Here is a 72,089-nt window from a genome sequence, read left to right as displayed (position 1 = left end):
TTTCAAAGACAAAACACACAAAACTTGCACTTCAAGTAAAATGCAATTCAAAACAACTATTTTACTCAAAACATGAATTTAACAAATAACCTAGAAGGCAAAGCAAGGTATGCAAAAGTATGAAAAGAAGAAAACTACCTAACAATGGCAACTCAATTCATTCATTGATTATATAAACAAGAGAATGGAAAGGGTTTACCATGGTGAGGTGTCTCCCACCTAGCACTTTTAGTTTAAGTCCTTATGTTGGACAATTGGGAGGCTCCTTGTCAAGGTGGTTTATGCTTGTACTCATCCTTGAACTTCCAAGGATGCTTGCTCCTCAAACGGTTGTTAGAATTTCCAGCCGACTTCACCAAGTTTGGGTGAATTTTTTCACAAGATATGAGCTCCCAAAATTGGTCTTCATGTTGTGATCTGGGATCCCATATCCTATTTTCACACTCGTCTTCTAATTGATCATCTTTGTTCTGTCCGGGTAGTAGGAAAGCCGAATTCTCACTAAGGCACCAAACTATCCTCCTAGACCCATCCAATTAAGCACTAGTCCAACCCTTGCTCCTCAAGTTTGAGCTTTCAACCATAATGAGCCTAGATTTATAACGCCAACCACTAAACATCCTCCTCTTACGCTTCATTCCACAAAGTGCCCTAAGTTGGCCATCCATTTCAAGAAAGCCAGATTCGAGTGGGATAATAAAGTTAAGAGTTATGAGGTTTATCCACTCAAATGAATGATTAGATGGTAACTTAGGTGGAGGAGTTTCCAATGATCTTGACAAGGCGAATTCAACTCCCATCCATCCCTTTCTAGGGCTTCCACCACTTGACAAGGTTCTTAAAGCTCTACCTCTTGCCAAGCTTCCTCAAGTTTACATTCTTCTTCACCAATGTCCTCTAGCTCTTTCCCATCACTCAAATCATATCTTGGAGGTTGAGTGAAATCTACTTCAACATCAATTCCAAGTTCAATGGGGAAGGATTCATCAAACTCAAAAGGATTACATGTTGATGCGGAATCATCATAGATAGGGGAACCTGGTGCTTGCCCCATTTCTTCCATTTCTTCAATCACATTATGCCTTGGAGGTTATGCACTATCCTCCTTAACATCACTTTCAAACTCCATGGAAGAAGGCTCTTCAACTTGAGATTTCCTTTTGCACTCAACATCTCCTAAATCTTTAACCACTCCTTCCTCTTGTTCAACAATTTCTACTTCCTCCTCTTGTTGCAGTTCTTGCCTTAACTCCTCTTCTTCCCCTTGAAGCTCCAAATTCTCCTTCTCATTATGCTCCTCAAATAATCCCCCACATTTAACAATAAGGGTGTCTTGGATAGTTGTGCACAATGAGGCCAATTGGCTCATCACTTCGTTTAAGCTAGCCACCACTTCCCCTTGTTTTTGGTAATGAGTTAGAAGTTCTTGTTGTTCTTGCATAAGGGGTTGGAGGGATTTGTCCAATGAAGGTGGTGGTGGAAGAGAGGGTTCATTATTTGGAGGAAGAGTGTCATAGTTGAAAGGTGGTTCAAATTGGTGAAAGTCTTGAGGTGGTGTATAAGGAAATGATGGTTCTTAGGAGTATTGGTGTTGGAAATATGGTGGCTCTGGGTATGGTTCATATGGTGGTTGCTATGGTGGATATGGGTTAGGGTCACATGAAGGTAAATGGTGGTATGGGGCTTGTGAGTATAGTGGTTGAGGGCTATATTGAGGAGGGGGTTCATAGGCATATGGTGGGGGTTGTTGGTAATCACAAGGAGGTCCACCATAGCCATTGTCTTGGTATGCATCATGGAATGGATCTTGCTCATAGTACAATTGGGAAGGTTGTTGCCAAAAAGGGTGATCGAATCCTTGAGGCTCCTCCCATCTTTGATTGTTCCATCCTTGATGCATGTTATCATTGTAATTTTAATCTCGTACAACATAGTTGTAACCATACTTATAGGCAAAATAATGAGAATTCATAATGGAAAATAAAAACAAAGGCTAACAAAAATAAGCAACAAAGTCCTAAACCTAACAAAAACTAACAAACATGCAAAAGGCAAACATATTCACAATATTCACATATATACAATAGCCAATAACATAACACCATTGCAATTCCCTGGCAACGGTGCCAAAAACTTGAAAGAGTATTATCGTCAGTTAGGAATTTCACACAAAATAATTCCGTTGATAGTATAGTTCCCAACCAACAAATAATACTCAATCAAAGTTTAAATTTTGGTTGTGACAAATACAAACCCCAATAAAATAACCGAGAGTATTTAAACCTCGGGTCGTCTCACAAGAAAATGCAATGAAGTGCTCAATTATTGGCTATGAAGAAACAAGGGGGGTTTGATTTAGTAATTGGAAAGAAAACTAAATAACAAGAAAGTAAATAACAATTAACTAATAAAGGAAAGGAAATGAACTCTTGGCTGAGGCATGGGAATTGAGATCACCATCCTTGTCTACAAACCATGTATTGACAATTATGAGGGACCAACCCATCAAGTCTACTTCTATGCTTGAAGTACGTCAAAAGTCTACTTCAACGCTTGAAGCACATCAAATAGGCTTGATCAACATCAACCCATAAGTCCCAACCTAGCTACTAATTGACTTAGTAGTAGGTTAGCGTTAATGGGAATCAAATTGACCACTAAGGGTTCTCAAATCACCAATTCAATGAGACCCAATGACTCAAGGTCACTCAATTCCCTTAGCCTAGGCCAAGAGTAAAGAAAACTACTCAATAACTAGAGAAAACATTCTAACAAACACCTAGAATGCAATAAAAGTAGACATCATAAAATGCAAGAGTTAATAAAAGCTACAACTAACAAAAGCAAGAAATCAACAATAGCAATTAAGATAAACATAAAAAGACATGAAAACATGAAATTGCATTAAAAGGGAAGTGAAATCTAACAAGGGTTCATCATCATAAAAGAGAGCAAAATAAGAAATTAACAAGAGAAGTAGATAAACTACAGTGCTAGAACAAATGAAAGTAAAGGAAAACTAAAATGAAACAAGATTAAAATATAGATCTAAAAGGAATTGAAATAAGAACCCTAAAATCTAGAGAGAGGAGAGAGCCTCTCTCGCTAGAATTCTTCGCTAGAACATGATGAAAAACCATACTATGACTACTTCCCCCGCTTCCCTTGCAATCCTTGGGTTCAAAAGCATCAGAAATGAGTTGGATTTGGGCCTCCTTGAGCTCAGAAATTGCCCCCAGCGTATTACCTTTAGGGAGGTGACGTGCCACTTGTCACGCATATGCATGTGTCACGCATACACGTCACTGGCAAAATTCCTCTTTATGCGTGCGCATGGTTGACGCGTGCGCGTTGCTGGCAGATCCCTGATGAGCAGATATTTTATACGCTTTTTGGGGTTAATTTCATATAGTTTTTAGTATGTTTTAGTTAGTTTTTAGTTTATTTTCATTAGTTTTTAGAAAAAATTCATATTTCTGGACTTTACTATGAGTTGTGTGTTTTTCTGTAATTTCAGGTATTTTTCTGGCTGAAATTGAGGGAGCTGAGCAAAAATCTGATTCAGGCCGAAAAAGGACTGCTGATGCTATTGGATTCTGACCTCCCTGCACTCAAAGTAGATTTTCTGGAGCTACCGAACTCGAAATGGCGTGCTTCCAATTGCGTTGGAAAGTAGACATCCAGGGCTTTCCAGCAATATATAATAGTCCATACTTTACTCAAGGATAGACGACGTAAACTGGAATGGACAGTAAATACCCGTAGAAAGGATTGGGCACGGAGCTTGGATGATGCTCTGTGGGCTTACAGGACAGCATTCAAGACCCCTATAGGGACCTCTCCATACCAACTCGTGTATGGTAAGGCATGTCACCTGCCCGTGGAACTGGAACATAAGGCCTACTGGGCAACCAGATTCCTAAACTTTGATGCCAAATTAGCAGGAGAAAAACGATTGCTCCAGCTAAATGAGCTAGAGGAATTCAGATTCACAGCTTTCGAAAATGCCAAGCTTTATAAAGAAAAATAAAAAAAATGGCATGACAGAAAGCTGTCATCTAGAATCTTTGAACCAGGACAGAAGGTCCTGTTGTTTAACTCTAGACTCAGGTAATTCCCCGGGAAACTGATATCCCGGTGGAGGGGACCATACGTGATTACAAGTGTATCACCATATGGTTATGTGGAGCTTCAAGATATTGATTCTGATAAGAAGTTCATTGTTAATGGATAGAGAATCAAGCATTATCTTGAAGGCAACATTGAGCAAGAATGCTCAAGGCTGAAGCTAGATTAAAAGCTCAGCAAGGTCCAGCTAAAGACAATAAAGAAGCGCTTGCTGGGAGGCAACCCAGCCATGGGGCAACAATCCTCTAAGCATTTTGCCCTATTTTTATTTTTATTTTTATTTGTTTATATAAATTTCACTGACACTAAAGTGAGGAATCATTTACAGAAGACCTCGGCACACAAAACAGAGAAAAAGAGCTCACTGGCAAGAAAATGCCAGTAAAAGTGTATTTTGGGCGTTCAACGCCCAAAATGGGCATCCACTGGGCGTTGAACGCCAGTAATGGCAGCAATCTGGGCGTTCAATGCCAGAAATGGGCACCCACTGGGCGTTGAACGCCAGTAATGGCAACAGCTGGGCGTTGAACGCCCAGGAGAGCAGCAATTGGGCGCTGAACGCCCAAAACAGGCAGTGTTTGGGCGTTCAAACGCCAGGATGGCAGGGAGGAGACAAAACTCAATTTTATTCAAAATTTTTCATTCCAACCTTGATTTTCCTACTTCAATTCATGATTTCTTACATAAACATGTTAAGAACCCTGATTTCTAAATTCCATAATTTCTAAAAACCCTACCACTAAAAATATCAAATGTATTTTAATCCATAAGCACCAGGCATCTTTGCAAATTCAATCCAACTCTTTTCAAAATTTTTTACAAATCTATCTTTTTCAACTCATCAATATCTTTTTCAAAACCTCCACTTTATCTTTTTCAAAAATTAAATCTATCTTTCTCAAAAATCTTTCATATCCTCTCAATTTTAAACTATATCTTCTCTTATCATATCTTCTATCTTATCTTTTCCAAATAAATCTTTTTATCATATCTTTATCTTTTTTTCGAAAACCCATCCTCCCCCCCTTATAAATTTGAGTTCGGCCTCCCTCCTCTCCCACCAACAATTGCACCTAGCTCTCCTTCTATCCCTCTCCTTTCTTTTCTTTTGCTTGAGGACAAGCAAACCTCTAAGTTTGGTGTGTTTATCCGCGATCACTAAGATCATGGCCCCCAAAGGAAAATAACCCAATCCAAGAGGCAAGAAAGAGAGCGTTCCAAAACCACTTTGGAATCAAGGGAAGTTCTTATCTAAAGAACATTCGGACCATTATAACAAAATAATGGGTCTGAGATCAGTGATCCCGGAAGTTAGATTCGATCTGAAAGAAGATGAATATCCGGAGATCCAGGAGCAAATTCGAATCAGGAACTGGGAAGTCCTAGCTAATCCTGAAATGAAGGTGGGAAGGAATATGATCCAGGAGTTCTATGCTAATATGTGGCAGACTGACAAGCAAAAACTATCTGGAACTGCCTTCTATGAATATCGGACCATGGTCAGAGGAAAGATTGTTCATACCACCCCTGACAAGATCAGAGAGATCTTAAAGCTACCTCAGCTGAAAGATGATCCAGATTCCTTCAACAGGAGAATGATGAGAATAGACAAGGGCCTGGATAAGATTCTAGAGGACATATGTATCCCTGAAGCCAGATGGACCACCAACACAAAGGGTGTCCCAAATCAACTCAAGAGAGAAGATCTCAAACCAGTCGCCAGAGGATGGCTGGACTTCATTGGGCATTCTCTGTTGCCTACCAGCAACCGTTCTGAAGTCACAGTTAAAAGAGCAGTGATGATCCATTACATCATGATGGGAAAAGAAGTGAAAGTTCATCAGCTGATCTCAACTGAACTCTACAAAATTGCTAATAAAAATTCTAAAGAAGCTAGGTTGGCTTACCCAAGTGTGATATCGCTACTCTGCAAGGATGCTGGAGTAAGGATGGGAATAACTGAGTACATCTCAGTTGAGAAGCCAATCACCAAAGCATCAATGGAAAAACAACAAGCGCAGGAGGATCCCACCAAGAAGAAAACGCAGGAATTCCTCCCAGAAATCCCTCAATCTGAATATTGGGAGTATCTTGAGACGTCCATCACCAAGATACGGGAAGCTATGGAGTAAATAATAAAAGAACAGAAGGAACACAGTCAAATTCTTACCTATATGTTTAAAGAACAAGAGGAGCAAGGGCGTGACTTAAGGGACTTGAAGCACCAGAAGTTATCTCTTGCAGGACCGAGCACCCCAAGGATCAGAGGAACCCCTGTTCCCCCAGAATAAAGGTTGCTAAATTCCAATTTCTGCTTTAAATCTGTGATAGTGTCATTAGAAAAGTTCACCTTAGGAGTCATATAGTAGTAATTAGTATCTATTTTGATCTTATCTCCAATTAAGCTATAGTTTATTTTTCTCATCATCAGCAAACATGAATAAAATAGTAGATCTTTTGAATAAGAGGCAATAAAATTTCGAGTTTTAATAAGAGAAATTCTAATTAGTTACATGTGGTGGCAATACTTTCTGTCTTCTGAATGAATGCTTGAACAGTGCATATGTCTTTTGAATTTGTTGCTTAAGACTGTTAAATATGTTGGCTCTTGAAAGAATGATGAACATGAGACATGTTATTGATAATCTGAAAAATCATAAAAATGATTCTTGAAGCAAGAAAAAGCAGCAAAGAACAAAGCTTGCAGAAAAAAATAGGCGAAAAAAAAAAAATATATATATATAGAAAGAAAAAGAAAAAGCAAGCAGAAAAAGCCAAAAGCTCTTAAAACCAAGAGGCAAGAGCAAAAAGCCAATAACCCTTAAAACCAAAAGGCAAGGGTAATAAAAAGGATCCCAAGGCTTTGAGCATCAGTGGATAGGAGGGCCTAAGGGAATAGAATCCTGGCCTAAGCGGCTAAACCAAGCTGTCCCTAACCATGTGCTTGTGGCGTGAAGGTGTCAAGTGAAAACTTGAGACTGAGCGGTTAAAGTCAAGGTCCAAAGCAGAAAGAAGAGTGTGCTTAAGAACTCTGAACACCTCTAATTGGGGACTTTAGCAAAGCTGAGTCACAATCCAGAGGGTTCACCCAATTATATGTCTGTGGCATTTATGTATCCAGTAGTAATACTGGAAAACAAAGTGCTTAGGGCCACAGCCAAGACTCATGAAATAGTTGTGTTCAAGAATCATCATACTGAAATAGGAGAATCAATAACACTATCTGAATTCTAAGTTCCTATAGATGCCAATCACTCTGAGCTTCAATGGATAAAGTGAGATGCGAAAACTGTTCGGAAGCAAAAAGCTACTAGTCCCGCTCATCTAATTAGAATCTGAGCTTCACTCAAAACTCTGAGATATTATTGCTTCTCAACCTATTAGTCTTCTATTTTATTTGTCTAGTTGCTTGAGGACAAGCAACAGTTTAAGTTTGGTGTTGTGATGAGCAGATATTTTATACGCTTTTTGGGGTTAATTTCATATAGTTTTTAGTATGTTTTAGTTAGTTTTTTGTTTATTTTCATTAGTTTTTAGGAAAAATTCATATTTCTGGACTTTACTATGAGTTGTGTGTTTTTCTGTAATTTCAGGTATTTTTCTGGCTGAAATTGAGGGAGCTGAGCAAAAATCTGATTCAGGCTGAAAAAGGACTGCTGATGCTGTTGGATTCTGACCTCCCTGCACTCAAAGTGGTTTTTCTGGAGCTACAGAACTCGACATGGCGTGCTTTCAATTGCGTTGGAAAGTAGACATCCAGGGCTTTCCAGTGATATATAATAGTCCATACTTTGCTCAAGGATAGACGACGTAAACTGGCGTTCAACGCCAGTTCTCTGCCCAATTCTGGCGTCCAGCGCCAAAAAAGGATTAAAAGCTAGAGTTCAATGCCAGAAATGGATCCAAACCTGGCGTTGAACGCCCAAAATGGCCTTATGCACGTGAATTGCTTAAGTCTCAGCCCCAACACACACCAAGTGGACCCCAGAAGTGGATCTCTGCACCATCTATCATAGTTTACTCATTTTCTGTAAACCTAGGCTACTAGTTTAGTATAAAAACAACTTTTAGAGACTTATTTTGTATCTCATGACATTTTAGATCTAAATTTTGTACTCTTTGACGGCATGAGTCTCTAAACTCCATTGTTGGGGGTGAGGAGCTCTGTTGTGTCTCGATGAATTAATGCAAGTATTTCTGTTTTCCATTCAAACACGCTTGTTCCTATCTAAGATGTTCATTCGCGCTTAACTGTGATGAAGGTGATGATCCGTGACATTCATCACCTTCCTCAAACCATGAACGTGTGCCTGACAACCACCTCCGTTCTATGTCCGATTAAATGAGTATCTCTTAGATCTCTTAATTAGAATCTTCGTGGTATAAGCTAGAACTGATGGCGGCATTCATGAGAATCTGGAAAGTCTAAACCTTGTCTGTGGTATTCCGAGTAGGATTCAATGATCGAATGACTGTGACGAGATTCAAACTCGCGAGTGCTGGGCGTTAGTGACAGACGCAAAAGGACGAAGAATCCTATTCCAGTATGATCGAGAACCGACAGATGATTAGCCGTGCTGTGACAGAGCATGTGAGCATATTCTTCACTGAGAGGATGGGATGTAGCCATTGACGACGGTGACCCCCTACATACAGCTTGCCATAGGAGGACGTGCGTGCATGAATCAGAAGACAGAGGAAAGCAGAAATTCAGAAAACAAAGCATCTCCAAAACTCCAACATATTCTCCATTACTGCATAACAAGTAACCTTTAATTTATGCTCCCTTGGTTATTCACAATTCAACTGATAAACATAATTGACTTCCTGACTAAGATTTACAAGATAACTATAGATTGCTTCAAACTAACAATCTCCGTGGGATTCGACCCTTACTCACGTGAGGTATTACTTGGACGACCCAGTGCACTTGCTGGTTAGTGGTACGAGTTGTGAAGAGTGTGATTCACAATTCGTGCACCAATCCCCTTCTCACTCGTACGCGTGAGAGGCGCGTGCACGTGGCCTAGAGTTCAGCAAATCCTCATTTCTTCATGAATTCTCTATTTTTGCATGCTTTTTCTTCATTCTTTCAACCCAATCTTTTCCTTCTAATCCTGAAATCACTTAACAAACATATCAAGGCATCGAATGGAATTAAAGTGAGTTAAAAGTAGTGATTTAAAGGCCGAAAAAGTATGTTTTTACTCTTAAGCACAAGTTAGGAGAAATTCACAAAACCTTGCTATTTCATTGAATAAATAAGAAAAGTTGATAAAATCTCCCAAATTCAACACAAGATAAACCATAAAATTGGGGTTTATCAATCCCTCTATGAAGCTTGAGAAAGATACAAGCAACTGATCAGGAGGTGTCCTCTTGACATGCTCTCAGAATGGTCTATTGGTGCGAAATTTATAACCACAAACTAACCGACAAGTGCACCAGGTCGTACCAAGTAATACCTCAGGTGAGTGAGGGTCGATCCCACGAGGATTGATGGATTAAGAAAAAATGGTTAAGTGATTTACTTAGTTAGACGAACAGAAAAGAGTGTTGAGAGTTCAATTGCATCAAACAGTAATTCAGAGAATCAGAAAACAAGTAGTTAATTGATGTGAATAATATATGGAGGAAATAGTTAAGGTTTCAGAGATATCTATCTTCTGGATTGACTTTTCTTACTAACTATTTTAATCATGCAAGATTTAATTCATGGTAAACTATATGTGACTAAACCCTAATTCCTTAGACCTTTTTAGTCTCCACTAAAATTCATCAAATGCCAATTCCTTGGTCACTTAATTCCAATTAGAGGGTGAAGTTCAATTTTAGTTATATGCCACAAAAACCCTAATTATAAGAGGATTATATGTCACATATCCCGTTAAGTCCAGATAATTAGAAATTTAGGAGAAATTGTTTTCAAGCTTTTATTCAAGTAAAGAGCTTTTTCAAGTTATACAAGAACTCAGTTGGAACAAGGGTCATACTTCCGTTCCACCCAAATTCATAAGATAAAGAACGAAAATAATTCTTGAAATTGAAATCAATACATGAATTAAAATAGAAAAGTAATAGTATCAATCCATACAATAGACAGAGCTCCTAACCTTAACAGTGGAGGTTTAGTTGCTCATGGTTCAGAGAAAAAACTAGGATTCTGAAAACTGTAAATTGCGGAATGAGGTAGAAGAGAGGAGAAGAGCCCGAAGGGCTGATTCTTTTTCCCTTTTATATCTAATCTTAATTAATGTAAATTATAATTTCTAAAAATAAATAATATCTTTTCCTATTTTTGATTGAATTAAACTTTAAATCAGAATAAATAAAGATCTTCGCAAGCCTTTGAGTGGAGCGTGGGGACCATGTGAATCACAAGTGTTGGCGCCTAACTTGGCATGGAGCTGTGCCTTACTTGAAGTGTGGTCTGCGTGTGTTGGTGTGCTTGATCTTGCACATTGGCGCCATGAGGGAAGCTGCCCTTACTTGAATTGTGGTCCCTCCTTGTGTGTTCCGCCTAACTTGAAGGAAGTTGTGCATTGAAGTGAAGGACCATTACTGGTGTGTTGTTGTTGTGCATTGCGCCTAACCTGAGAAATCTCAAGTTAGGGAAGCCTAGGCAGAACTCCTTGGACGCTTTTCTTTCATCCTAGCACCTAGCTTGAAAATCCTCAAGTTAGGCGCCACCCTTACGGCATGCAATTGGTGGCTTATGTTCATCTTGGCGCCTAACTTGAGAAACCTCAAGTTCGGTGCCACCCTTGCAGAATTTATGGAGAAGAAATATGAACTATTATACATCGTTCGAAAGCTCTGAAGGTTAGCTTTCCAACGCCACTAGAATCACATCTATTGGACCTCTGTAACTCGAGTTATTCAGGTTTGAGTGCAGAGAGGTCAAGGTTGACAGCATCATTCGCCTTCTTCTCTTTTTCTGCGGAAACTCCATCAAATCCAGCCGAATGCTACCTAAAATAAACAGAATTGCACACGACTCAAAGTAGCATCCATAGTGGCTAAAAGATAATTCCTGATTAAACTCAACAAATTGAATGCAAATTCACTAGGAAAATATAGGAAAGATGCTCACGCATCACAACACCAAACTTGAATTGTTGCTTGTCCTCAAGCCACCAAAACTAATACAAGATTAAGATGTGAATTTGTATGAAAAGTGAGAGTTCAGTTATGCTCATGTCTCTTCTTAAAGTGGGATTTATCTATTGTAATTCTGAATAGTTTTGGCATCTTACTCTCCTTTGAATCAGAGGAACATCAATGTCATTCAGAATTAGAATCCGGATCATATTATGAATTCTCTGATCTTTATAGTTTAATTCAATCCTTGAACACAGCAGATATCCTTAAGTTCTCAATTAACTGGTGCTTTGCACCTTTAGCCTATCCGTGACTTTAAATGTTCTGTCTCAAGGGTTAATTGACACAAGAAAATCACAAGCACTTAACTGGGGAACTCTTTTGAAGTTCTGATTTTTCTTTCAGTTACTCCCAGACAGTGGTGCTCAAAGCCTTTGGCATACTCTGCTAATTGTAATTAATCTTGACTCTAAATGTTCTGTCTCAAGGATTACTTGACACAAGAACACCACAAGCATATGACTAGAGAAACAACTCTTTGAGCTTTTAATCATGTCTGACCTCCCTAGTCATTGATGCTCAGAGTCTTGGACCTTGCTTCTTATTCTTCCTTTGCTGTTTCTTTTGCTTCAAGGATCAACTTTCACTAATTTCAAAAATTTCATTATGGTTCTCTAAATTCCTTTTCCTTATACATCAACATCCCTTGATTCAAATTCAAACATGCACGGTTCATGTCATGCATTCAGAATCATAGAGAACACTACCACATTTGATTAAATGAGACTACTTTTTATTATAAACTCTTTTACTCATGTGAACAATGGGGTAGCTCAGAAGAAAGGAGTCTTGGAAGTTGATACTCTGAATGCCATATTGGCTCAGAACAAGATCTTGACCCAACAGGTCAATAACATCTCTCAGCATTTGACTAGATCACAAGCTACAACTGGCAGAACTCAAGAAGCCTCCTATGAAGGAGAAGCTTATGATGCAGATTAACCTTCAATGGAGGAGGTGAATTACATGGGAGAACTCTATGGAAGCACCTACAACCCTTCATGGAGGAATCATCCTAACCTTTCATGGAAGGATCAACAGAAGCCTCAGCAGGGCTTCAACAATAATCAAGGTAGAAGAATCCAGAATAGGTTCAACAATAGACTACCATTCTCATCTTCTCAGGAACACTTGGAGACTCCTAGGCAGCGCCTTTCTGACTTAGTGATGTGCCACTATTTCGTGGTATATTTTTTGCTTAATTTAGGTGGATTTTATCCACTTTTCCCATATTTATTCTATGAAATAGCATCGTTTCATAATTTCTCCTTAATTTGTGCCTAAGTGTAAAAACATGCTTTTTAGGCCTTTAATTAGTTAATTTTGATTCACCTTTGATTCCACTATATGCCTTTATGTGTTTGCTAGTGATTTCAGGATTGAAAAGGCTAGGAATGGACAAAGGAATGAAGAGAAAAGCATAAAAAGTGGAGAAATCATGGAAAAGCTAGAATTTGGGATGCACCCGTCGACGCGCACGCACAACAGACGCGCTCGCGTGATTTCGAAGTTGCAAGGCGACGCGTACGCGTACATGACGCGTACGCGTAGATAGCGAAATGGCCAAGTGACGCGTACGCGTGACCCACGCATACGCGTCGATGCACATGTGCCTTCTTTATTGAAACCGTGCTTGGCAAATTTAGAGGAGCTTTTAGCCCAATTCTGAGTGGAATTTTGGCGGGAAAGGCTATAAAGGACCAAGGATTGAAGGGGATTGACATCTTTTGGACATCTTTCACATCTTTGGACACAGAAGTTTACAATTGATAGTTTAGTTTTAGTTTCTAGAGAGAGAAGCTCTCTCTTCTCTCTAGAATTAGGATTAGGATTAGGTTTAATTCTTCTCTAGATCTAGGTTTAATTACTTGCTTTCAACTTATTTCTTTCTCAGTTTCTTGTTGTTGTATCTATACTCTCTTAGTTCCCTTGCCAATTTCCCTTTTGATGTGTCTTTTTTGTTGATGCACTATTGTTAGATTTGGATCTCATTTTAATGCAATTCATGTTTTACATTCCATTGTTGTTTAATTGAGTTGTTGTTATTGTTTCCTCATAATTGGATAGTTGTAGATTTTATATTTCTTGCAATTTTATTTTACTTTCCTTATATGGATTCCAAGTGTTTGACAAAATGCTTGAAAGGATGCTAGAGTAGATTTTAGTGCTCTTGGCTTGGGATGGTAACTTAGGTGAAATTGAGTTGCTAATGTCAAAGTCTTGATGATTGGTGTCCATTGACTCTAGCCTTCCCTAAGGTAATTAGGGAGAAGGTTAGGACTTATGGATTAGGATTAGTGTAGCTCATTTGACTTTCCTTTATTCGTTAGAGGATGACTTAATGGGATTAATCCTTGCAATTATCATGTTGTCATTAGTGACAACGATAAAGATCCTTGACCGTCGTCACTTGCCAAGACCTTTTTATCATTTGAGTTTCCATTTACTTTCTTGCCATTTACTTTTCATGTTCCTTATTTCAAAACCCCAAACACTAGTCCCATAACTAATAGCAAGAACACTTCCCTGTAATTCTTTTAAGAGATGACCCGAGGTTTGAATACTTCGGTTATTTTTTTATAGGGGTTTATTACTTGTGACAACCAAATATGTGTATGGAAGGATTATTTGTTGGTTTAGAAGCTATACTTGCAACAAGAATTCATTAGTGAAATTCTAAACTGTCAAAAACCCGTTCATCACTTAGTCACTATAGTCTCCAACCTCTCTAAGACCACTCATAATTTTATAATTGAAACAAGGTCCTCCATTAGAGATATGGAGGTACAAGTTGGTCAACTGAGTAAGAGAATCCCTGAGACCCCTCCTAACACCCTTCCTAGTAACACTGCAGCGAACCCAAGAGAAGAGTCCAAGGCCATAACCACAGAGGCTGAGGCCGAATCTAAAGAGCATGAGTTGGCAGTGAACGCCAGTAAGAAAGACCTTACTGGGCGTTCAATGCCTAAAGTAGAACCAAAGCTGGCGTTGAACGCCAGTAAGGAAGACTGAAAGAGCGAAACTCTCGCGCGATCTAGAATTTTCTAAAAATAAATTCCTGTTGTCAGTATAGCTTCTAGACTGACAAGAATTCCTTCATTACAAAAGTTTTGTTTGTCACTTAAGCAAACCCAATAAAATTGATAACCGAGTATTTAAATCTCGGGTCGTCTTCTCAAGGAATTGCAGGAAGGTATAATTTATTATTGGTTATGAAAAATAGTATTTTTGGGTTTTTAATGTTTAAGGTAAAAAGCAAGAATAGTAAATGGCAAGAAAGTAAATTGTAAAGAATTAATTTAAATAAATAATAAAACTCTTGGCAAGGCATAAGAACTAGAAGTCCTATCCTAGTTATCCTTATCGATTGTGATGAGAATTGGATTTTTCTCCCACATTGTTAACCTCTAACTATGAAGGTAAGTTAAGTGGATGAATTAATTTGAATCCTCAAGTCCTAGTCTTTCCTTGGGAAAGGCTAGAGTTAGTGGAACTCGAGCTAATTCTTGAAGAATTCCAATTTTCAGTCAACACCTCGAGTTTGATAACTCAAGCGTCACCAATTATTTAACCAAAGCCAAAAGGGAAAATTCTAAATAAAATTGAAGACATCATAAATAGAATAAAGCAATCATAAATCTGAAACACATCAAATTACGTTTAAAATAAACTCAAATCTAACATGGAAAAGTTCATAAAGTAAATTCGGAAAATAAATAAAAGGAACGTTGAACCTGAGAGGAAGTTGAAATCCTAAATCCTTTAAGAGGAATCCTAATCCTAAATCCTAAGAGAGAGGAGAGAACCTCTCTCTCTAAAAACTACATCTAAATTCTAAAATTATGAATTATGAAAGCATGATCATAAATGAATGGATTCCCCCACTTTATAGCCTCTAATCTGTGTTTTCTGGGCCGCAAACTGGGTCAAAAACAGCCCAGAAATCGCTGGAGAAGAAATCTGCCACGCTGGTTTTCGTCACTGCGATGCATCCGCATGGAGCACGCGTTTGCGTTGCCTAGCGTCAGGGCAACTATGGCATATTATATATCATATCGAAGTCCCGGACGTTAGCTTTCCAACGCAACTAGAACCGCCTCATTTGAACCTCTGTAGCTCAAGTTATGACTGTTTTAGTGCGAGAGGGTCAAGCTGACAGCTTTGCAGTTCCTTCAACTTCTTGTATTCCTTCCACTTTTGCATGCTTCCTTTCCATCCTCCAAGCCATTCCTGTCCTGTAATCTCTGAAAACACTTAACACACATATCAAGGCATCGAATGGTATAAAGGGGAATTAATATTTGGTAATTTAAAGGCCAAAGAAGCATGTTTTCAATCATAGCATAAAATCAGGAGGGAAAACATAAAACATGCGAATCATATGAATAAGTAGGTGAAAAGCTGATAAAAATCACTCAAATTAGCACAAGATAAACCATAAAATTGTCATTTATCAACCTCCCCACACTTAAACATTAGCATGTCCTCATGCTAAGCTCAAGAGAAGCTATAAAGGAGTGAAGAGGAATGGTAGAATGCATGAAATGCAACCTATCTATATGAATGCAACTACATGCAAAATGTTTCTACCTACTTGGTTAAAAGAAAACAAGTTCTCCAAGACAAATACAAACCAATTTCCACTAATTCAAATCGTACAATAAAAAGCAAGTAAACTTGTAAGAAGACAGCTCATGAAAGCAGGGAACATAGAATCAAGCCTTGAACCCTCACTGGTAGTGTATATCACTCTAGTCTCTCAAGTGTATAGGGTAATTCACTCTACTCTTCTCTAATCATGCTTTCTAAACTTTGTTCTTCATCTAATCAATCAACAAATATTTAATATTCCAATGCAAACATCATGAGGTCTTTTCAGGGTTGTAATGGGGCTGAGGTAAAGGTAAGGATATATATATATATATATATATATATATATATATATATATATATATATATATATATATAAGGCTAAGTGAGCTAACAAAGTGAATCATTGATTAGTCTAAGATCTCACCTAACATATACATACTTTATATAATTTAAAATGCTTTACCTAGTTACCCAAATTTTTCCCACTTTTGTATTACATGCTCATGTATTAGACTTATTTTTGAATTTTATCCCATGTGCATTGATTCTTTTTATTTTTCATTTGGGATAATATTATTTTTCTCTTTTTTTTATATCCCCTTATTTAATTACTTAATATTTTTTTTTCAATGCACATGGTAATTTAATTATTTTGATTTCACATGAGCATGCTTTCCAAATTTTCAAATAACTTATTCAATTTAATTCATCTTTTTTTTTTATTATCATCCCATGTTCCCATAAAATTTTCCAAACTTAAATTATACACAATATCTATCTTAAGCTAACCAAGGATTCAACTTGGGATTTTTAATTTATTTTTCTGCTTAAGGCTAGTAATATGGTTATAAAACAGAAGGGGATTAAAAAGCTCAAAGTGGCTAACAAGGGTGACATAAAAGGGTAGGCTTATTTGGGATAAGTGAGTGAAAATAAGTAATGGCCTCAATCATATGCAAGCATATAAATACACTAAATATTGGACATATAGACTGAAACAAAGTAAAGATTGCAATCATAGGGAAGAAAACACACAAGAATAAAATTTTATGGTTAAATAATGTAACCATATAAATAATCTCAAAATCTCATAGGTTGTGTGTTCTTTAACTCAAAAACCATGTTCCAATTACAACTTCCAAACAAGTTTAAAAAAAAATTTTAAATTAGTGAAATATTATAAAAATTTCTTGAAAAAGAAAATATTACTTCAACCAAGTAGTAACTAAATGCATAAAATCAAACAAACATGCAATCAAATATGCAAATGCAATAATGAACAAACAAAGAAAATAGAGTATTGGTGTTGAAAAGAAGGTAACTAACCCCTGGAAGTCGGTATCAACCTCCCCACACTTAAAGATTGCACCGTCCTCGGTGCATGCTAAAATGTGCAAGTGGATAGGGGTTGTGGTTCCTCAGCTGGGGCTCTTTTTGTTCCTTTCCTTGCCGGTGGTTTGGGAGTAGCTTTCTCTTTACCCTTCTTGGTGGCCATCCTGAAAAGGTGAAAAGAAAGTAACTTTTAAAGCCAAGGGTTAGAGCAAGGAAGAGAGCGGGAAAGGTGGTAATCAATGCACAATAAAGAAGAATGACGTTAACACATGGTCATGACTACATGTGAAAAGTTCATCAATGGAAATATAGCAAGTGCATGTAATGACAATTAAATGCAAGATGTTTATTGGCATGTTGGCAAAGGCATGAATAGCATAGATCAAGCATTCAATGTCCAAGTTAGATTACCAAGTCTTTCAAACTAACAATATGTTTGTAATAACAATTATATTTAAGTAATAAAATATAAAAAGGATTTTGTGAAAAGCAAGCATTTAGAGTAGTAGATAGAAAGAAATCGAAAAATAGTGCACAATGCCATACGGGCTTTTTCACAAACACATAGCAAGCATGGTAAATAAGCTATTGAAAGTATTAAATTGAACATGCAAGCAACCCTTTAAAAAGTAATATATAATTGTCAAACAATTCCTTTAATAATCCACAAAAATATAGAAAATAATGACCCAAATAAATTTCTAACACCAATGAAAATAATGCAATGAATGAAAGGATGCAAATAAATTAAATGAAATAGAATGGAAGTGAAGAGGGATGAGAAGTTAAAGAGATGAAGAAGAAGAAAGTAAGAAAAAGGAGAAGAAAGAAGAAAAGATAGAAGAAATTAGGATTAGAAAAGAAAAGATAAGATAATTGGCGCTGATCTGGATAAGTTGTACGGCGCAGGCGATGCGAGCACGTGGGTCACGCGTTCGTGCGGATAGCGCTTCTACGAAGTGATGCAGACGCGTGGGTCACGCGATCGCGTGGCCTAATTTGTGCAATTGGCGCGAGTGCAGCCTCGCGTTCGCGCAACTCTCTGTTTGAAACTCTTTTTGCCAAATTTTTGGGTGACGCGGTTGCTTGGTTGACGCGATCGCGTGGATGGCCATTTTTGGAAAACGACGCGGCCGCGTGGGGAACACGTTTGCGTGGGAGGGCTTCCGCTTCCAGCACGAGTCCAGCCCTATTCTAGCCCAACATACTGCATACACCCCTTTATGTCAATTTTACAGAGCCACGCATTCGCATGGGTGACGTAGACGCGTGGGGAAGCTATTTTTCAAATGACGCGGTCGCGTCGGCGATGCGGTCGTGTGGGCATATTTGTGCCTAAGGCACGCCTCCAGCCACGCTCTCGCGTAACTCTCTGTTCACTTTTCATTTCTTCCTAATGCACTTGTGACGCGGATGCGTCAGCGACGCTTACGCGTCGCGTGCATTTTTTTTAAATGCAAAATGTAGAATGTAGTATGCAGATGTTATGAATAATTCCAGGTTCAATGAAATAAAATAAAATTCAAAAATAAACAAAACTAAATAAAATTATAGTTGAAAAAAGGAACGATCATACCATGGTGGGTTGTCTCCCACCTAGCACTTTTAGTTAAAGTCCTTAAGTTGGACTTTTGGTGAGCTCCTTGCCATGGTGGCTTGTGCTTGAACTCGTCTTGAAACTTCCACCAATGCTTGGACTTCCAATAAGCTCTATCAATACCAAGTAAATTCCTCAAGCTTTGATGGAGTTCTTCACAAGCTTTGAGCTCCCAAAAATTATCCTCATATATTCCTGGATCCCAAATCTTGTTTCTATACCCATTTTCAAGTTGATTATCATGAATCCATCCAGGTGGTTCGGCCTTAGAATTCTCACTGAAGCATCCAAACAACTTCCCAGACCCATTTAATTAAGCTCTACACCAACCTTTTCGTTTAAACTTAAAGCTTCCAACCATAATGAATCTTGCAGGATAATTCTTACCACTGACCATCTTCCTCTTACTCTTAATGCCACAAAGAGCTCTAAGTTGACCATCCGTCTCCAGTAGCCCATATTCAAGTGGGAAGGTAAAGGTCAAGGATAAGAATTTTACCCACTTGAATGTTGTGTTGGACGGTAATGGCCTTGGGAGAGGTGTTTCTAATGAACTTGCAAGCTCCACTCCCTTGTGCTCTTCTCTGACAACTTCCACCTCCTTGTAAGCTTCTTCAATTTCAACCTCTTCCTCTTGGTAGCTTTCTTCCAATTCAATCTCCTCTTCACTGCTTTCCAAGGGCATGGGAGGTTGTGCTTCTTCTTCTTGAATCTCCGTCTCTTGATCGACCTCTTCTAAGTCCTTAACCATGACATGCCTTGGAGGTTGTACACCCTCCTCAACATCAAATGCAACCGTCTTGGAAGGAGGCTCTATGTCTTGACTTTCCCATGGAGGTTCAGCATCTCGCAAGTCTTCAACCACTTCTTCCTCTTCAATAATTACTACTTTGTCCAGTAGTTTTAATATAAAATCGTACTCATCTTTGATGATTTTCTTTCCATGACAACTCCTTTCAACTATTCTTTCATCTTCAACGGTCTTTACTACCTTCACCTTTAGGGCCTCCTCTAACTCCTTATGAAGTATGAATTCGCAAAGATGATCCCTTCTCTCTTGTTCCATGTTAATAGCATCATTGGGATCATGTTGCTCTTGGATTGATGGATGTGGCTGCTCTTCCATGGATGGTGGTGATGGGATGGAGAGATCATTCTGTGGTTGAAAAGGAAGTGCACTAGAGCTTGAGGGTTGATTGTTAAAGGTATTTGGTGGTCCGATTTGGGTGACGAGAGCTTGTATAGTAGAGTTTAGATCGGTAAGTGCTTTCTCCATTGAAGTTTGGGGTGGATAGGAGGGTTCATTTGTTGGGAGAAAGGGTTCATGGTAGGAAGGTGGTTCATCTTGATAATGATAAGGAGATGGTGTATATTGAGGTGGTGGTTCATGAGAGTAGTTGTGTTGGAATGGGGGTGGTTCTGTGTATGGTTCATTTGGCTCATAAGGTGATTGGTATGGTGGATACGGGTTAGGGTCATATGGAGGTGAATGGTGGGAAGGGGCTTGTGAGTATGGTGGTCCAAAGCTATTTTGAGGAGGTGGTTTATTGGCATATGATGGAGCTTGCTGGTAACTACAAGGGGGTCCACCATATCTATTGTCTTGGCATGCATCGTAGGATGGTCGTTGTCTATGGTATCTTGGAAGGTGATGTTGTCGAAAGGGTTGATCAGATCCTCGTGGCTCTTTCCATCTCTAATTGTTTTGACCTTGATGCATGTTCCTGTACATTGGGACCAAACTCAAAGCGATGGGGGTGAGAACTCATAATAGCAAATAAAAATTAAAAACAAAAATAAAAACAAATTTAAATTAAAAAGTTATTGAAATTTAAATTTTGAATTTGAAAATTAAATTTTAAAATTTGAAATTTGAAATTTTGAATTTTAAATTTTTGAAATTTGATTTTTGAAATAAGATAACATAAGATTTTGAAAACGATATGATTTTTGAAAAAGATTTGAACTTTGAAATTTAAAACTAAGATAAGATAAGATAAAAATTTTAAAATAAAAATCTGAAAATTTTTTTTATGCAAATTTCGAAAATTCAATTAAAAGAAAGAGAAAAGATATTTTTGAATTAAATGAGGAAAGAGAAAAACAATAAAATGACACCAAACTTAAAATTTTTAGATCGAAACGAAGAAAACAACTAAGAACAACTTGAAGGTCAAGATGAACACGAAGAACAAATTTTTGAAAAATTTTTAATAACTAAATAAAAATCAATAACCTCTTAATTTATGAAAAAGCAAAAATAAAAACAAATAAACAAGCAAAAAGCAAATATTTACAATAACTAATAATAAGGCACACATTTGCAATTCCCCGGCAACGGCGCCATTTTGAAAGAGAGAAACTCTCGCGCGATCTAGAATTTTCTAAAAATAAATTCCAGTTGTAAGTATAGCTTCTAGACTGACAAGAATTCCTTCCTTACAAAAGTTTTGTTTGTCACTTAAGCAAACCCAATAAAATTGATAACCGAGTATTTAAACCTCGGGTCGTCTTCTCAAGGAATTACTGGGAGGTATGATTTATTATTGGTTATGGAAAACAGTATTTTTGGGTTTTTAATGTATAAGGTAAAAAGCAAGAATAGTAAATGGCAAGAAAGTAAATTGTAAGTAATTAATTTAAATAAATAATAAAACTCTTGGCAAGGTATAAGAACTGGAAGTCCTATCCTAGTTATCCTTATCGATTGTGATGAGAATTGGATTTTTCTCCCACTTTGTTAACCTCTAACTAAGAAGGTAAGTTAAGTGGATGAATTAATTTGAATCCTCAAGTCCTAGTCTTTCTTTGGGAAAGGCTAGAGTGAGTGGAACTCGAGCTAATTCTTGAAAAATTCCAATTTTTAGTCAACACCTCGAGTTTGATAACTCAAGCGTCACCAATTATTTAACCAAAGCCAAAAGGGAAAATTCTAAATTTAATTGAAGACATCATAAATAGAATAAAGCAATCATAAATCTGAAACACACCAAATTACGTTTAAACATAAATTTAAATCTAACATGGAAAAGTTCATAAAGTAAATTGGGAAAATAAATAAAAGGAACATTGAACCTGAGAGGAAGTTGAAATCCTAAATCCTTTAAGAGGAATCCTAATCCTAAATCCTAAGAGAGAGGAGAGAACCTCTCTCTCTAAAAACTACATCTAAATTCTATGAATTATGAAAGCATGATCATGAATGAATGGATTTCCCCACTTTATAGCCTTTAATCTGTGTTTTCTGGGCCGCAAACTGGGTCGAAAACAGCCCAGAAATTGCTGGAGAAGAAATTTGTCACGCTGGTTTTCGTCACTGCGATGCGTCTGCGTGGAGCATGCGTTTGCATCACCTAGTGTCAGGGCAACTATGGCATATTAAATATCAAATCGAAGCCCCGGAAGTTAGCTTTCCAACGCAACTTGAACCGCCTTATTTGAACCTCTGTAGCTTAAGTTATGACTGTTTTAGTGCGAGAGGGTCAGGTTGACAGCTTTGCAGTTCCTTCAACTTCTTGTAGTCCTTCCACTTTTGCATGCTTCCTTTCCATCCTCCAAGCCATTCCTGCCCTGTAATTTCTAAAAATACTTAACACACATATCAAGGCATCGAATGGTATAAAGGGGAATTAATATTTGGTAATTTAAAGGCCAAAGTAGCATGTTTTGAATCATAGCACAAAATCAGGAGGGAAAACGTAAAACATGCGAATCATATGAATAAGTGGTTGAAAAGTTGATTAAAACCACTCAAATTAGCACAAGATAAACCATAAAATAGTAGTTTATCAAAGACCTTATTGGGCATTCAACGCCCAAAGTGGTAGAGAAGCTGGCATTGAACGCCAGCTATGGGGCAGTAGCTAGGCGTTCAATACCCAATGATCCCCCAATTCTGGCATTGAACGCCAATAAGGGGGTCCTTACTGGGCGTTCAACGTTCACAACAGCGCCATCACTGGCGTTGAATGCCAGTAAGGAGGACCTTACTAGACGTTCAACGCCCAAAAAGGCACACTCATTGGCATTGAATGCCAGTCAAAGGACACAAGCTGGGTGTTCAACGCCCAAGGAAGCACCATTACTGGCATTAAACGCCAGTAAAGAAGGCCTTGCTGGACATTCAGCACCCACCAAAGGCTTCCCTATCAAAGATCTGAAGGCAACTAAGGCTTGTGAGGATACTATAGAAGTTCCCTTGCAAGCCTTGTTGCAAATCATGGATTATGAAGAGTACTCCTCCTCTGATGAGGACGAGAAAACTAGAGAAGAGCAAGTTGCTCAGTACCTAGGACTTCTAATAAGGTTGAATGCCAAGTTGTTTGGCACAAAGCCATTAGAGGAAGAACCTCCAGTGCTAACCAAAGAGCTCAATGCCTTGGTTCAGCATAAGTTACGTCAGAAGAAGCTGGATCCTGGACGCTTCTTAATCCCTTGTGCCATAGGTACAATGACCTTTGATAAGGCTCTGTGTGATCTAGGGTCAAGCATAAACCTCATGCCTCTCTCTGTAATGGAAAGGCTGGGAATCTTTGAGGTACAACCTGCAAGAATCTCTCTAGAGATGGCAGACAAGTCCATGAAAAAGGCTTATGGACTAGTAGAGGATGTATTAGTGAAGGTTAAAAACCTTTACATCCCTGATGATTTCATAATCCTGGATATACTAGGGAGGAAGAGGATGAATCCATGATGAGCGGATATTTTATACGCTTTTTGGCATCATTTTCATATAGTTTTTAGTATGTTTTGTTTAGTTTCTATTAAGTTTTTATAGGTTTTAGTGTTAAATTTACATTTTTGAATTCTACTATGAGTTTTTGTGTTTTTCTACAATTTTATGTATTTTCTGGTTGAAATTGAGGAGCTGGAGAAAAAGTCTGATTCAGAGACAGAGAAAGCACTTCAAATGTTGTCCGGATCTGACCTCCTTGTATTCGAAAGAACTTTTCTGGAGATACAGAAGTTTAAATGGAGCGCTCTCAATGGCTATGGAAAGCTAACTTCCAAATATTTTCAGAAATATATAATAGTTCATACTTGCTTCGTATTAGAAAGCCCAAAACTGGAGTCCAACGCCAGCTACCTGCCCCCTTCTAGGTGTCCAGCGCCCATAGGGCAGAGAGCAACATCCAAATGCCTAGAGAAGACCCTCTAGCCAGTGTTCAACACCCTAGGAGCCTCAGAGCATGTGGATCTCATCAAAGCTCAGCCCAAACACTCACCAAGTAGGCCCCAGAAGTGGATTTTAGCACTAAATAGACTGTTTTACCCTTACGAGTTATCTGTTTAGTATTTAAAGTGTATTTTACATTCTCCTTACGAGGATAGCCACTATTTTTTATTCTCACTTTGTATTTTACATCAGTAAGAGTTTCTAAACCTCCTAGGTTGAGGGGAGGAGCCCTGCTGCGTCCTATGAATTAATAAAAGTATTACTGTTTCTTCTTCGATCTGTGTTTGATTAATACTAAGATGTATATTCGCACTTCAACATGGTGAATAGGATGATCAGTGACAATCAACTCTGTTCATCATACTAACATGAATGTTCCTGACAAACACCCGCGTCTACTTGGTTTCGTGTGAATACGTGGCCGGAAAGCATGAACCAACAGCTATGTTTATACATCTCTTAGACGGCTAATCCACGACTTCGTTGGGGACTTCTCGAGACATCAGTTCAGCTAATTTCCGGGGAGATTAGGATCTCCGTGGTATAGGCTAGAATCCAAAGAACCAGCATTCTCTGATCCGGAAGATTCGACCTTGTCTATGGCATTTTGAGTAGGATCGCCAAGAGAATGAACTGCTAGAGCTTCACCCTCCGTCAGATTGGATGACCACGGGCCATGGCGTTTGATCTGGAGCAGAGGAGATAAATGACCACAGGAAATGGCTTTGATCACATACAGCCTGCCATAGAAGAGATCATTCACAAGCAGAAAAGACAGTGATACCAGAGTTAATTCAGAAAGGCAAAGCAACTCCAATCCTTAACCCTATTCCTATCTCTGTTTATATATTAGACCTTTTTCACTCTATCAATCCAACAACCTCTTGATCTGCCTAACTATGACCTGCAAAATAACCATAGCTTGCTTCAAACCACAATCCTTGTGGGATTAACCCTGACTCGCTCAGGTATTACTTGGACGACCCAGTGCACTTGCTGGTACAACAGTACGAAGGTGTGGGGATTCGTGCTACTAAGTTTTTAGCGCTGTTGCCGAGGATTGTTGAGTTTGGACAAACTGACGAATTGTCTTGCGTCCTAGATCAGGTAATTTTTATTTTATTTGAGTCTTTTAATTTTTGTTTTCTTCTTCAATTTAAAAAAAAAAACTCAAAAACCTTTTTAAAAAAATATTTTATTTTCTTTGTTTAATCTTTGTTCTTGGTTTGAGTCTTTGTTCAATTACAAAAATTTCAAAACTTTACCAAAAACCTTTATCTTTTTTGTCACCTTCTTCTTTTATTTGAGTCTTTTTTATTTTTTTCTTGGTTAAAATTTTTGTCCCCTATAAGTCCTTCTTTCAAAAAAAAAATTTTAAAATAGTTTCTTTGGTTAAATCTTGTGTCAAGTTTCTAAGTTTGGTGTCTTCTCGTTATTTTTCTTTAATTTTCGAAAATTTTTTTGTGGTTTTCTAAAAATTTTAAGTTTGGTGTTCTTTTTATGTTCTTGTGTTCTTTAAAGTCTTTGAGTCCTGTTCTTTGTGTTCTTGTTAGTCTTCAAAAGCGTTCTTCAGTCTTTTTGTGTTTTGATCTTAAAATTTTTAAGTTTGATGTTCCTTTGTGTTTTCCCTCCAAATTTTCAAAAATAAGGAGCATTAGATCTAAAAATTTTAAGCTTTGTGTCTTTTACTTGTTTTTCTCTTTCATCATTAAATTCAAAAAAAAAATTAAAAATATCTTTTCTATTTTTATTTTTACTTAATTTTCGAAATTTTTAAATAAAAATTCAGATTTCAATTTAAAATTTTTATCTTATCTAATCTTAGTCTTTAAGTTTTCAAAAAATCAAATCTTTTCAAAATTAAAAATCTTATCTTTTTCAAAATCAAAATTCAAATCTTTTCTTTTTAAAATCCTTTTCAAATCTTTTTAAATTTCTTATGTTATCTTTTTCTAATTTCAGATTTTGATTTCAAATCTTTTCTTATCTTATCTCTTATTTTATTTTAAATTCAAATCTTTTCTTAACCACTCATCTTCTCTCTCCTCTTTTTCAAAACTTTTTAACTAACTCTCATCTCTTCTTAATTTTCAAAACCTCCCTCCTATTTCTCTCTTCTCTTTTTCGAAAATACACTAACTAATTTTCAATTCTTTTTAAATTAATAACCTTAAATTTTGAAAATTAATTAATTAATAAATAAAAACAAAAATATTTTAATTCTTATTTATCTCTTTTATTTCTACTTCTCTTCTTTTCTACTTCTATTTATTCAAACTCATATCCCCTATTTTCAGAGTATACTTCCCTCGCTTCTTCTATTTTCACTTTTATTTCTCTCTTCTTTCTTCACATCTCACTAGAAGCTCTTTGGTCCAAGTAGCACAAAAAGCTTTCTTCTTTTCTTTCTTTCTTTTTTTTTCTTGTTTATTTCCCTCTTGACTCCTGATCCTGAACTTGAGAAGACTCTAAGGAGGTGTTGAAAGAGCAAAATGGTCGACTTAGAATTCTTTCACAAAATAATTCCGTTGCAAGTATAGTTCCAAGCCAACAAGTAATGCTCAAATCAAATTTTTAATTCAAAGGATGTCACAATTCAAATCAAATTAACTGAGAGTATTTAGACTCCCGGGTCGTCTTCCCTAGGAACTAATGCCTATGAGTGCAAAATTTTGGTTGTAATAAGCAAGGGGTTTCAATGATTGAAGGAAACAAATAGAGAGATAAAAGAACGATCAAAATTGCAATTAATAAATTAATAAAGGAATAAAAGAACTATGTATGTAATATGGACAAGTAATGCTATAAAATGAGTGAAGAGTGGTTCAAAACATAAATGGAACCTTGACTTGAGATGAGTTATGGAATTCCTTCCTTCCCAAAACCACAACTATGATAATTTTGATGGATTAATCTCACTTAGTCTACCCTTAACATCGAAGAGTAAGTCAAGAGAGCATAATTGTTATTAATCCACAAATCCTAACTAACTTACTAATTGCCTTAGTAAGAAGCTAGCGTTAGTGGAAACAATAACAAGTAGCAACCTAAGAATTATCACTAAATGTTGGACATTATGACTCTAGTAATCCATATACTCACTTCCCCCAAGCCAAGGGGTGGAAATTTACCCCATAACTAAAATTGGCATTTCATCAAACGCATAGAGGGCATAATCATAAAACATGGCAAAATTGGGAAAATGATGAAAACTATGAACCACAAATGAACAAAATCAACAATGGCAATCCAATAAACATATAAAAACCATCAAACATCAAATTTATTAACCAACACTCAAAATTATAATATATATAATATATATAAGAAATTGAAATAGGAGCAAGTGTAGAACAAGAAATGTAATAAAAGGGAAAATTAAAGAAATACTTAAAATGAGAAAGCAAAATTCAAGATCAAAATTGAACTATAAAATGCTATATTAAAACCTAATTAAAACCCTAAGAGAGAATCTTGTATACTACACTACTCCTACTCCTACTATGTGTTTTCCTAATCTAAAAATGAGCAAGGGTTGTTGCCCCTTCATATAGCCTTTCTATTTCAGCTTCAGCCTTCCAGAAATGGGCCAAAAGAGCCCCAAAATCGCGAGCCATGTGACTTTTTAATGAAGTCACGCACTGGTACCTGTGCATACGCACAGATGTGTGCGTACGCACACATGCTGAAATTTTCTCTTGTGCATATGCACAAGGTGTTCTGCGTATGCACACATGACTGTGTGCTTCCCCCTTATTTTCTTCACGTGTTCTCCTTTTGTACATGCTTTCTTCCACTTTTGCCTTGCCAAACTTGCCTCTAGGACCTAAAATCACTCAACAAACATGTCATGGCATCGAATGGCATAAACGTAGGATTAAAATTCACTAATTTAAGCACAAAAGTGCATGTTTTTACATTTAAGTCCAATTTAGGGAGAAAAAATAAAAGTATGCTATTTGGATGAATAAATGTGGGTTTATATGATGAAATCCACTCAAATCAAACCAAAATATATCGTCAAATATGGATTCATCAGGCGTCTACATCAAGCTAGAGCACAACACTCTGGAAGAGACCTTTCAGAAAGTTTTGAACAAGAACTAGGAGACATGGCCGAACCTGAAAGTGATGCCAGAAAGGTTCTTGGTGACTTCACCATGCCTACCTCTGACTTTTATGGTAGAAGTATCTCTGTACCTGCCATTGGAGCTAATAATTTTGAGCTTAAGCCTCAGTTAGTCTCTCTTCTATAGCAAAACTGCAAGTTCCATGGACTTCCAATGGAAGATCCACATCAGATTTTAGCTGAGTTCTTACAGATCTGTGATACTGTAAAGACTAATGGAGTAGATCATGAAGTCTACAAGCTGATGCTCTTTTCCTTTGCTGTAAGAGACAGAGCTAAGCTATGGTTGGATGCCCAACCAAAAGAGAGCTTAGACTCTTGGGAAAAGCTGGGTAATGCTTTTCTGGCTAAATTCTTTCCCCCTCAAAGGATGAGCAAGATTAGAGTGGAAGTTTAAACCTTCAGACAAAGAGAAGGTGAATCCCTCTATGAAGCATAGGAAAGATACAAGAAATTGATCAGGAGATGTCCTCCTGACATGCTCTCAGAATGGTCTATCATAGGCGTGTTATATGATGGTCTATCTAAGATATCCAAACTTTCATTGGACAGCTCTGCAGGTGGATCACTCCACTTGAAGAAAACACCTACAGAAGATAGAGAACTCATTTAAATGGTTGCAAATAACCAATTCATGTAAAATTCTAAAAGGAATAAACTATGGGACCTCTCAGAAGAAAGGAGTTCATGAAGTTGATACTCTGAATGCTATATTGGCTCAGAATAAGATCTTGACTCAGCAAGTCAATATGATCTCCCAGCATCTGATTGGAATGCAAACTGCAGCTGGCAGTACTCAGGAAGCTTCTTTTGAAACAGAAGCTTATGATCCTGATCAACCCACCATGGAGGAGGTGAACTATATGGGAGAACCCTATGAAAACACCTACAGTCCTTCATGGAGGAACCATCCTAACCTTTCATGGAAGGATCAACAGAAACCTCAGCAAGGTTTCAATAACAATCAAGGTGGAAGGAACCAGATTAAGTTCAATAACAGACCACCATTCCCATCTTCTCAAGGAAATATGGAAACCTCTAAGCAAAACCTCTCTGACATAGTCACTTTGGTTTTCATCCCCTTTAAGACCATTCAAAGTTTCATGAATGAAACAAGGTCCTCTATTAGAAACTTGGAGGTGCAAATTGGTCAACTGAGCAAGAAGATCCCTGAGATTCCTTTTGAAACTCTTCCTAGTAATACTGAGGTAAATCCTAAAGAAAAGTGTAAGGCCATAACCATGGAGATAGAGGCCGAATCTGAGGAGGATGGGGGTGGCAATGAACGCCAGTGAAGGACATATCACTGGGCGTTCAACGCCCAATCTGGCAGCAAGGCTGGCACTGAATGCCAGTGAGGAACCCCTCACTGGGTGTTCAATGCCCATCCTGGCCACAGAGCTGGCGTTGAATGCCAGCCAGGGAGCACTGGCTGGGTGTTCAACGCCCAAAGACCTAAGCTTTTTGGCGTTGAACGCCAGTGAGGAACCCCTCACTAGGCGTTTAATGCCCAACCATGCAACCTTTCTGGTGCTAAACACCAGTGAGGAACCCCTCGCTGGGCGTTCAACGCCCACACACCCAGGGAAGCTGGCATTGAACGCCAGCAAGGACATCCCTATTGGGCGTTCAACCCCCAAAAGCATAGAGGGACTGGCGTTTAACACCAGTGAGGGTGGACAGCAAGGGCGTTCAGCACCCAAAGAGCTCATAGAGCTGGCGTTAAACACCAGTCAAAGCACACCCTTAGAGTGCTTAAATCCTTCATGCAAAAATTTAGTTGTCACAAGTACGAACCCCAATAAAAAAAATAACCGAAGTATTCAAACCTCGGGTCATCTCTCAAAGGAATTGCAGGGAAATGTTCTTGTTATCGGTTATGGTAAAGTGTTTTTGGGGTTTTGAATAAGAAACATGAAGGATAATTGCAAGAAAGTAAAGGAAACTCAAATGTAAAAAGGTCTTGGCAAGAAATGATGGTCAAGGATTGTTATCCTTGTCACTAAATACAACATGATAATTGCAAGGATTAATCTCATTAAGTCATTCTCTAACAAGTAAAGGAAAGTCAAATGGACTACACCAATCCTAATCCATAAGTCCTAACCTTCTCACTAATTAATCTAGGGAAAGCTAGAGTCAATGCACACCAATTACCAACACTTGGACATTAGCAACTCAAGTTCACCTAAGTTACCATCCCAAGCCAAGAACACAAAAATTTATTCTAACATCCTTCCAAGCATTTTATCAAACACTTGGAAGGCATAAAAGGAAAGCAAAATAAAATTGCAAGAAAAATAAATCTACAACTACTACTTGCAAGGAATTAAACAACAACAATTCAAATCAACAATAAAGGAACATGAAACATAAATTGCATTAAAGGAAAATAGAGAAAACAAGAGTGCATCAACAACAAGTAAAAAATTACAAGAATAAAATGCTAAACTAGAGAAAGCAAAGGTAGAAGAACAAGGAATTGAAGATGAAAAGTAAATCAAAGCATGAATTAAACCTAGATCTAAGTAATCCTAATCTAGATCTAACCGAATTCTAAAGAGAAGAGAGAGCTTCTCTCTCTAGAAACTAACTCTAAACTAAACTATGTGATCCCTACCTTGACTCCTCTTGAATTCTGCATGTAATAGGCTCAGAAATGAGTTGGATCTGGGCCTGGGAAGCCCAGAAATCGCCCCCAGCGGTTTCACTTTAATGAAGTCACGTGCAAGCATCGACGCGTACACATGGGTCACGCGTACGCGTCGCTTGACATTTTGCTATCCACGTATACGCGTCGCCATGTGACTCCATATCCACGCGTGCGCGTTTGCTACGCGTGCGCATCGGTGTAAGCACTCTAAATCCTTGATTTTTCATGATTTCTCCACTTGCATACTTTTCTCTTCACTCCTTTGATCCATTCGTAGTCTTTTCAACCTAAATTCATTAACAAACGCATCAAGGGCTAGTGGAATCAAAGGTGAATTAAAATTAACAAATTAATTCATTGAATAAATGTGGAAAAAGTGGATAAAATCCACCTAAATTAAGCACAAAATGTACTACAAAATAGTGGTGATCAAATCTCCCCACACTTAAACCAAGCATGTCCTCATGCTTAAATCAAGAAAGAAACAAAGGGTATCAACATTTATTCAATACAACTAAACTATATGCAATCTACTTACATGCAACTATCTAATTGAATGCAATTACTTAGTCAAAATAAATCAATTCCCAAGAAAACCAATATGAGCATAAGGGCTAAAGGTATTAACAACCAAGCCAAACCACAATTGAATTGATTTATTAAAGATTATACAAACTTGCAAGAAAAGTGATGATCATGGGTGAAAACATGTAATTGAGCAATCGAACCCTCACCGGATGTGTATCTGCTCTAATCACTCAAGTGTATAGGGTTGATTCACTCAATTCTCTTCTAATCATGTTTTCCAAGATTTGTTTTTCATCTAACAATCAACAATTATTCAATGCATTTATACATATATCATGAGGTCTTTCTCATAGGTTGTAGTGGGGCTAGGGTCAAGTTAGGATTCATATGGCTAAGTGGGCTAGAATTTGAATCTTGATTGACTTAAACTTTCCACCTAACCTATGACAACCTATACAATTTCAAAGCTAACCTAACTACCCATTCTTCACTTTTTCAAATACTTATGCATTCTCTTTTCTTGATCACAACTCATATGCATTGATTATTATTGAACTTTGTTTTGGGGCATTTTGTCCCCTTCTTATTGCTTTTCCTTTTTTCTTCTTTTCTTCTTTATATATATATATATATATATATATATATATATATATATTCTTTGTTATTTTCTCATTTTTTTTCTTTTTGCAATAAAGTATATACAAAAGTATCAATGCATATGGTTTTACATTTAATTACCACATGAGTATGTACCCAATTCCCAAGATCTTCAATAAAGATACAACAGACACCTTTTTCCAACTAATGTCCCAAGTTTTTCCACACTTGAATGATACACACTCACTAGCCTAAGCTAATCAAGGATCCAAATTAAGGCCATTTATTGTTTTTCGCTTCAAGGCTTGTAATGTGCTAAAATTAAGAACAATTGGGTTAATCGTAGGCTTAAAGTTGGCTAACAAAGGAAGATAAAAGGTAAGGCTATTTGGGTAAGTGAGCTAATTGAAACAATCACTACTAGAAAACTAATTATTACAGACGGATATTTCTGACAGATTTTATCCCATGGAAATACAGACGGAATTTTAGAGGGATTTTTTGTCGGAAAACAAAAAAAATGAATTAGCATAAATTACAGATGTAAAAAAATCCGTCGATAATTCTGTTAGAAAAATTAATTTTTTTCGTCAAAAATGGGTACAGACAGAAAAATCCATTTGTAATTAAATAGACAAAACGGTGCATTTTATTAAATTATTACAGACGAATTTTCCGTCTGTAATTTAAAATTTTCGGTAGGAAAATATTGATGTAAACCTAACTTAACCCTAGTGTCTTGAACTTCATTCACAATTCACACACGTTCATTCACACTTCACACGCGAGCTTCTTCCTCACTAGCTGCTTCTTCTCTGGTCGCACGAGCTTCTTCCGCCGTTGCCGCCGTTCGCATCGCACAATCTCTCTATCATCCCTTGCTTCGCACGAGCTCCTTCCGTCGTCACTCTCGTCACGTCTGCTCCCGTGGTCGCCATCGTTGCAGAGCTCCCTCTGCTGCTCTCGTCACGTCTGCTCCCTTCATCGCCATCGTCACAGAGCTCTTTCCGCCGCCGCTCTTGTCGCGTTTGCTCCCTTAGTGAATTTCAAGTATAATCTGATTTTGTGATTTTGTTGCTTAGGGCTCAATTTTCTGTGCCAATTTTAGGTTTATCAATTTTTCTTCGCAGTTTCTATCTTCTTGTTGCTGTTGATATAGTTTCTATCTTCGCAGTTTCTACTTTCTTATTACTGTTCTCTATGAAGAGTGGAGAAAGTGTAAAAGTGGTGAATTTCATATAATTTATTGTGTTGTTCAAGAGTTAAATTGGGATAAGCTAAAAAATGTTTCTCATGGTGCAGATATATGTGGATGGAACAACTACCATGTCTACTCATGAAAGAAAAGCTAGCATTAGAGAATTCTATGGTATTTTTCCTCTATTTTGTTGTATGATAAGTTGTTTTGCATCTTTGGGTCAGCTAATTTAGAATATTTGTTGAGTTTTTGCATTTATCAGCGGTAATTTATCTGTCTTTGTTACAACTTCAGAAAGGGGTTGCAGATTCAGGGGATAAGAAATAGAAAGCTGTTTGTATGGAGAGGTATCAAAAAAGAGACAGTGAGGATCATCAACAACATTCTGATATAGACATTGAAAGAGAAGAATATGGAATATGCATGGAAGTGAATAGTAAGATTGTGTTGCCTAACTGCATCCATGCTATGTGCCTGAAACGTTACCGTGAATGGTACCCACTCTTTCTTGGTTGCTACTGCATCATGATTCTTTGTACTTCTCCATCAATATATTGTTGCAGTTGAATGTTATTTGGCAGTGTTTAGGGTGCTTTCATGCTTAGTTGTTGATTAGCACTAGAATATTGTTATGAGAAAGAAGGCAATGAAGGGCAATATTGGTGCTTAAGTTGTTTGCAATATGTTCTTATATGATTCATCAAAAACATTGTCTTCAATTTTAGATATCCATTATCATCATCCGATTGAAATTTGGTTCGATACATGATAATATATCTACTTCGTGTTTTGGGTCTTTACATTGATCATTCTTTTGCAATTGCATACCAAACTTAAAGAGTTGATGCTGCAGCTGCATCAATCACTGTATCTCATTTATGACATGTTTTTTAGGAGAACAAAATCCCAATCGTGCCCCTTTTGTCACGATAGTCTAAAGAGAGTGAACTCGTGTGATCTCTGGGTATTTACCGATAGCCACCAGAGTATGATGAATCATGTTTGTTACTTTAAATTGACACATTCACATGGCAAAACAGAACATGCACCTAATGGATCAAATTCAATTATACCATTGAACCATTTTATTCTTTTATTTGCAGGTATATATATGGTAGAGTTTCTCCTAAATTAGATGTCTTTGCTTTTGGGGCTTTATGAGCTTATTTCTGCTAAAGAAGCTGTGATCAATGGTGGTGCTGAAATCAAGGGACTTATAGCTTTGGTGAATTTTGATACCCTACTATGCATTACTGATAAACCACTATTTTATGGTTTATCTTGTGTATAATTGAGTGGTTTCATCAAGCCATCACCCACTTATTCATACTAATTGAATGATTTTACATTCTCCTTCCTAGTATAGTTTTATGGTTGAAAACTTGCTTCCTAAAGAACTTTAACTTATGTATTTTAATTCTCCTTTATACCATTCGACGCTGTGATCCGTGTGTTAAGTGTGTCAGGCTTTATAGGGTAGGAATGGCTTAGAGAATGAAGAGGAAGCTTGCAAAAATGGAAGGAACACAAGAAACTAAGGAGATGACCAGCGAACACCGACGCACGTGCATGGATCACGCGAGCGCGCGGAATGGAGAAAATTACAGCGACGCGTGCGCATGCCTGACGCGTACGCGTGGATTGGAGTCTGGACAAATAACGCGAACGCGTAGACAACGCGTACGCGTGACAAGGAAAATCACTGAATGACGCGCATATGTGGACGACGTGTACGCGTGACCTGCGCGATCTGCAGAATTAACAGAAAATGATGGTGGTGATTTCGGGCCGCGTTTTGACCCAGTTTTCGACTCAGAAACACAGAATAAAGCCAGGGAATATGCAGAGACTCAACAGAAAACTTTAGACACATTGATACATTCTCATTAGGATAGTTTTTAGGTTTTTAGATTTGAATTTAGAGAGGATTACTCTTCCTCTAGGTTCTCTTTATATTCCCAGTTTATTGCTTTTGCTTTTGGATATTGAAGAGTTATTACCTCCGTTGAAGATACTATTCTAGTTTGTTTCCTTGCTTACTCTTTTATTTATTCCATATTCTTAAGTCTTGTTTAAAGTAGTAATTGGATTATTTTCATAGATTGTTAGTGCAAAGGATTACTTTTACTTTTAATTAATTTTTGAATCCCTATTTTATTTAAGTTATCATGTCTTCTTCTTATATTTTTATGAGCATTATATTCATGTCAATGGAGTAGACTCCATACTTGACATGGGATTGATTAAAAGGAGACACTTGAGTTGGAAGGCTTAAGTGCTGATTAAGTTGGAAGTTGTTGGCTAGTTCTGTATTTACTAACGCTAAACCTTCCCAAGGGAGAGGACTAGGATTTGCGAATAAGAGTTAGCTCAATCACTTGACTTTCCTTTATTTAGTAAGGGTTAACTAAGTGAAAACAACAACCTTTTTAATACTACACTTAAGAGACCCCAACAAGGATAGAACTTCCAATTAATCATTCCCCCAGTCAAGGCTTTTATCTAGAATATTAATAATCATTCTTAGTTTTTATTGCTTTAATTTACAATTATTTAATAGCTTATTATCCAACTTAAACTCTCTTGAAATTTCCTTATTAATAAAATAGCATCCTTTCTTGCAACTCGTTGGGAGACGACCTGGGACTCATACTCCCAGTATTTTTATTCTAAATTTTTGTGACACCTTTCTAAATTGGTGAGGTGGATTTTAGCTGGTTAAGAGCTATACTTGCAACGCTGTTTTTATATTACAATCTCTTAATTGGCCTAACTTCTGTCACGCACCAGTTTTTTACGCCGTTGCTGGGGAGTTGCAATTGTGTGATAAATTATTAATTAGTGTATATATTGGTGCACGAATTGTAAATCACACTTTTCACGACTCGTACCACTAACCAGCAAGTGCACTGGGTCGTCCAAGTAATACCTTACGTGAGTAAGGGTCGATCCCACGGAGATTGTCGGCTTGAAGCAAGCTATGGTTATTTTGTAATTCTTAGTCAGGAAATTAATAATAAAATTGGTTGGGTTTATGAAGAGTAATTAACATAAAATAAATAATACTTGTTATGTAGTAATGTAGAACAGATTGAGGTTTTGGAGATGCTTTGTCTTCTAAATCTCTGCTTTCCTACTATCTTCTTCTTCACGCACGCAGGTCTCCTTCCATGGCAAGCTGTATGTTGGTGGATCACCGTTGTCAATGGCTACCAGCCGTCCTCTCAGTGAAAAGGGTCCATGTACATGGCTAATCATCTGTCGGTTCTCACTAATGTTGGAATAGGATCCATTGATCCTTTTGTACACTGTCACTGCGCCCAACATTCATGAGTTTGAAGCTTGTCATAGTCATCCCTTCCCGGATCCTACTCGGAATACCACAAATAAGGTTTAGACTTTTCGGATCTCAGGAATGCTGCCAATTGATTCTAGCTTATACCACGAAGACTCTGATCTCACGGATTTGAATGCTCTGTTGTCAGGAGAGGTAATCAAACTCGTGAACTAGGAACAAAAGAAATACACACTCAATCTAAGGTAGAACAGAAGTGGTTGTCAGGCACGTGTTCATAGGTTGAGAATGGTGATGAGTATCACGGATCATCACATTCATCATGTTGAAGTGCGAGTGAATATCTTAGAATAGAAACAAGCGTAATTGAATGGAAAACAATAGTAATTGTATTAATCCATCAAGACACAGCAGAGCTCCTCACCCCCAACCATGGAGTTTAGAGACTCATGCCGTTGAAGATACAAGGTTCAGATGCAAATTGTCATGAGGTACATAGTAAGTCTCTAAAATTAGTTTTTATACTAAACTAGTGACCTAGGTTTAGAGAAAATGAGTAAACTAAGATAGATAGTGCAGAAATCCACTTCAGGGGCCCACTTGGTGTGTGCTTGGACTGAGCATTGAGCTTTACACGTGTAGAGGCTTCTCTTGGAGTTAAATGCCAGGTTGCAGCCTGTTTGTGGCGTTTAACTCTGGTTTGTAACCTGTTTCTGGCGTTTAACTTCAGAATAGGGCAGGAAGTTGGCGTTTAAATGCCAGTTTGCGTCGTCAAAACTTGGGCAAAGTAGGGACTATTATATATTGATGGAAAGCCCTAGATGTCTACTTTCCAACGCAATTGCGATCGCGCCAATTGGGTTTCTGTAGCTCCAGAAAATCCATTTCGAGTGCAGGGAGGTCAGAATCCAACGGCATCTGCAGTCCTTTTTCAGCCTCTGAATCAGATTTTTGCTCAGGTGCCTCAATTTCAGCCAGAAAATACCTAAAATCACAGAATAATGCACAAACTCATAGTAAAGTCTAGAAATGTGATTTTTGCATAAAAACTAATAAAAATATACTAAAAAGTAGCTAAATCCTACTAAAAACTATATGAAAATACTCCCAAAAAGCGTATAAAATATCCGCTCATCACAACACCAAACTTAAACTGTTGCTTGTCCTCAAGAAACTAGATAAATAAGACAGAATAGAAAGAAAATCAAGAGGCAATAACATCTCAGAGTTTTATATGAAGCTCAAATTCTCATTAGATGAGCGGGACTAGTAGCTTTTTGCTTCTAAACAGTTTTGGCACCTCAATTTATCCTTTGAAGTTCAGAATGATTGGCATCTATAGGAACTCAGAATTCAGATAGTGTTATTGATTCTCCTAGTTTAGTATGTTGATTCTTGAACACAGCTACTTTATGAGTCTTGGTTGTGGCCCTAAGCACTTTGTTTTCTAGTATTACCACCGGATACATAAATACCACGGACACATAACTGGGTGAACCTTTTCAGATTGTGACTTAGCTTTGCTAAAGTCCCCAGTTAGAGGTGTCCAGAGTTTTTAAGCACACTCTTTTGCTTTGGACCACGACTTTAACCGCCCAGTCTCAAGTTTTTCAGTTGACACCTTCACGCCACAAGCACATGTTTAGGGACAGCTTGGTTTATCCGCTTAGGCCAGAATTTTAAATTGTCAATAACATTTTTCCTTTTTCATTATTCTTTCAAGAGCCAACAAATTTAACATTCATAAACTTCACTATCAAAAATTATGCATTGTTCAAGCATTCATTCAGAAGACAAAAAGTATTGCCACCACATATAAATTATGCTAAAAAATCTGCTATTTTATTCATGTTTAATGATGATAAGAAAAATAAATTATAGCTTACTTGGAGATAATAAAAAAAAAATAAAGATACTAATTACTATTATTCATGTGACTCCTAAGGTAGATCTCTAATAGCAAAAGTTATCACAGAGTTAAGATTAGGACTCAACAACCTTTATTTTGAGAGATGGATGCTCCTTCAATCTGTGGGGTGTCTGGCCCTTCAAGAGACAGCTTCTGGCGCTTCAGCTCCTGTAGCTCATGCCCTTGCTTCTCTTGTTCCTTCAGCAGTTTGCAGAGCATGCTATTTTGAACTTGCTGTTCTTCTTTCAGTTGATCCATAGCTTCTTGCAGCTTGGTGACAGATGCTTCTAGGTGGGTCTAGTAGTCAATCTGAGGGATTTCTGGGAGGAACTCATGTGCCCTCCTTTTGATGGAGTTATCTTGCACTTGTTGTCCTTCCATTGAATTTTTGGTGATTGAGTGCTCGACTGAGATATACTCATCCACTCCCATCTTTACCCCAACATCTTTACATAGTAGAGAGATTAAGCTTGGGTAAGCCAATTTGGCATCAGTGGAGTTCTTGTTTGCAATTGTGTAAAGCTCACAAGAGATCAGATGATGAATCTCCACTTCGTTTTCCAGCATAATGCAGTGGATCATCACTGCTCTTTTGACACTTTAGAGCGGTTACTGGTGGGCAGTATAGAACGCCTAATGAAGTCTAGCCAGCCCCTAGCAACTGGTTTGAGATCTCCTCTCTTGAGTTGATTTGGGACCTTTTGTGTTGGTTATCCACTTGGTTCCAGGAATGCACATGTCCTCTAGAACTTGGTCCAAGCGCTTATCAAATCTCACTATTCTTCTATTAAAGGATTCTGGATCATCTTGTAGTTGAGGCAGCTTGGAGATCTCTCTTATTTTGTCCAGGTGGAAGTAAATAATCTTTCCTCTGACCATGGTTCGAAAGGTATAGAAGGCGGTTCCAGTCATTCTCTGCTTATCTGTTTGCCACAGATTTGAGTAGAATTCCTGAACCATGTTTCTACCCACCTTTGGCTCAGGATTAACTAGAATTTCCCAGCCCCTGTTTCGAATCTGCTCTTAGATCTCCGGATATTCGTCTTCTTTCAGATCGAATTTAACTTCCGGGATCACTGACCTTAGACACATTATTTTGTGGTAATGGTCTGCCTATTCTTTGGTTAAGAACCTCTCCTGATTCCAAAGTGGTTTTGGAGTGTTCTCTTTCTTGCCTCTTGAAGTGGTTTGTTTTCCCTTAGGAGCCATGATCTTAGTGAAGCTTAGCTCAGTGATCACGAAAAACACACCAAACTTAGAAATTTGCTTGTCCTCAAGCAAAAGAAAGGAAAGGAGAGGAATAAAAGGAGAGTCAAATTCGAATTATGGAGGAGAGGGGGAGGCCGAATGTGAATTTATAAGGGAGGGGGTGGGTTCGAAAATTTTGAAAAAGATATGATAGAAGATAAGATTTGTAAAAGATAAATATGATATGAAAAAGATGAAATTTTAAAATTGAAAAGATATGAGAGATTTAAAAAACATAAATCTGCGTTTGAAAAGATAATATGATGAGTTGAAAAAGATTTGAGAAGAAATTAAAAAGATAGATGAGTTTTGAAAAAGATTTGAAAAGGAATTGAAGAAGATTTGAGAAAGATTTTTTTAGGATTAAAGAAAAATTTATTTTTAATTTATTTTATTTTTTATTTTTTTTTTGAAATTGAAATTGAAATATGATAATTTGTAACGTATTTTTGCAAGAAATTTTGAATGGAACTATGAAAATTTGAAAAAAAAATTGAGTTGGAAACAAAACTTCCTCCCTTCCACATTCCTGGCGTTAAACGCCCAGAATGGCACTCATTCTGGCGTTTAACGCCTATTTGTTGCTTCTTTTGGGCGTTTAACGCCCAACCAGGTACCCTGGCTGGCGTTAAACGCCAGAAAGCCTTTATCACTAGGCATTTTTCTAAACGCCCAGGATGCTGCAATTCTGGCGTTAAACGCCCAGAATGGTACCCATTATGGGCGTTTAACGCCCACAATACCCCTTACTGGCATTTTTGTGCCAGTAAGCTCTTTTTCTCTGCATTATGCTCTGAATTCTTCTGTAACTCTATGAACTCCTGCAATTGTTAATTAACATTGAAGATAATTTATATCAAACTCATATAATTATTATTTGAATAACAAATAAACCTTGTTAATGGCTGCGTTGCCTCCCAGCAAGCGCTTCTTTATTGTCTTTAGCTGGACCTTACTGAGCTTTTAATCTAGTCTCAGTTTTGAGCATTCTTGCTCAACATTGCCTTCAAGATAATGCTCGACTCTCTATCCATTAACAATGAACTTTTTATCAGAGTCAATATCCTGAAGCTCCACATATCCATATGGTGACTTGTAATCACATATGGTCCCCTCCACCGGGATTTTAATTTCCCAGGGAATAATCTGAGCCTAGAGTTCAACAGCAGAACCTTCTGTCTTGGTTCAAAGACTCTGGATGACAGTTTCTTATCATGCCACCTTTTTGCTTTCTCCTTGTACATTTTTGCATTTTCGAAAGCATTGAGTCTGAATTTCTCTAGCTCATTTAACTGGAGTAATCTCTTCTCTCCAGCTAACTTAGCATCTAGATTTAGGAACCTGGTTGCCCAGTAGGCCTTATGCTCTAGTTCCACGGGCAGATGACAGGCCTTGCCATACACAAGCTGGTATGGAGAGGTTCCTATAGGAGTCTTGAACACTGTTCTGTATGCCCACAGAGCATCGTCCAAGCTTTTTGCCCAATCCCTTCTACGGGCAATTACAGTCCGTTCCAGGATTCTCTTTAGTTCTCTATTAGAGACTTCAGCCTGCCCATGGTTCTGTGGATGATATAGAGTTGCTACCTTGTGGCTAATTCCATATCGGACCATAGCAGAGTAAAGCTGTTTATTGCAGAAATGAGTGCCCCCATCACTGATTAGTAGTCTAGGGACACCAAACCTGCTGAAGATATGTTTCTGGAGGAACTTCAGCACTGTCTTAGTATCATTAGTGGGTGTTGCAATTGCCTCTACCCATTTAGATACATAGTCTACTGCCACCAGAATATACGTGTTTGAGTATGATGGTGGGAAAGGCGCCATGAAGTTAATACCCCATACATCAAACAACTCAATCTCCAAGATCCCTTGTTGAGGCATGGCGTAACCATGAGACAGATTACCAGCTCTCTGGCAACTGTCATAGTTACGTACAAACTCTTGGGAATCTCTATAGAGAGTAGGCCAGTAGAAACCACATTGGAGGACCGTAGTGGCTGTTCGCTCACCTCCGAAATGTCCTACATATTGTGATCCATGGCAATGCCATAGGATCTTTTGCGCCTCTTCCTTGGGCACACATCTACGGATTATTCTGTCTGCACATCTCTTAAAGAGATATGGTTCATCCCATAAGTAGTACTTTACATCAGAAATCAATTTCTTTATTTGCTGACTGCTGTACTCTTTGGGTATGAATCTTACAGCCTTATAGTTTGCAATGTCTGCAAACCATGGTGTTTCCTGAATGGCAAATAGTTGCTCATCTGAAAAGGTTTCAGAGATCTCAATGGAGGGGGAGGACGCCCCTTCTACTGGTTCTATCTGGGACAGATGATTGATGCACGAAATTGTGATCCTTAACAACGGCGCCAAAAACTTGGTGCTCGGAACGTAATTCACACACTTTGTCACAACTTCGCACAACTAACCAGCAAGTGCACTGGGTCGTCCAAGTAATAAACCTTACGTGAGTAAGGGTCGATCCCACGGAGATTGTCGGCTTGAAGCAAGCTATGGTCACCTTGTAAATCTCAGTCAGACAGATTCAAATGGTTATAGAGAATTGATAATTAAAACATAATTAAAATATAAAAGGGGATAAAGATACTTATGTAATTCATTGGTGAGAATTTCAGATAAGCGTATAGAGATGCTTTTGTTCCTAAACCTCTGCTTTCCTGCTGTCTTCATCCAATCATTCTCACTCCTTTCCATGGCAAGCTTATGTAGGGCATCACCGTCGTCAATGGCTACATCCCGTCCTCTCAGTGAAAATGGTCCAAAATGTGCTGTCAGCACACGACTATTCATCTGTCGGTTCTCGATCATACTGGAGTAGGATTCAGTAATCCTTTTGCGTCTGTCACTACGCCCAGCACTCGCGAGTTTGAAGCTCGTCACAGCCATCCCTTCCCGGATCCTACTCGGAATACCACAGACAAGGTTTAGACTTTTCGGACCTCAAGAATGGCCACCAATAATTCTAGCTATACCACGAAGACTCTGATCTCATGGAATGGAAGGCTCGGTTGTCAGGCGAGGCAACCATGCGTCATGAACCAGAAGGCTAAGAGATACACACTCAAGCTATTGCAAGTAGAACGGAAGTGGTTGTCAGGCACGCGTTCATAGGTGAGAATGATGATGAGTGTCACGGATCATCACCTTCCTCAGGTTGAAGAACAAGTGTATATCTTAGATAAGAAATGGGCTTGAATTGAATAGAAAAACAATAGTACTTTGCATTAATTCATGAGGAACAACAGAGCTCCACACCTTAATCTACAGTGTGTAGAAACTCTACCGTTGAAAATACATAAGAACAAGGTCCAGGCATGGCCGAATGGTCAGCCCCCATGATCTAAGAACTAAATGTCCAGAGATGTAAATACAATAGTAAAAAGTCCTATTTATACTAAACTAGTTACTAGGGTTTACAGAAATAAGTAAATGATGCAGAAATCCACTTCTGGGCCCACTTGGTGTGTGCTTGGGCTGAGCATTGAAGCTTTCACATGTAGAGGTCTTCCTTGGAGTTCAACGCCAGTTTGTAACCTGTTTCTGGCGTTTAACTCTGCTTTGCAACCTGTTTCTAGCGTTTAACTCCAGAATAGGGCAGAGAGCTGGCATTGAACGCCAGTTTGCGTCGTCTAAACGGGATTAAAGTATGAACTATTATATATTGTTGGAAAGCCCTGGATGTCTACTTTCCAACGCAATTGAGAGCGTGGCATTTGGACTTCTGTAGCTCCAGAAAATCCACTTTGAGTGCAGGGAGGTCAGAATCCAACAACATCTGCAGACCTTCTTCAGCCTCTGAATTAGATTTTTGCTCAAGTCCCTCAATTTCAGCCAGAAAATACCTAAAATCACAGAGAAACACACAAACTCATAGTAAAGTCCAGAAATGTGACTTTTATTTAAAAACTAATAAAAATATACAAAAAACTAACTAAATCATACTAAAAACTATGTAAAAACAATGCCAAAAAGCGTATAAATTATTCGCTCATCACAACACCAAACTTAAACTGTTGCTTGTCCCGAAGCAACTGAAAATCAAATAGGATAAAAAGAAGAGAATATACTATAAATTCCAAATATCAATGAAACTTAGCTCCAATTAGATGAGCGAGACTAGTAGCTTTTTGCCTTTGAACAATTTTGACATCTCCCGTTATCCCTTGAAGTTCAGAATGATTGGCATCTATAGGAACTCAGAATTCAGATAGTGTTATTGATTCTCCTAGTTCAGTATGTTGATTCTTGAACACAGCTACTTTATGAGTCTTGGCCGTGGCCCTAAGCACTTTGTTTTCCAGTATTACCAACGGATACATAAATGCCACAGACGCATAACTGGGTGAACCTTTTCAGATTGTGACTCAGCTTTGCTAAAGTCCCCAATTAGAGGTGTCCAGGGTTCTTAAGCACACTCTTTTTTTTTTTACTTTGGACCTTGACTTTAACCGCTCAGTCTCAAGTTTTCACTTGACACCTTCACGCCACAAGCACATGGTTAGGGACAGCTTGGTTTAGCCGCTTAGGCCAGGATTTTATTCCTTTAGGCCCTCCTATCCACTGATGCTCAAAGCCTTGGATCCTTTTTATTACCCTTGCCTTTTGGTTTTAAGGGCTATTGGCTTTTTGCTCTTGCCTTTTGGTTTAAAGAGCTTTTGGCTTTTTCTGCTTGCTTTTTCTCTTTTTTTTTTCTCTTTTTTTTTCTTTTTTTTTTCTTTTTTTTCGCAAGCTTTTGTATTCACTGCTTTTTCTTGCTTCAAGAATCAATTTTATGATTTTTCAGATTATCAATAACATTTCTCCTTTTTCATCATTCTTTCAAGAGCCAACATATTTAACATTCATAAACCACAATATCAAAAGACATATGCACTGTTCAAGCATTCATTCAGAAAACAAAAAGTATTGTCACCACATCAAAATAATTAAACTAGTTTCAAGTATGAATTCGAAACCATGTACTTCTTGTTCTTTTATTTTTAGAACAGTTTTCATTTAAGAGAGGTGATGGATTCATAGGACATTCATAGCTTTAAGACATAGACACTTAAACACTAATGATCATGTAATAAAGACACAAACATAATTAAACATGAAGCATAGTAAACGAAAACTAGGAAAATAAGATCAAGGAGATTAAGGAACGGGTCCACCTTAGTGAGGGTGGCGTCTTCCTCTTCTTGAAGAACCAATGGTGCTCTTGAGCTCCTCTATGTCTCTTCCTTGTCTTTGTTGCTCCTCCCTCATAGCTCTTTGATCTTCTCTAATCTCATGGAGGATGATGGAGTGCTCTTGGTGCTCCATCCTTAGTTGTCCCATGTTGGAACTTAATTCTCCTAGGGAAGTGTTGATTTGCTCCCAATAATTCTGTGGAGGAAAGTACATCCCTTGAGGTATCTCAGGGATTTCATGGTGAGGAATTTCCTCATGCTCTTGTTGAGGTCCATGCTCTCTTGTTTACTCCATCCTTTTCTTAGTGATGGGCTTGTCCTCTTCAATGAGGATGTCTCCCTCTATGTCAATTCCAGCCGAATTGCATAGGTGGCAAATGAGGTGAGGAAAGGCTAATCTTGCCAAAGTGGAAGACTTGTCAGCCACCTTGTAGAGTTCTTGAGGTATAATCTCATGGACTTCCACTTCCTCCCCAATCATGATACTATGGATCATGATGGCCCAGTCTATAATAACTTCAGACCGGTTGCTAGTAGGAATGATTGAGCGTTGAATGAACTCCAACCATCCTCTAGCTACAGGCTTAAGGTCCAGTCTTCTCAATTGAACCGGCTTGCCTCTTGAGTCAACTTTCCATTGAGCTCCTTCTACACATATATCCATGAGGACTTGGTCCAACCTTTGATCAAAGTTGACCCTTCTAGTGTAGAGGTGTGCGTTTTCTTCCACCATTGGTAAGTTGAACACCAGCCTTACATTTTCCGGACTGAAATCTAAGTATTTCCCCCGAACCATGGTAAGCCACTGCTTTGGATTCGGGTTCACACTTTGATCATGGTTCCTAGTGATCCATGCGTTTGCATAGAACTCTTGAACCATTAAGATCCCTACTTGTTGAATTGGGTTGGTGAGAACTTCCCAACCTCTTCTTTGGATCTCAAGTCGGATCTCCGGATACTCATTCTTTTTGAGCTTGAAAGGAACCTCAGGGATCACTTTCTTCTTGGCCACAACTTCATAAAGGTGGTCTTGATGGACCTTTGAGATGAATCTCTCCATCTTCCATGACTCAGAGGTGGAAGCAATTGCCTTTCCTTTCCTCTTTCTTGAGGTTTCTCTGGCCTTAGGTGCCATTAATGGTTATGGAAAAACAAAAAGCAATGCTTTTACCACACCAAACTTAAAATGTTTGCTCGTCTCCAAGCAAAAGAAGAAAGAAAAAAGGAGAAAAAGAAGAAAATGGAGGAGATGGAGGGAGAAGGTGTATTCAGCCAAGGGGGAGAAGAGAGGGTTGTGTTGTGTGAAAATGAAGGAGTGATGACGGGTTTATATAGGAGTGGGGGAGGGTTTAGGGTTCGGCCATTAGGGTTGGGTTTGGGAGGGAAAAGAGTTTGAATTTTGGAGGTAGGTGGGGTTTTGGGGAAGAGAGGATGGATGTGAGTGGTGAAGAGGTGATGGGGAAGAGTGATTGAGGTGAATGGTGAAGGGTATTTGGGGAAGAGAGTTATGAAAAGGTGTGAAGAGAAGAGAAAAAAAGGTGGGAATCCTGTGGGGTACACAGATCTAGTGTGGTCAAGGACTTAACATCCCTGCTCCAATTGGGCGTGTAAAATGCCCTCTAGTATGCATGTTTGGCGTTAAACGCCAGCTTGCTGCCTGTTTTTGGCGTTAAATGCCCAAATGTAGCCTGTTTCTGGCTTTTAACGCCACTTCCATGCTCTGTTCTGGCGTTAAATTCCAGTCTGGTGCTTATTTCTGGCGTTTAACGCCAGCTTGATGCTTCTTTCTGGTGTTAAACGCCAGTTCTATGCTTCTTATTGGCGTTTAAACGCCAGTAAGTTCTTCCTCCAGGGTGAGCTATTTTTAATACTGTTTTTCATTCTATTTTTGATTTTTCAGTAGTTTTTGTGATTCCACATGATCATCAACCTAATAAAACACGAAATAACAAAAAGAAAATAAAATAGATATAATTAAATAACATTGGGTTGCCTCTCAACAAGCGCTTCTTTAATGTCAATAGCTTGACAGTGAGCTCTCATGGAGCCTCACAGATGTTCAGAGTATTGTTGGGACCTCCCAACACCAAATTTAGAGTTTGACTGTGGGGGCTTTAGTTGACTCTGCAGTGAGAGGAGCTTTTCATGCTTCCTCTCCATAGTTACAGAGGGAGATCTTTGAGTTTTAAACACAAGGTTGTCCTCATTCAGTTGAAGGACTAACTCTCCTCTGTCCACATCAATCACAGCCTTTGCTGTGGCTAGGAAGGGTCTTCCAAGGATGATGGATTCATCCTCATCCTTCCCAGTGTCTAGGATTATGAAATCAGCAGGGATGTAAAGGCCTTCAACCTTTACTAACAAGTCCTCTACTTGTCCATAAGCCTGTTTTCTTGAGTTGTCTGCCATCTCTAATGAGATTTTGGCAGCTTGCACCTCAAAGATCCCAAGTTTCTCCATTACAGAGAGTGGCATTAAGTTTATTCCTGACCCCAGGTCACACAGAGCTTTCTCAAAGATCATGGTGCCTATGTTACAGGGAATTAGGAATTTACCATGATCCTATTTCTTTTGAGGTAATTTCTGCCTATCCAATGCATTTAGTTCATTGGTGAGCAAGGGAGGTTCATCTTCCCAAGTCTCATTACCAAATAATTTGGCATTCAGCTTCATGATTGCACCAAGGTACTTAGCAACTTGCTCTTCAATAACGTCTTCATTCTCTTCAGAGGAAGAATACTCATTAGAGCTCATGAAGGGCAGAAGGAGGTTCAATGGAATCTCTATGGTCTCTAGATGAGCCTCAGATTCCTTTGGTTCCTCAGAGAGAAACTCCTTATTGGTCACTGAACGTCCCAGGAGGTCTTCCTCACTAGGATTCACGTCCTCCTCCTCCCTTGTAGGTTCGGCCATGATGGTCAATTCATTGGCCTTGCACTCTCTCTTTGGATTTTCTTCTGTATTGCTTGGGAGAGTTTCTAGGAGGAGTTTCAGTGACCCTTTTACTCAGCTGGCCCACTTGTGCCTCCAAATTTCTAATGGAGGACCTTGTTTCATTCATGAAACCTAAAGTGGCCTTAGATAGATCAGAGACTATGTTTGCTAAGCTAGATGGATTCTGCTCAGAATTCTCTGTCTGTTGCTGAGTGGATGATGGAAAAGGCTTGCTATTGCTAAACCTGTTTCTTCCACCATTATTAAAGCCTTGTTGAGGCTTTTGTTGATCCTTCCATGAGAAATTTAGATGATTTCTCCATGAGGGATTATAGGTGTTTCCATAGGGTTCATCCATGTAATTCACCTCTGCTATTGCAGGGTTCTCAAGATCATAAGCTTCTTCTTCAGAAGATGCCTCTATAGTACTGTTGGATGTAGCTTGCAATCCATTCAGACTCTGAGAAATCATATTGACTTGCAGAGTCAATATTTTGTTCTGAGCCAATATGGCATTCAGAGCATCAATTTCAAGAACTTTCTTCCTCAAAGGTGTCCCATTACTCACAGGATTCCTTTCAGAAGTGTACATGAACTAGTTATTTGCAACCATGTCAATGAGTTCCTGAGCTTTTGCAGGTATTTTCTTTAGGTGAATGGATCCACCTGCAGAATAGTCCAATGACATCTTAGATAATTCAGAAAGACCATCATAGAATATATCCAGGATGGTCCATTCTAAAAGCATGTCAGAAGGACACTTTTTTGTCAGTTGCTTATATCTCTCCCAAGCTTCATAGAGGGTTTCACCTTCTTTCTGTTTGAAGGTTTGAACATCCACTCTAAGCTTACTAAGCTTTTGAGGAGGAAAGAACTTGGCTAAGAAAGCCGTGACCAGCTTATCCCAAGAGTTCAGGCTATCTTTGGGTTGAGAGTCTAACCATATTCTAGCTCTGTCTCTTATAGCAAACGGGAAAAGCATAAGCCTGTAGACCTCGGGATTAACCCCATTGGTCTTAACAGTATCACAGATCTGCAAGAATTCAGTTAAGAACTGAAAAGGATCTTCTGATGGAAGTCCATAAAACTTGCAGTTCTGTTGCATCAGAGAAACTAATTGAGGTTTAAGCTCAAAATTGTTTGCTCCAATGGCAGGGATTGAGATGCTTTTTCCATGTAAATTGGAATTTGGTGCAGTAAAGTCACCAAGCATCTTCCTTGCATCGTTATTATTTTCGGCCATGTCTCCTTCTTTTTCGAAAATTTCTGTCAGATTTTCTCCTTCTTTTTGTTTCAGGTTCAAGATCATCTTCAACAAGAATGTTCTTATCCTTGTTCCTGCTCATATAAAAAAGAAAAGAACACACAAAGGAAAATATGGAATCCTCTATGTCACAGTATAGAGATTCCTTTAAGTGAGTATAAGAAGAAAAGAATAGAAGAAGAGAAATTCGAACACATAAAGAGGGAGAGGGTTCGAATTTTTAAGAAGAAGAGAAGTGTTTGTAGATAAATAAATAATTAGAAGGAGATGAGAGAGAAGAATTTTTGAAAATAATTGAAAAGAAAAGAAAAATATTTTTGTTTTTAATTTAAAATTAAAATTAAAATTTTAAAATTTTAAAATCAGAAAAATGAAATTAAATTAAAAGTTAAAACAATTAGTTACTTAAAAAGGAATTTTGAAAAAGAAGAATGTGATTTTCGAAAATTAGAGAGAGATAATTAGTTAGGTGATTTTGAAAAAGATAAGAATCAAACAAGATAAGATTAATTGAAAAAGATTTGAAAATCAATTTTTGAAAAGATAAGAAGTTAGATAAGAGGTTAGAAAAGATTTTGAAATTGGTTTTGAAAAAGATGTGATTGAAACTTATTTTGAAAAAGATTTGAAAAAGAAATTTAAAAAGATTTGATTTTGAAAATTAAAGTTGATTACTTGACTAACAAGAAACAAAAAGATATGATAAAGATTGAACCTTTCTTACTAGGCAAGTAATAAACTTAAAATTTTTTGAATCAATCACATTAATTGTTAGTAAAGATTTTGAAAATATGAAATGAAATTAAGAAAAAGATTTTAAAAATAAGTTTTGAAAATTTCGAAATTATGAAAAAAAATGGAAAAGCTTTGATTTTTGAAAAAGATTTGAAGAAGATAGAATTGTTAAATTGAAAATTTGATTTGACTCATAAGAAACAATTAAATTTAAAAACTTTTGACTAAATCAAATCAAATTTTCGAAAATCATGAGTGAAATAAGGGAAAGATATTTTTTTGATTTTAGAATTTTTAATGAAGAAAGAGAAAAACATCAAAAAGACTCAATGCATGAAAATTTTGGATCAAAACAAATGATGCATGCAAGAACAATTTGAATGTCAAGATGAACACCAAGAACACTTTGAATGTCAAGATGAACATCAAGAACTTATTTTTGAAAATTTTTTTAAGAAAAGAAAATATGCAAGACACCAAACTTAGAAATTTTCAAACTTTAGACACTAACAAATTGAAAATGCATATGAAAAACAAGAAAAAACACAAAACACGAAAATGCAAAGATCAAACAAGGAAATTCACCAAGAACAACTTGAAGATCATGAAGAACAAGAAAGAGACTCAATGCATGTGTTCTTCAAATTTAAAGAAAAATTAAAAGCATGCAATTGACACCAAACTAAAAAAAATGACACTAGACTCAAACAAGAAACATCAAATTTTTGGTTTTTATGATTTTATTAATTTTTTTTTTGGTTTTTTCAAAAATTAATTGGAAAAAGAAAAAATAAGAATTTCAAAATTTTTAATAAGAATTCCAAGAATCTTGCAATGTTAGTCTAAAACTCCAGTCCAGGAATTAGACATGGCTTACTAGCCAGCCAAACTTTCAGTGAAAGCTCCGATCCAAAACACTAGACATGGCCAATGGCCAGCCAAGCTTCATTAGATACAAATCAGACATACAACAGCTAATACTTCATTCAACTTGCTTCTGTGCTGATGAGTGGAAGCCTCGGTCCAAAAGAGTTAGACATGGCTTTACAGCCAACCAGGCTTCAACATGTTTCATGAAACTCTAGAATTCATTCTTAAAATTTATGAAGTCATAAAATAATTTATTTTAGAAAATTTTTATTATTATTTTTTTTCGAAAATAAAAATAATGAAAACAAAAACTTAAAATTAAAATAAAATTACCTAATCTGAGCAACAAGATGAATCGTCAGTTGTGCAAACTCGAACAATCCCCGGCAACGGCGCCAAAAACTTGATGCACGAAATTGTGATCCTTAACAACGGCGCCAAAAACTTGGTGCTCGGAACGTAATTCACACACTTTGTCACAACTTCGCACAACTAACCAGCAAGTGCACTGGGTCGTCCAAGTAATAAACCTTACATGAGTAAGGGTCGATCCCACGGAGATTGTCGGCTTGAAGCAAGCTATGGTCACCTTGTAAATCTCAGTCAGGCGGATTCAAATGGTTATAGAGAATTGATAATTAAAACATAATTAAAATATAAAAGGGGATAGAGATACTTATGTAATTCATTAGTGAGAATTTCAGATAAGCATATAGAGATGCTTTTGTTCCTCCCAAACCGCTGCTTTCCTGCTGTCTTCATCCAATCATTCCCACTCCTTTCCATGGCAAGCTTATGTAGGGCATCAACGTCGTCAATGGCTACATCCCGTCCTCTCAGTGAAAATGGTCCAAAATGTGCTGTCACCGCACGGCTATTCATCTGTCGGTTCTCGATCATACTGGAGTAGGATTCAGTAATCCTTTTGCGTCTGTCACTACGCCCAGCACTCGCAAGTTTGAAGCTCGTCACAACCATCCCTTCCCGGATCCTACTCGGAATACCACAGACAAGGTTTAGACTTTTCGGACCTCAAGAATGGCCGCCAATAATTCTAGCCTATACCACGAAGACTCTGATCTCATGGAATGGAAGGCTCGGTTGTCAGGCGAGGCAACCATGTGTCATGAACCAGAAGGCTAAGAAATACGCACTCAAGCTATTGCAAGTAGAACGAAAGTGGTTGTCAGGCACGCGTTCATAGGTGAGAATGATGATGAGTGTCACGAATCATCACCTTCCTCAGGTTGAAGAACAAGTGTATATCTTAGATAAGAAATGGGCTTGACTTGAATAGAAAAACAATAGTACTTTGCATTAATTCATGAGGAACAGCAGAGCTCCACACCTTAATCTATGGTGTGTAGAAACTCTACCATTAAAAATACATAAGAACAAGGTCCAGGCATGGCCGAATGGCCAGCCCCCATGATCTAAGAACTAAATGTCCAGAGATGTAAATACAATAGTAAAAGTCCTATTTATACTAAACTAGTTACTAGGGTTTACAAAAATAAGTAGATGATGCAGAAATCCACTTCCGGGCCCACTTGGTGTGTGCTTGGGCTGAGCATTGAAGCTTTCTCATGTAGAGGTCTTCCGTGGAGTTGAATGCCAGTTTGTAACCTGTTTCTGGCATTTAACTCTGCTTTGCAACCTGTTTCTGGCATTTAACTCCAGAATAGGGCAGAGAGCTGGCGTTGGACGGCCATTTGCATCGTCGAAACTGAGGAAAAGTATATTGCTGGAAAGCCCTGGATGTCTACTTTCTAACGCAATTGAGAGCGCGCCATTTGGACTCCTGTAGCTCCAGAAAATCCACTTTGAGTGCAGGGAGGTCAGAATCCAACAACATCTGCAGTCCTTCTTCAACCTCTGAATCAGATTTTTGCTCAAGTCCCTCAATTTCAGCCAGAAAATACCTGAAATCACAGAAAAATACACAAACTCATAGTAAAGTCCAGAAATGTGATTTTTATTTAAAAATTAATAAAAATATACTAAAAACTAACTAAATCATACTAAAAACTATGTAAAAACAATGCCAAAAAGCGTATAAATTATCCGCTCATCAATGATCAACCACTTAGTTCTCTGTCCCTTTTCTGTCTCTTATTTCTATATCAAACTCTTACAGAAGCAACACCCATATTATGAGCCTGGGTTTTGAATCTTTCTTTGTAAGTAGATATTTAAGAGCAGCATGGTCAGTGTACACAATCACTTTTGATCCTACTAAGTATGATCTAAACTTGTCAATGGCATAAACCACTGCAAGCAGCTCTTTTTCTGTGGTTGTGTAATTTTTCTGTGCATCATTTAAAACACGGCTAGCATAATAAATGACATGCAGAAGCTTGTTATGCCTCTGTCCCAGTACTGCACCAATGGCATGGTCACTGGCATCACACATTAGTTCGAATGGTAATGTCCAGTTTGGTGCAGAAATAACTGGTGCTGTGACCAGCTTAGCTTTCAGAGTTTCAAATGCCTGTTGACACTCTGTTTCAAACACAAATGGCGTGTCAGCAGCTAGCAGATTGCTCAGAGGTTTGGCAATTTTTGAAAAATCCTTTATAAACCTCTTATAGAATCCTGCATGCCCCAGAAAGCTTCTGATTGCCTTAACATTGGCAGGTGGTGGTAATTTTTCAATTACCTCTACTTTAGCTTGATCCACCTCTATTCCTTTTTTTGAAATTTTATGCCCAAGGAAAATTCCTTTAGTCACCATAAAGTGACATTTTTCCCAGTTTAAAACTAGGTTGGTCTCTTGGCATCTTTTCAGAGCAAGTACTAAATGGTTAAGGCAGGAGCTGAATGAGTCTCCAAATACTGAAAAGTCATCCATGAAGACTTTCAAAAATTTCTCTACCATATTAGAGAAGATAGAGAGCATGCACCTCTAAAAGGTTGCAGGTGCATTGCATAGACCAAAAGGCATCCTTCTGTAGGCAAACACTCCAGAAGGACATGTGAATGCTATTTTCTCTTGGTCCTGAGGATCTACTGTAATTTGGTTGTAACCTGAATATCCATCCAAAAAGTAGTAATTTCAAGCATCTAGTCTATGAATGGTAAAGGGAAGTGATCCTTCCTGGTGGCTGTATTGAGCCTTCTGTAGTCAATACACATACACCACCCTGTAACTATTCTTGTAGGAACCAGTTCATTTTTTTCATTATGAATCACTGTCATGCCTCCCTTCTTTAGGACGACTTGGACAGGACTCACCCAGGGGCTATCGGAAATAGGATAAATAATCCCAGCCTCCAGTAACTTGGTGACTTCTTTCTGCACCACCTCCTTCATGGCTGGATTTAGCCGCCTCTGTGGTTGAACCACTGGCTTAGCATCGTCCTCCAATAGGATCTTGTGCATGCATCTTGCTGGGTTGATGCCCTTAAGATCACTTATGGACCACCCAAGAGCTGTCTTGTGTGTCCTTAGCACTTGAAGTAGTGTTTTCTCTTCCTGTAGATTTAAAGCAGAGTTTATGATCACCGGAAAAGTGTCACCTTCTCCCAGAAATGCATATTTCAGAGATGATGGTAGTGGTTTGAGCTCGGGTTTAGGAGGTTCCTCCTCTTCCTGAGGAATTTTCAGAAGTTCTTTTATTTCCTCTGATTCCTCTAGATCAGGTTGAACATCTTTGAAGATGTCCTCTAGCTCTGATTCGAGACTCTCAGTCATATTGATCTCTTCCACCAAGGAGTCAATAATATCAACGCTCATGCAGTCATTTGATGTGTCTAGATGCTGCATAGCTTTGACAGCATTTAACTTGAACTCATCCTCATTGACTCTTAGGGTCACTTCTCCTTTTTGGACATCAATGAGAGTTCGTCCAGTTGCTAGGAAGGGTCTTCCTAGAATGAGAGTTGCACTCTTGTGCTCCTCTATTTCCAACACTACAAAGTCAGTGGGAAAGGCAAATGGCCCAACCTTGACAATCATGTCCTCAATTATGCGTGATGGATATTTAATGGAGCCATCAGCAAGTTGAAGACATATCCGGGTTGGTTTGACCTCTTCAGTCAAGCCAAGCTTTCTGATAGTGGATGCAGGGATTAGATTGATACTTGCCCCAAGGTCACATAGGGCTGTCTTGGTACCCTCTAATGTGCATGGTATCATAAAGCTTTCGGGATCCTTAAGCTTTTCTGGTAAGCTTGTTAGAATGACTGCACTGCATTCTTCAGTGAGAAAAACTTTTTCTGTTTCTCTCCAATCCTTCTTATGACTTAAGATCTCTTTCATGAACTTAGCATAAGAGGGTATTTGCTCAAATGCCTCTACAATCAGAATCTTTATTTCAAGAGTCCTGAGATAGTCTGCAAAGCAGGCAAATTCTTTATCCTGTTCTGCTTGGCGGAGTTTCTGAGGATAAGGCATTTTGGCTTTATATTCTTCAACCTTAGTTGCTATAGGTTTATTTCCTACAGAGGCAGGTTGAGAAGCCTTCTTGAGGAAGCTATTATCAGCACTTGCAGGTGTCTGATCCCTCATTGGCATTTGAACGCCAGGATTGGACATGGATTGGGCGTTTAATGCCAGATTCCTACCCTTTTCTGGCGTTTGAACGCCAGAACTGGACATGGATTGGGCGTTTAATGCCAGTTTTTCACCATTTTCTGGCGTTTGAACGCCAGACTTATTCCTCTCTGGGCTCTTACTATCCTCAGAGGGATTTTGGGTAGCAGGTTGCTCATCCTCTGTCAGCTATTTCTTTCTTGGCTTTCTGCTGCTTTGAGTTGAGGTATTTAATATTTTTTCACTTCTTAATTGAACTGCTTGGCACTCCTCTATTATCTGTTTTGATAACTGTTGTTTTGTTTGATTCAATTGTGATTCCATATCCTTGTTAGCAATTTTGGTTTCTTGTAGCATCTCCTTAAATTCTGCTAACTGCCTTGTTATAGAGGATAGTTGCTGATTGAGTTCAGCAACTTGTTCCTGGGGACTAAAGTCAGTTGATACTTCCTTAGCTTCTTCTTTCATGGAGGACTCACTACTTATGTACAGATGTTGATTTCTAGCAACTGTATCGATAAGCTCTTGAGCATCTTTGATAGTCTTTCTCATGTGTATAGATCCACTGGTGCACGAAATTGTGATGTCCAGGATCGAACAATCCCTGGCAACGTGAGCAACTTGGTACGCGTAATCGTGATTACACTTTAATTATGTAAAATTCATGGCTCTTTCTTTCCCTGGCAATGGCGCCAAGAACATGGTGCCAATACCATGGTTCACAACTTCGATACAACTAACCAGCAAGTGCACTGGGTCGTCCAAGTAATACCTTACGTGAGTAAGGGTCGAATCCCACGGAGATTGTTGGTATGAAGCAAGCTATGGTCACCTTGCAAATCTCAGTTAGGCAGATATAAATTGATAATGGAGTTTTCGAATAATAATTAATAGAATAGGGATAGAAATACTTATGTAATTCATTGGTGAGAATTTCAGATAAGCGAATGGAGATGCTTTCGTTCCTCTGAACCTCTGCTTTCCTGCTATCTTCATCCAATCAGTCTTACTCCTTTCCATGGCTAGCTTTATGCAAGGGCATCACCGTTGTCAGTGGCTACATCCCCTCTTCTCAGTGAAAAATATGCTCACATGCTCTGTCACAGCACAGCTAATCATCTGTCGGTTCTCGATCATGCTGGAATAGGATTCACCCTCCTTTTGCGTCTGTCACTAACGCCCAGCACTCGCGAGTTTGAAGCTCGTCACAGTCATCCAATTATTGAATCCTACTCGGAATACCACAGACAAGGTTTAGACTTTCCGGATTCTCTTGAATGCCGTCATCATTCTAGCTTACGCCACGAAGATTCTGATTAAGAGATCTAAGAGATACTAATTCAGTCGAAGGTAGAACGAAGTGGTTGTCAGGCACGCGTTCATAGGGAATGATGATGATTGTCACGTTCATCACATTCAGGTTGAAGTGCGAATGAATATCTTAGAAGCGAAATAAGATGAATTGAATAGAAAACAGTAGTACTTTGCATTAATCTTTGAGGAATAGCAGAGCTCCACACCTTAATCTATGAAGTGCAGAAACTCTACCGTTGAAAATACATAAGTGAAAGGTCCAGGCATGGCCGAGATGGCCAGCCCCCAAAACGAGATCACAGGATCAGAATACAATCTAGGATGTCAAATACAATAGTAAGAGGTCCTATTTATAATAAACTAGCTACTAGGGTTTACATGAGTAAGTAATTGATGTATAAATCCACTTCCGGGGCCCACTTGGTGTGTGCTTGGGCTGAGCTTGAGTGTTGCACGTGCAGAGGCCATTTGTGGAGTTGAACGCCAGGTTTTGATCCATTTCTGGCGTTCAACTCTGGTTTTGGATCCTTTTCTGGTGCTGGACGCCAGATTTGGGCAGAGAGCTGGCGTTGAACGCCAGTTTACGTCATCTATTCTTGGCCAAAGTATGGATTATTATATATTTCTGGAAAGCCCTGGATGTCTACTTTCCAACGCAATTGGAAACGCGCCATTTCGAGTTTTGTAGCTCCAGAAAATCCACTTTGAGTGCAGGGAGGTCAAAATCCAACAGCATCAGCAGTCCTTCTTCAACCTCTGAATATGATTTTTGCTCAAGTCCCTCAATTTCAGCCAGAAAATACCTGAAATCACAAAAAACACACAAACTCATAGTAAAGTCCAGAAATGTGAATTTAACATAAAAACTAATGAAAACATCCCTAAAAGTAACTAGATCCTACTAAAAACATACTAAAAACAATGCCAAAAAGCGTATAAATTATCCGCTCATCATCCACCAACTGAGTGGTCTAGAGATATCTGAGCTTTTTCTGTAAGCCTGTAGTAGAAGATGTCTAACTGCACCCACTCTGAAAACATTTCAGAGGGGCATTTCCTTAGCATCCCTCTGTACCTCTTCCAGGCGTTATAGAGGGATTTATCATCCTCTTGTTTAAAGCCTTCGATGTCTAGCCTTAGCTGTGTCATCCTTTTTGGAGGGAAATATTGATTCACGAATTTGTCTGATAACTGTTTCCATGTTCTTATGCTTGCTGTGGGTTGGTTATTTAACCACCTCGTAGCTTGATCTTTTACAGCAAATGGAAACAATAATAATCTGTAGACATCCTGATCTACTTCCTTGTCACGTACTGTGTCAGTAATTTGCAAGAACTCTGCCAAAAACTCAGTAGGTTCTTCCTGTGGAAGACCAAAATACTGGCAATTTTGCTGCACCATGACAATGAGCTGAGGATTTAGCTCAAAACTGCTCGCTTTGATGGGAGGAATACAGATACTACTCCCATATGCAGCAGTAATGGGGTTAGCATATGACCCCAGAGTCCTTCTGGACTGTTCGTTTCCACTTTGATCCATGATGGAGAAAATGGAATTGATGTGAATTGTAAATAAAATATATTTTTATTTTTATTTTATTTGATTAAAAACAAACCGTATAAATAAATAAATAAAAAAATAAGATGAAATAAAATAATTGGAAGTTAAAATATAAATTTCGAAAACTAGCAGAAAAAAAGAAAAAAAATAAATTCAAAAACTAGAATAATTACTTAATTAAGAAGATTTTTGAAAAAGATTTTGAATTTTGAAATCCCAAAACTAAGATAAGATAAAATAAGAAGTTTTAAAATGAAAATTTGAATTTTTAAAGGCAGAATTCGAAAATCAATTAAAATAGAGAGAAAAGATATTTTTGAATTTAATGAAGAAAGAGAAAAATAGTAAAAATGACACCAAACTTAAAACTTTTAGATCAAAACAAGGAAAACAAACAAGGACGCTTTGAATATCAAAATGAACACTAAGAATAGATTTTAAAAATTTTTAAGAAAATAGAAACACAAAAGACACCAAACTTAAAAATTTTTATATTTTGGACACTAATAATTCGAAAATGTATAAGATAAACAGCAACAAACACCAAACAGGAAATTTTAAAGATCAAATAAGGAAAATAAATAAGAACAACTTGAAGATTAAGAAAGAACTAAGAACATATAATTTGAAAAATTGAAAGAAAAATAAAATCATGCAATTGACATCAAACTTAAAACATGAAACTAAACAAAAACAGAAAAACTCAATTATTAGTTTATAATAAATTTTCAAAAAAATTTGAAAATGAAAATAAGGATTTAAAAAAAAAATTAACCAAAAACAATAATAGAAGACGCAATTATAGTGGCTCTAAACTAAAAAGATAAATTTTTCCTAATCTAAGCAACAAAATAAACCGTCAGTTGTCCAAACTCGAACAATCTCCGGCAGCGGTGCCAAAAACATGGTGCACGAATTGTAAATCACACTTTTCAAAACTCGTACCACTAACCAGCAAGTGCATTGGGTTGTCCAAATAATACCTTACGTGAGTAAGGGTCGATCTTGATGTGTGGAAAATGATCCAACACGAAACTAACCGGCAAGTGCACCGGGTCGCATCAAGTAATAAAACTCACGGGAGTGAGGTCGATCCCACAGGGATTGAAGGATTGAGCAATTTAGTTTAGTAGATGACTTAGTCTAGCGAATCAATAGTTGATTTGAGTGGTTTGTATTTGACAGAAGCTAAATTGCATGAAATTAAAAAGGAGAGGGACAATTGGCAAGAATTTAAAGTGCAGAGAAATTAAAGAGGCTGAATCTTAAAGTGCAAGTAATATAAATTGCAGAAACTTAGATTGCAAGAAATGTAAATTGCAGAATCTTAAAGTGCAAGAAATGTAAATGGCTTGAATTGTAAAGGGAATTGGGAATTGGATTTGCAGAAATTAAACAAGGAAAAGTAAAATGCAATAAACAGAAAAGTAGAAGATGACTTGAATTAAACCGGATCTAAAACGGAAATGAGAAAAAGCTTGGTGTAGCAATGAAATAAGGAAATTGAAATTTAAAACTGTAGATCTCAGGACTCAAGAGACTAGATAGCTGAGTCTAGATCTCACTGCCTTCCTAGATCCAGCAAGAACAATTGCAAAGGAAATAAAGAAATGTAAATTGCAGAAAGAGTAGAAGAAGAAGCAATTAACAGAAATTGGAATTCAATTATGCAGAAAATTTAACAAGATCTCAAGGTGAGATTGAAACAGAAGTTCTTCAATTCTTCACCCAAGATCCGAAGCAAGAAAAGTAAAGAGTGCTCAAGCAAGAACAAGGAAGAAGAGAGATCAATTCTCCTCCCAAATTCCCTTGAATTAAAACAACAATGCCAAGAAATATAAAGGTGAGCTCTCTCTGTAAGTGTTTTTCCCAATGCTAAAGGAAAGCTCCCGGAAAACTTAAATCCTAAGCTATTTATACACTTTCTTCAAATGGTCTTCAAGCCTTGAATTGGGCCTTTGCTCTTGATGGAATTGGGTTGATAAAAGCCTCTGTTGATTGCACTTGGAGTTGGAGAGAAACCCATTGTGAATCGGGACATAAAGCACAAAAGCTTGAGTCAAAGTTTGAGGCAAATTTTTGCTCAAGCTTTTTATATTAGCCACCCCCTTTTGCTGATATCCACGTTTGAGCTAAAGTTTGAGGTCAAACTTTTAGCCAAACATGGATCCCCTTATGTGCATGTGTGGCGCCAATGTTTGCCAAAAAGCTTGAGGCAAACGTTGGCGCAAGCTTTTCTCCTCCAGGGTATACATGTGTGGCGCCAACATTTGCCAAAAAGCTTGAGGCAAACGTTGGCACAAGCTTTTCTCCTTCAGGGTGTTGGTGTGTGGCGCCAACGTTTGCCAAAAAGGTTGAGGCAAACGTTGGCGCAAGCTTTTGCTCCATCCTGGGTGATTTCAACTTTTCCAAAAGCTTGAGCTAAAGTTTGAGGCAAGCTTTTGCTCAAGCTTTTTGTTCTCTCTTGCTCCTTGCCCTTTCTTCTTTCTTCAACCTTCTTCGAAGCTCTTTTCACCTATTATCAATCAACCAAACATATCAAAGCTATGCTCAAAATCATGAGATTGTTATTCTTTCATAATATATGACAATTATAGCATAAAACCTCATGAAATTGTATTAATTCATCCATGGTTGATTGAATCAAAGGAAACATGAAATTCTACCCAGTTGGCTTGCTTATGGCTCAATAAAGTTCATAAAATCAACTGAAAACAAAAGAAAAAGACTAGTGAAACTAGGCTAAGATGACTTGTCATCAGATCCCACGGAGATTGTCAGCTTGAAGCAAGCTATGGTTATTTTGTAATTCTTAGTCAGGAAACTAATAAAATTAGTTGGTTTTATGAAGAGTAATTAACATAAAATAAATAATACTTGTTAAGCAGTAATGGAGAACAGATTGAGGTTTTGGAGATGCTCTGTCTTCTGAATCTCTGCTTTCCTACTGTCTTCTTCTTCATGCACGCAGGTCTCCTTCCATGGCAAGCTGTATGTTGGTGGATCACCGTTGTCAATGGCTACCAGCCGTCCTCTCAGTGAAAAGGGTCCATGTACATGGCTAATCATCTGTCGATTCTCACTAATATTGGAATAGGATCCATTGATCCTTTTGCACACTGTCACTGCGCCCAGCATTCATGAGTTTGAAGCTCGTCACAGTCATCCTTTCCTGGATCCTACTCGGAATACCACAGACAAGGTTTAGACTTTCCGAATCTCAGAAATGCTGCCAATTGATTCTAGCTTGTACCACGAAGACTCTGATCTCACGGATTTGAATGCTCTGTTGTCAGGAGAGGCAATCAAACTCGTGAACCAGGAACCAAAGAGATACACACTCAATCTAAGGTAGAACAGAAGTGGTTGTTAGGCACGCGTTCATAGGTTGAGAATGGTGATGAGTGTCACGGATTATCACATTCATGATGTTGAAGTGCGAGTGAATATCTTAGAATAGAAACAAGCATAATTGAATGGAAAACAGTAGTAATTGTATTAATCCATCGAGACACAGCAGAGCTCCTCACCCCCAACCATGGAGTTTAGAGATTCATGCCGTAGAAGATACAAGGTTCAGATGCAAATTGTCATGAGGTATATAGTAAGTCTCTAAAAGTAGTTTTTATACTAAACTAGTGACCTAGGTTTACAGAAAATGAGTAAACTAAAATAGATAGTGCAGAAATCCACTTCCGGGGCCCACTTGGTGTGTGCTTGCACTGAGCATTGAGCTTTACATGTGTAGAGGCTTCTCTTGGAGTTAAACGCCAGGTTGCAGCCTGTTTGTGGCATTGTTTCTGGCGTTTAACTTCAGAATAGGGCAGGAAGTTGGCATTTAAACGCCAGTTTGCGTCATCAAAACTCGCGAAAAAGTATGGACTATTATATATTTCTGGAAAGCCCTAGATGTCTACTTTCCAACGCAATTGAGAGCGTGCTAATTGGGTTTATGTAGCTCCAGAAAATCCATTTCGAGTGCAGGGAGGTCAGAATCCAACAACATCTGCAGTCCTTTTTCAGCCTCTAAATCAGATTTTTGCTCAGGTCCCTCAATTTCAACCAGAAAATACCTGAAATTACAGAAAAAAGCACAAACTTATAGTAAAGTCCAGAAATGTGATTTTTGCATAAAACTAACAAAAATATACTAAAAAGTAGCTCAATCCTACTAAAAACTATATGAAAATACCTCCCAAAAAGCGTATAAAATATCCGCTCATCACATATCTTTATTTTTATTTGCATATTTTATTTTTATTTTATTACCATGAGCTATATGTTTCTTTCATTGAATGCCGCATTCACTGCCTGATCCGAGCTTAGCCACATTTGATCCTGAAATTGAAAGAACTATTTCACGTATTAGGCGAGCTTAACGTCGGTTAGCCTCTGAGGGTGGTGAAGTGATTGTTATCGATTCACCAGTCTCATCTGAGGGCGAATCTGAACCACCATCCGAGAGCGAAACAAGCTCCTTTACTACTGATTCAGTTACTTCACGTGCAGATAGAATGGCAGCACCTAGGAGGATTACTCTCCAGGAAGCTGGAGCCCCGGATTTTACAATGCAGCCGTATCAAGTGCATCATCCAACTCTGGCTACAGATTTTAAACTGAAGACTACACTAATCAATTTAATGCCCAAGTTTCATGGCTTACCTGCTCAGGAGCCCATCAAGCACCTCAGGGATTTTCAGACAGCCTGTTCTACTGTTTGGCATCAGGGTGCGAATGAAACTTCTATTCTGTTAACTGCCTTCCCATCTTGAGGGAAAGGCAAAGGAGTGGTACTACTCCCAACCTGAAGCGACTGTTACTAACTGGGATACGCTCAGAAGAGAATTTTTAGAAAAATATTTTCCAGCTAAAGTTACAGACAGACTAAGGAAAGAAATCTCATGCATTGTTCAAGGTGAATCAGAAACTCTCTATGAGTACTGGGAGCGTTTTAAGAACCTTTTAGACGCATGCCCCCATCACATGATTGATAGGCTAGTGTTGATCAGCTATTTCACTCAAGGCATGAAGCCTCAGGATAAAACCACACTAGATGGTGCTAGTAATGGTTCTCTGAAAAAGTACAAGACCGCAGATGAAGCATGGCAACGAATCAGCAACTTAGCTAAGTCCACCAGGAATCACAGGCACAGGAATAACCACTCGAAGACTGTTGCAGAAATTTCCTCTAGTACTGAGACTACTGCTCTTACACAGAGTATATATGAAATGACCAACCTACTGAAGCAATTACAGTTGAATCAACAACAACAAGCTCAGCCTTCCCCACCACAGCAAAGCCAACAGTTAGTTCCCCAAAGAGTATGCGAAATATGTGCTGATTATAGTCATTATACTGATGAATACCCGCAGCTCCAACAAAAAGACAATACTGTGGCAGTTACTCATAACTTTTATGACCGTCCAAATCAAGGATACAATCAACAAGACGGCAACTACAACCAAGGTGGGAACTATAACCAAGGATGGCAGGACAACTCCAACCAAGGTTGGAGGGATAATTCCAACCATGGCTGGAGGGACAACTATAACAGAGGAGGCAAAGACAATAATGGAAACCAAAGGTAGAATAACAACAACAGACAGTAGAATCAGAACCAACCTTACAGAGCTCCTCACTTAAGACAATCACAAAGACCCCAGCAAAACTAACAACAAATACTGTAGATCACTTATCCTACTTCCTCATCAAATGACGAGATGCTTCGTTCTCTTGCACAAGGACAACAAGAGATGTAGACTACACCGAACTCTACTCTAAATGGTCTGAATGCCACTTTGCAAGCTCTTGCCGCCCCAGATAGATTCATTACCTACTTCCACTAACCAACCTTTAAGCTCCAGTGGAATTCCTTCTCAACCCTTACCTAACCCCAAGGGTTGCATCAATGCCATCACTTTGAGGTCCGGAACCACACTGCCAGAGAGAAATCAGGAGGAGCCAAGCCCAATAGAACACGCCCCAATTGAAAACTCAGTGGAAGTGGAAGATGCGGAAATGGAAGACGCTGAAGAGGAAGATGAAGTACAAGACAAGGTTGAAGAAGAAGTAGCTCAGCAAAGGAATGAAGCACCAAAGGATGCAGAAGCTGCAAGTAGCGCCATCCCTATCCCATTCCCACATCTTGCAAGGAAGTCCAAAAAGCAGATGGAACTTGATCCCAAAATGGTAGAAATTTTCAAAAAGGTTGAGGTAACTGTTCCCCTTTTTGATGTTATTCAGCAAGTACCTAAATGTGCAAAGTTTCTAAAAGATTTATGCATTCATAAAGAGAAATTAATGAATTAGAAACTATCCCTTTAGGTAGTTCTATATCTGCTTTAATGGGAGGTATACCTGAAAAATGTAGTGATCCAGGTCCATGCATGGTTAACTGTACCATTGGAGGTGTAATATTTTCTGATTGCATGTATGACTTAGGAGCGTGTGTTAGTATAATGCCATTGTCTATATATGATACTCTAAGGCTCCCTCCCTTAAAAAGGTCCGTAGCTCATTTTATGTTAGCAGATAAAAGCCTTATTACAGTAGTTGAAATTGCTGAAGATGTATTAGTGAGCATTAAGGGGCTCACATTTCCTATTGACTTCTATATCCTGGAAATGCCCCCTAATGACTCAGGAAGACCATCATCAATCCTGCTTGGAAGACCATTCCTGAAAACCTCGAAGTTCAAGCTGGATGCATTCTCAGGAACTTACTCCTTTGAGATAGATGGCAGAATAGTGAGTTTCAGTTTAAATGAAGCTATGAAGCACCCTCCGGAAGATCATTCTATCTTCCAGTGCGACATCATTGATGAAACTGTAGCTGAACTTCACCAAGAAGAATTAGAAGAGAAGCACATGGAGCAAGGTCCAAGTGTGAGGACACCCTCTGAACATAATGAAGACACATTACCACTACCACTAGCCCCGGATGATTCAGAACCTAGCCATGAGCAGAAATTAGAATTGAAGCCCCTTCCTCCACACCTCAAGTATGCTTACCTTGAGGATAATCAGAAGTTTCCATTTATCATTGCAAGGGAACTCACTTCTCAACAAGAGGAACAACTACTTCGTGTGCTGAGAAAACATAAGAAAGCAATTGGATGGAGCTTGGCGGATATAGTAGGTATCAGCCCTCAAGTTTGTGAGCACAGAATATATTTAGAAGAGGAATCAAAACATGTCCGTCAATCCCAAAGAAGATTGAATCCCACCATCTTAGAAGTTGTCAAGAAAGAAGTAACCAGGCTACTTGAAGCAGATATCATTTATCCTATCTCAGATAGCGAATGGGTCAGTCCAGTACAAGTGGTGCCCAAGAAGTCTGGAGTCACAACAATAAAGAATGAGCATGGAGAGCTCCTGACAACTAGAGTGCAGAATTCATGGAGGGTTTGCATTGACTATAGGCGTCTCAACCAAGCTACTCGCAAGGATCATTACCCCTTGCCATTTATTGATCAGATGCTTGATCGCCTATCAGGTAAATCCCATTATTGCTTTTTAGATGGTTATACAGGCTACTTTCAAATTCATATAGCTCCTGAAGATCAGGAGAAGACCACTTTTACATGTCCCTTTGGAACGTATGCATACAAAAGGATGCTTTTTGGCTTATGTAATGCACCGGCTACTTTCCAAAGATGCATGATGAGTATCTTTTCAGATCTTATTGAGAACTGTATGGAAGTATTTATGGATGATTTTAGCATATATGGTGATTCATTTGACCTTTGCTTGGATAGTTTAGCTAGAGTATTGGACAGGTGTGTTAGTTCAAACCTTGTATTGAATTTTGAAAAATGTCATTTTATGGTAAAACAAGGGATTATTCTAGGACATGTTGTCTCCAAAACTGGTATTTCAGTAGATCCAGCAAAGGTAGATGCCATTTCTAGTTTACCTTACCCCTCCTCTGTGAGGGAAGTCCGTTCGTTCCTAGGCTATGTAGGTTTTTACAGGAGATTCATCAAGGACTTCAGTAAGGTAGCATTACCTTTATCCAGACTGCTACAGAAAGATATTGAGTTCGAGTTCAGTGAAGATTGCATAAAAGCGTTTGATAAGCTGAAAATTGCCCTGACTCAAGCTCCAATTGTGAGAGGACCAGACTGGAGCCAGCAATTTGAAATTATGTGTGATGCCTCCAACCATGAAGTAGGAGCGGTGCTGGCTCAGCGCGAAGGTAAGGATCCTTTCGTCATTGCTTATGCGTCTAAAACTTTAGATGATGCTCAGTTTAATTACACTACTACTGAAAAAGAGCTTCTTGCTATTGTTTTTGCTCTGGATAAATTCCGAGCCTATTTACTTGGTACGAAGGTAGTAGTGTACTCAAACCATGCAGCTCTAAAATATTTATTAGCTAAAAAAGAGTCCAAACCAGGGTTAATACGTTGGATACTGCTGCTGCAAGAATTTGATTTAGAAATTAAGGATAGGAGTGATAATCAGAATTTAGTGGCAGACCACTTAAGTCGCCTTGAGCACATTAAGGATGACTCCACTCCTATAAATGATGCTTTTCCATTTGATAGCTTGTGTGCAGTATCTGAAGTAGTTCTTGGTATGCACCTGTAGCTAATTATCTAGTTAGCCATACTTTCCCTTCCAATTTTACTAAACATCAAAGGGACAAGCTGAAAAGCGAGTCTAAATATTATATATGGGATGACCCATATTTATGGAGGTGTGGTGCTGACCAGGTAATTAGAAGGTGTGTGCCCCAATCAGAATTCCAGTCCATTTTAGAAGCCTGCCACTCTTCTGAGAGTGGAGGACACTTTAGCCCTCAAAGAACAACTAGAAAAATCTTAGACTATGGATTCTGGTGGCCTACTCTTTTTAAAGATGCTGCTAAATTTTGTAAATCTTGTTTCCCATGCCAAAGATTTGGTAATATATCCAAGAGGGATGAGATGCCTCAACAGATTATGCTTTTCTGTGAAATGTTTGATGTTTGGGGCATTGACTTCATGGGTCCATTTCCAAACTCTAATGGTTACCTTTATATATTGTTAGCTGTAGATTATGTTTCTAAATGGGTGGAAGCAATTCCCCACCCGTACTGATGATGCTAACACTGTTGTTTCCTTTGTTAGAAACCATATTATTTGTCACTTTGGATCACCACGAGCAATCGTGAGCGATCAAGGCACTCACTTTTGTAATAGGAGACTAACAAGATTACTGAAAAAGCATGGGATAGTTCACAAAGTAGCAACAGCTTATCATCCTCAGACCAATGGACAAGCGGAAGTGTCTAAAAAAGAAATCAAATGCATTCGGGAGAAGATAGTGAAGCCTCATAGGAAAGACTGGAGTGCCAGGCTACATGATGCACTCTGGGCATATAGAATAGTGTATAAGACACCCATTGGGATGAGCCCCTTCCGCTTAGTATACGGAAAGGCTTGCCACCTTCCAGTAGAGGTGGAACACAAGGCTTTCTGGGCTGTAAGGGAATGCAATATGAATTTTGAAGAATCTGGTGCTGAAAGAAAGTTGCAACTAGCAGAATTGGAGAATCTTCGCCTAGAAGCATATGACAATTCCAGGCGATACAAAGAGAAGATGAAGGTTGTCCATGACAAGCACATAAAAAGGAGAGAGTTCAGACCAGGAGAGTTAGTTCTTCTTTATAACTCCAGACTGAGGCTTATGCCAGGCAAACTAAGATCAAGATGGGAAGGTCCCTATAGATTAGAAAAGGCAGAGCCATACGGAGTTTTTCACCTGCGTCATCCTTCTAGCTCCAAATTCATTAAGGTCAATGGACATCACTTAAAGCTTTATCATGGTGAAAAGATGAAGGATCACAAAGAACTAGAGGTTTTCCTCTTGGAAGACCTACCAACAGAAGCAGAATGAGCCTGAAGACCGTCCAACTTTAGGACGTAAAAGCAAAGTGCTAGATGGGAGACAATCCATGATAAACCACTATTTTATGGTTTATCTTATGCTCAATTGAGTGGTTTTTATCAACTCTTTACCCACTTATTCATACTATTTGCATGGTTTTAGATTTGCCTTCCTAATTATGTGCTTTGATTGAAAACATGCTTCTTTGGCCTTAAGTTCCCTATGTTTAATCCTCTCTTATTACCATTAGATACCTTGATATGTGTGTTAAGTGATTTTAGAGATTACAGGGCAGGAATGACTCAGAGGATGGAAAGGAAGCATGCAAAAGTGGAAGGAATACAAGAAGTTGGAGAAATTGCTAAGCTGTCCAGCCTGACCTCTTCGCACTCAAATGACGCGGTTCCAGTTGCGTTGGAAAGCTAACGTCCGGGGCTTCAATTTAATATATAATATGACATAGTTGCCCTGACACTAGGTGAAGCGAACGCGTGCTCCACGCGGATGCGTCGCAGTGGCAAAAATCAGCGTGGCAGATTTCTTCTCCAGCAATTTCTGGGCTGTTTTCGACCCAGTTTGCGGCCCAAAAAATACAGATTAGAAGCTATAAAGTGGGATAATCCATTCATTCATAATCACAAGCTCATAACACACAATTTTAGGAGTAGATGTAGTTTTAGAGAGAGAGGTTCTCTCCTCTCTCTTAGGATTTAGGATTAGGATTTCTCTTAGCTTCAGGATTGTTTCATTTTATCAGGTTCAATGTTCCTTTTATTTATTTTTCTAATTTAATTTATGAACCGTTCCGTGTTAGATTGATTTTTTTTATTAATGCAATTGAGGTATTTCAAATTTATCACTTCTTCTATTGTTTGTTATTAATTGATGTTCTAAGTTAGATCCTAACTTGATTTTGGAGTTGATTGATATTTGGAGACCCTTGAGTTGAATTACTCAAGAGTTAAATTGTAATTGGGTTTATTGTTGGGCTCTCTAGTCACTAATGCTAATCCTTCCCAAGGGAGAGGATTAGAACTTGTGAATAGAAGTAGACTTCCAACTTACTTGACTTTCTTTTACTTTACTTAGTAAAGGATAACTAAGTTGAAGCAACCTTCAATTATCAATTGATCTTGAGAAAAATCCAACAAGGATAGAACTTCCAATTAATCTTCTCCGGGTCAAGGGTTTTAAATTAATTACATAAAATCTCTTATTTATTTTTATTGCTTTAATTTATAAATATACCTGTGCCCATTGCCCAAACTTCAAAACCCCCAATTTATAAGACTCATAACCAATAATAAGAACGTACTTCCCTGCAATTCCTTGAGAAGACGACCCGAGGTTTAAATACTCGGTTATCAATTTTAAAGGGGTTTGTTACTTGTGACAACCAAAACGTTTGTAAGAAAGGTTGATTGCTTGGTTTAGTAACTATACTTGCAACGAGAGTTTACTATAACTTCTAAACCATCAATCTTCAGTTCTTTCAAAATGGCGCCGTTGCCGAGGAATTGCAAACGTGTGCCTTATTATTGGTTATTGTAAATATTTGCTTTTTACTTGTTTATTTGTTTTTATTTTTGTTTTTATTTTTGCTTTTTCATAAATTAAGAGGTTATTGGTTTTTATTTAGTTATTAAAAAAATTTTCAAAAATTTGTTCTTCGTGTTCATCTTGACCTTCAAGTTATTCTTAGTTGTTTTCTTCGTTTTGATCTAAAAATTTTAAGTTTGGTGTCATTTTATTGTTTTTCTCTTTCCTCATTTAATTCAAAAATATCTGTTCTCTTTATTTTTATTGAATTTTCGAATTTTCCATTAAAAAAAATTCAGATTTTGATTTTAAAATTTTCATCTTATCTTATCTTAGTTTTAAATTTCAAAATTCAAATATTTTTCAAAAATCATATCTTTTTCAAAATCTTATCTTATCTTATTTCAAAAATCAAATTTCAAATTTCAATATTTAATTTCCAAAATTCAAAATTCAAAATTCAAAATTTTAAATTTCAAAATTCAAATTTCAAAATTTAAAAACTCAAAAATTCAAAATTTAATTTTTCAAATTCAAAAATTTTAATTTCAATAACCTTTTAATTTAAATTTGTTTTTATTTTCATTTTTAATTTTTATTAGCTACCATGAATTCTCACCCCTCTCGCTTTGAGTTTAGTTCTAAATCTGTTGAAAGGAGTGGAAGCTATAACAGGAATATGCATCAAGGTCTAAGCAATCAAAGATGGATGGAGCCAAGAGGATCTGATCAACCCTTTAGGCAACAACACCCTCCAAGATATCATGGGCAAGGACCACTCTACAATGCATACCAAGCTGATAGATATGGTGGAGCCCCTTGTAATTACCAACAAACCCCACCCTGTGCTTATGAACCACCTCCCCAACATACCTTTGAACCACCAAACTCACAAGCCCCTTTACACCATTTACCTCCATATGACCCTAACCCACATCCACCATACCAACCACCCTATGAACCGAATGAGCCATACATAGATCCACCCCAACCTCCATTGGATAACAATACACTTATCTCTAACATCATTGGTCTCACCTCTACACTCCAAAATCTTATATCTCGCATGAACCAACCCTCTACCTCCAAAATTCAACCCTCAAGCTCTAGTGCACTTCCTTTTCAACCACATAATGATCTTTTCATCCCATCACCACCCTCCATGGAAGAGCACTGATAAACCCATATTTCATGAGTTCTTTTGTGCTTAATTTGAGTGATTTATACAATCCTTCACCTGCCTATTCACATTAATTGCATGGTTTTACTTTCCCTTCCTTATTATGTCATATTGTGAAAAACATGTTTCCTAAGCTTTAAAAATTAATTATTTTAATTACCTTTATTTCCATTCGATGCCGTGATTAGTGTGTTGAGTAGTTTCAGATTTTCTAAGGCAGAATGACTTAAAGGATGGAAAAGAAAACATACAAAATAGGAAGGAGAAGGCAAAACGGAGCTTTAAGGAAACTGGTATCCACGCGATCGCATGGATGACGCGATCGTGTGCCAAGCACGAATCAGCAGCGACGCGGTCGCATGACTGACGCGACCGCATGGCAAGGAAAAGCTCTGAATGACGCGACCGCGTGACCCACGCGGACGCGTGACAGAGGCCACGCACCAGAAATTGCAGAAAATGCTCATAGCGATTTCTGAAGCCCTTTTTGGCCCAGATCCAAGTACAGACAGCATAGACCAGAGGTTATAAAGTGTGGGAATGCATCCATTCAAAGAGAGCTCGCATATTTTAATTTTCAATGATTTAGATTTAGTTCAGAGGGAGATCTTCTCTCTCTCTCTTAGGAATTAGGATTTCTTCTTGTTTTAAGAGTGACTCTCAATCCAGGTTTTACGTTCCTTTGTTTTAGCTTCCTTGTACTTTTATTTATTCCAGCACTTGAATTGATCAGTGAATTTATGAATTTCTTTCATGTTACAGACTGTTATTTGAATTAATGATAATTGAGGTATTTTCAGTTTATGATTGTTCTCTTTGAATTAAGTTACCATTGCTTCCCATCTAAGGATATTTTTATTATTCTATCAATTTTACTTTTTCCCCTTTTGGTTCTGGTTAAGGATTCAGTAACTCAACGTTTATTAAACTCAACATAACTGATAATTGTTATCTTGCTAATTGAGCTGAACTTAAGTAATCCCAACCTTTTCTTAGGAAATAAATAGGATTCAAAGGTCAATTTAATTAGTCCCTTGACTCTCCTTTGCCCTAGTAAAGGTTGACCAAGTGGAGTTTAGATTCAACTTTCATTATAGTTGAGAGAGATAACTACGTTGGACCTCCAACTTCTCTTACCTTGCAAAAAGTCTGCTTTACAGTATTTATTTATTTTAATTGCCATTTACTTTACTTGTCATTCAAATTACTTGCCTCTCATCTTCTAAACCCCGATTACAACCTTTATAGCCAATAATAAGAACATACTTCCTCGCAGTTCCTTGAGAAGACGACCCGAGGTTTGAATACTTGGTTAACAATTTTTAAAGGGGTTTGTTACTTGTGACACCCAAAACGTTTGTATGAAAGGACTTTTGAAGGTTTAGAAACTATACTTGCAACGAGGATTTATCCGCAAATTTCTAGACCACGCAAAAGTTCTCTCATCAAAATGGCACCGTTGCCGGGGAGCTGCTAACGTGTGCCTTATTATTGGTTATTGTAAATATTTTTCTTTTGCTTGTTTATTTAATTTTGTTTTTCCTTT

The 72,089-nt window shown here is 38.0% G+C and overlaps 3 non-coding genes across 3 annotated transcripts; 1 reads left to right on the top strand and 2 right to left on the bottom strand.

Annotated features, from left to right (window-relative positions):
• Nucleotides 1-28,492: 28,492 nt before the first annotated feature.
• Nucleotides 28,493-28,599, bottom strand: LOC148568286 (small nucleolar RNA R71). The gene has a single exon (XR_015881595.1). It is a non-coding gene; the product is annotated as a small nucleolar RNA R71 (small nucleolar RNA).
• Nucleotides 28,600-48,417: 19,818 nt separating this feature from the next.
• On the top strand, nt 48,418-48,525 carry LOC148568285 (small nucleolar RNA R71). The gene has a single exon (XR_015881617.1). It is a non-coding gene; the product is annotated as a small nucleolar RNA R71 (small nucleolar RNA).
• Nucleotides 48,526-62,832: 14,307 nt separating this feature from the next.
• Nucleotides 62,833-62,940, bottom strand: LOC148568284 (small nucleolar RNA R71). Its single transcript, XR_015881477.1, has one exon. It is a non-coding gene; the product is annotated as a small nucleolar RNA R71 (small nucleolar RNA).
• Nucleotides 62,941-72,089: the final 9,149 nt, after the last annotated feature.

This window comes from Arachis ipaensis, chromosome B4 (assembly GCF_059453495.1).
Source record: "Arachis ipaensis isolate K30076 ecotype BB chromosome B4, ASM5945349v1, whole genome shotgun sequence".
Taxonomy (NCBI): Eukaryota; Viridiplantae; Streptophyta; class Magnoliopsida; order Fabales; family Fabaceae; genus Arachis; species Arachis ipaensis.
This window is presented reverse-complemented; position numbering and strand designations above follow the sequence as displayed.